A 72,089-nucleotide genomic window follows, 5' to 3' on the forward strand; every position below is an offset into this window, starting at 1 on the left:
ATTTCTATCAATGGTTAGAAAAACGAGTTAAAGAGAAAGGAATGTGATATGTAATTTTGAATATATATTAGCACAAAGAAGGCTATTGAGTGATTAACATATTGTTTATGATAATTAACTATCATCTATTATTGTTTGTTAAACACATGTACGCAGACATTATGCTGTTTGCTAAATATTGAGAATGTTATTTGGAAAACCAACCCCAACCCCAACCCTAACCCTAACCCAAATCCCAAATCCCAACCCCAATCCCGACCCCCATCTTATTCCTAATCCTATAAAAACTAATAAAATCTATACAAAAAAGAGAAAGAAAATAAAACAGACTCAAGGAGGATGTACTTATTAAAGCTATTCATCAAGCTAATCATGTAGGACTGTTTTGTTCACAATGAAACGAGTGGGATTGATATAAATTTTTATTTTAAGATTGGAATATTTATAACATTAAGAGAACTGAAAAACCTGTAATTTACTTAATTCCCAATGGTTTAAATAATGAATAACGTGGATACAGAAGTTTTCTCTCCTTTTCACATAAAATTAGAACTCAAGGTCACTTATTGAATCAAAGGTTGCATGTCTTATATGTTTTGCTGGGAAGGAACAATAGAATAAGTTTATAGCCCTCTACTCCAGTCTTGCTAGCTCTCCAAAAGTACAGTACTGTAAGTCATGAATTACAGTTTTTCCTAGTGAGGATTATTGACCAGAGTGAAACAGAGGAGAATTATTGCCATATTATAATGGCAACAAATAATTTATGAACTAAACTCATGCATTGGTTGATGGTTACAAAAATGTCAGCAAAATCATGTTCAAATGATCAGTTCTCAGTTACAGGACACAGCCTTTTGATGAAATGTACTCATTTGAGTACATTAATCTGAGATAGATGAATTCAGAATATCTGTATGTAAATATCTAATAGTATCAGAAATGATACATTATATGACACAAAAGGAGCTTTATTATATTCTTATATTCTAACATTGATTCAGACAGATTAACAAAACATGGAAACAATACATACTATTCCAATAACAATACTTAAATAAGTAATATGAAGTTATTTCATGGTGATACCATTTTTGAACCATACAGAGTATATTCTTCAGGAAATGCTTGATTGTTGCAACTAGTGTATTATAATATAGAAGAAACCATAATATGTTTTCTTTTAAATTATTGAGCTTCTTTTTAGCCTTTGAATTCTTCTATCTGAAAACTGAAAGGCATGATTCATAATGCCTGTAAAACAAATTGTTCTGCCAAAAGGTTTTATAGTATCTTTACATGCTTGATTGTTTAATACAGTTCTCTAAGATTGTTGTCTGCATTCATGCTCACATTTGCAGATATCAGATCATTTTGCTGCATACTTTGCTCATTTTTTTGTTCTTTGAACAAGTAGAGAAAAATCTCTAGTGTGATTTAAACAAATAATGCAATTGTTCCCAAGGCATAATTGGAAGAGCCTTGGTGGAGCAGTGGGCTAATGCCTCCTTAAGTAACAGACAGCTGCCTGCAATTAGTAAAGGCTCAAGGTTGACTCAGCCTTCCATCCTTCCGAGGTAGGTAAAATGAGGACCCAGATTGTTGGGGGCAATAAGCTGACTTTGTAATAATGCCGCTTGGGGGTGTGTGAAAGCCCTAATAAGCAGGCATATACATAGAATGAAGGCTACTGCTAAGCTTGTAAGCCGCCCTGAGTCTTCGGAGAAGGGCGGGATATAAATGGAATTAAAATAAATAAATAAATAAATAAATAAAATAATTGACAGCAAACAAAGACATTAAGAAAATAGATTGAACAAACCGATTTTCCACTCGGTAGCTTTACAACTTTCTAGTTTGAATATAAGCCGATGTCTTTGAACAGGATTATTTATTTATTTATTTATTTATTCATTTATTTATTTATTTATTTATTTATTTATTTATTTATTTGATTTCTATACTGCCCTTCTCCCGAAGGACTCAGGGCGGTGTACAGGGCAATAAAAATACAATAAAAATACAATATACAAAAGTTAAAAATAAGATTACGGTAAATAGAACTAGATTAGTATAAGGCTTCTTTAGATATCAAACACAAAGGCTTGAAAATAGGTAGGAGCAAGCAGAGTTCCGTGGGGAACTAAAAATAGTCACAATGGCAGTGTGACCACATGATAGAAGCTCCACCCCTTTATTGTGTGCTATGTCTATTGATATTTCTAAAGGAACCAAGACTGACCCACCTAGTCTTTCCATTCTATTCTGTATATTATTTTCCAGACCCTTACATTTTATCTTGGACATTTAAGGGTTTAACTTGATTGAAAATACAGTACATGTCTCCATACACACAGGTTCCACTGGATAAGAATAGTTTATTCTTCACTTACCAGGTTGAGGAAGGGATGAACAAAAGAGTTAGCAGGGAAATGTAATGTGAGCAATCAATATACAATGTCATTTTTTATGGCATGTTGAAATCCACCAGGAAAGTGTGAGAGAAATCTGGCACCAAAACATCGATGAGAAGCAAGCTAATTTGGCAAGATCCTTTGGATAGGGATATAATGAATATTTTAAAGAAATGCATAAATGATTCACATTTTTCTGAATAGGCTGATTCAGTGTGATTTAAGGTAAAACACTAACTCTTCTTTAAGCTTTGTTAAACCTTAATTACATCAAGAGCGAAAGTTGGTGAAAAAATATTGCTCTGCTGTTAGCTGGAAGCTGACTTTCTACTTAAGGATGACAATAAAACTCCATTCTGGGGTTGTGGTTTTCACTAACATATAGGAATATTTTAATAAAAATTACAAAATTAAAGCTGAAGAAGCAGGCAGGCAGTTCATTTCTGGCTGAGATGTCCAAAGATTATATTACTATTCAAAGTAACTTACAATTACTTGCATTGGTAAATTGGTGCAGCAATGATTCCATTTTCTTAAGCATCTTTACTGATCTCGGATTATCCTGGTCTTAACTGAGAATATCTACTAAATTTGTATTCTTATAAGTGTAATCTAGAGCACACAGATTTAATCCATAACACTGCATAAAAAAACTCAGTTTCAGCTGGAGAATGTTTTTCTGATGTAATGCTGTACTGCCATCTGATGGGTAAACACAAAACTGCACCAAAAAGAATTAATCCAAAATGTCCATATTTACCTTGCAGAATTGATTGTCGTGCTGTATACATCCAATGTGCTAAGCAAACAAGTATGCTTGAATGTTGTAAATACTGTAACATAAAGAATGGGAGGTTTCAATACTGTGTATTTGCTTACAGTAAAAATAATAAAGAGATTCTCACACATTTTGAAAAGGGGAGATTTTTAAAAATTTCTTTATTATAGCCCCATTCATTCATGTTTAAAATAAGGGAATAACTGTAGCTTGCAGATAGGCTCACCTCCAGTCCTTATAACTGTCTGGTTAACTGAATTATCTGATTCATAATATTATTGTGTTCTTTTCAGCCAACTTTTTTCCTTTCAGAAAAGTTATTAGGGGTACAACTGTAGGAGATGACCAGGCTGAGCTTGAGTGAAGGGTCAAACATGTCATCAATCATAGTCCCTTTGTGCCCACAAGAAATCTAAGTCCACCCTACCTTGAATTCCTTCTACCTTTATTTACTACCAATTTCCTTTGGCCATTAGTAGTTCAGATTCTTGTAGAGCGCTTAAGCTTGCAATAAATCTTTATACTCATTTGAACTGCCTGGATTTCCTGATTTCTCTGCTGCTTGACAACAGCTAAAGGGGATCAGTTGATTATTAGGCAATAGCATCAGAACTGAAGAACCAATGATTTCTTTCTCTGATTAGCAACCCTAAATTCATCTCAGGACGTTTTAGAACTCCTTTTTAGTTTTGAGGTTAGTTTAGTGTTGCTAATTGGCAGAAGCAGACAACTTTTTTTATATATATTTTCTTTCCCTTATTGCCATAGTGGAAAAAGCGTTCCGGCAGGCGCTCTCATAGAGTTTAATTGAAATGTGGGATCTCAGAGAACTGCAGATGGCAGGAGACATGACAGTATAATGAAAGAGATAGAAAATATGAACATCTCATAACAGGTCAGTCTAAGAATGTGGTGTTTCATGCACTAAAATTATTCCTATTTTTTCTCTCCTTTGAAGAAACCAATAAAAATGATTTTCTCCCCCATCAGACAGAAGACAGGCTAGAAGAAAATACAAAACTAATGTTCAGCCCAGCCTCATGAGCAGCATTTGGATGCATTTGATAGTCTGGATGCACAGCTGATTGGCATTTCAATGCTGTCCCCATATGGCAGGCAGTCTGGTGCTGGACAGCTTCTCTGGCAGAAGGGAAAGACCTTTGGGAGTCACACACACACACACACACACACACACACACATACACACACACACACAAGAAACTGATTGGCTGCTGCTGGAAGTTCTCTGAGGAACTTCTTGTCAATTCCTTCTCCACCTGGCTTTCCTTTAATTAAAGGCTGATGAGAAGGTCCATGTGGAGGAGTTGGGACAGAATAAGTAGTAAGGGAGAGAAAAAGAGAAAGAACACAACAAAAGCAGGTCATTAGAATGACATCCACTACAGTAAACTGTGCTTTCCCCGCTTTTTTTTTCTTTCTTTTTAAATAGAGTTGGTATATATTACTATAGAGTAGCGAGGATACATTATACTCACTAATTTACTATCATTTCCTATATTATGCTATTTTCTGTCAAATAATCTAGGTGGTAGTTCCTACATTTAGAAAATCTTCCCTCAAACAAAGAGGTGAAGGCACAGCATAGATATCTACTACTTGATAAGATAGAAAAATGTGGGTTAGATAGCATCACCACCAGATGGATTCGTAGCTGGCTGACAGGCCGTACTCAGTGTGTGGTCCTCAATGGAACTGAATCTACATGGAGGGAAGTGTGTAGTGGGGTGCCCCAAGGCTCTGTTCTGGGCCCAGTGCTCTTCAACATCTCCATCAACGATTTGGATGAGGGGATAGATGGGGAACTCATCAAATTTGCAGACGACACCAAGCTGGCAGGAATAGCCAATACTCCAGAAGACAGGCTTAAGATACAGGAGGATCTGGACAAACTCGAACACTGGGCACTATCTAACAAAATGAAATTCAATTGTGAAAAAAGTAAGGTTCTACATTTAGGCAGGAAAAATCAAATGCAGAGGTATAGTATAGGTGGTACCTTGCTCAATAGTAGTAACTGTGAGAGAGATCTTGGAGTCCTAGTGGACAATCACTTAAATATGAGCCAGCAGTGTGCTGCAGCTGCCAAAAAAGCCAACACAGTGCTAGGCTGCAGTAACAGAGGGATAGAATCAAGATCACGTGAAGTGTTAATACCACTTTACAATGCCTTGGTAAGGTCACATTTGGAATACTGCATCCAGTTTTGGTCACCACAATGTAAAAAAGATGTTGAGACTCTAGAAAGAGTACAGAGAAGAGCAACAAAGATGATTGGGGGAATGGAAGCTAAAACATATAGGGAACGGTTGCTGGAATTAGGTATGTGTAGTTTAATGAAGAGAAGGGTGAGGGGTGACATGATAGCAGTGTTCCAATATCTCAGGGGCTGCCACAAAGAAGAGGGAGTCAAGCTATTCTCCAAAGCACCTGAAAGCAGGACAAGAAGCAACGGATGGAAACTAGTCAAGGAGAGAAGCAACCTAGAACTACGGAGAAATATCCTGACAGTTAGAACAACTAACCAGTGGAACAACCTGCCTCCAGAAGTGGTGAATGCTCCAACACTGGAAGTTTTTAAGAAGAGACTGGCCAGCCATTTGTCTGAAATGGTATATGGTTTTCTGCCTCAGCAGGGGGTTGGACTAGATGACCTCCAAGGTCCCTTCCATCTTCTTCTTCTTCTTCTTCTTCTTCTTCTTCTTCTTCTTCTTCTTCTTCTTCTTCTTCTTCTTCTTCTTCTTCTTCTTCTTCTTCTTCCTCTTCCTCCTCCTCCTCCTCCTCCTCCTCCTCCTCTTCTTCTTCTTCTTCTTCTTCTTCTTCTTCTTCTTATTATTATTATTATTATTATTATTATTATTATTATTATTATTATTACTATTCTTATTATTCTTATTCTTATTCTTATTCTTATTCTTATTCTTATTCTTATTCTTATTCTTATTCTTCTTCTTCTTCTTATTCTTCTTCTTCTTCTTCTTCTTCTTCTTATTATTATTATTATTATTATTATTATTATTATTATTATTATTATTATTATTATTATTATTATTATTATCTCCTTCACTTCTGCAAAATCGTATAACTATCATATTAGTCCAGAAGTTCAAATTTAAGGACTTGAATCAATATGATAATCTTAGTCCAAAGTTCAAATTCTGCTGTGCCCATATAATTTAGTCTGAATTCCTGGAAAGAAGATACTTATAATTTGATATATTTTATAATGTTAAAAGGAAGCTGATCTCTTCAGCTCCTGAGCCTTCACTAACAGTGCCATATGAACAGAATCTGGGGCTTTACTATCCTCAATCAGCAAAAGCTCTTCTGATGTTAATATGAAAGCCATTTCCATGTGTTAGCACTTTTTTAACGGGGTGAATTTCTCCATTGAATTTCTCCAGTGGAGGCATGTAAGCAAACGACAATGGCCTCTAGGGTCAACTTAGCAGGATGTGATTTTCTAATTATAAATATCTAGTCTCCATCCTAAAGACTTCCTTTCTTAATAAATGCAAACTGGGATAAACTAGAGAACTACCTGTCACAATTCGCTTGGGCTTATCCAGAAGCTGTTCTTATATTAGCAGGCGACTTTAATGCCAGATCAGGCACTAAAGATGATGCCCCCTTTTCTTAGTTTAACAGTCGTATTTCTGCACTAAGAGGTCATTCCAAAGGCCAGCAATGCCATTCCATGTTCAAGGACATTAATCTAGCAGAATGGTGCCTACAATGCATTGTCAGAAGATTTTAGTAGCTTTGCATACTAGATGGGGACTGAATGGTGACCTTATTGACTGTTAGCTGGAAAAATGTGTTTTGATGTTTTTAATTATTTATGATGTTACTATAGCCATGGCTAAAGTGGAAAGTGCAAAAAAAAAATATCAGGAAGAAGGCAACAATTATCCTCTTCTGCAATACTGCCAAGAAAACTGTACGATTGCATGAAGTCAGACATCAGGTCTGACTTGCTAGCATGTTACTATGCATACCTATTCTGAAGTAAATCTCGCTGAGTTACTCCCAGCTCAGGTAATTGTGTATGAGGTAGAATAGGGAACAAGGGGTATGTGCAAGGGTCAAGAAAATAGCATATTTGATGAGATTGGGATGCCCCCAACTCTACTGGCCTTTTATAAGACCCTAAAGACTTGGCTCTGTGTGTCAGGCCTTCAGTCCCTGAATGTGTGAAAGAATCCATCTCCACGCTGTGTTAGTGATGTTGATTGTGATGCTTTCCTCACCTTCTATGTACTTTAATTTTTATATGAATGGTGTAACTGCATTTTACTTGATATTGTTTACTGCCTGGAATGACTTGTTGAGATGGGCAGCTACACAAACCGACTAATCAAATAATAAATAATGTGGCTGTAAAAGCTTATGTCCTAGAATATCACTGGACCATTTTTTTAGCAAAATATTATAGCCCAGTGGTATAGGCAGTATATGATCATGAAATTCCCATCATATCTAGTAGCAAAATAAAAAATATTTATCAAGCAGTGTAACAAATTCAGGAATAGATTATTTTCTTAAGCCAGATTCCTAACTTCCTCTTTGGATCTGTCTCTGATATCTGCTCAGCATTCTTTTAAATCACATGAACCAAAAATGAATCACTCCAGAGGCTTTCTGAAAAAAATAGTTCAATGATACAGAAAATATTTAATCAATATCTTCAAGTATCATAATTAGAACAATGGGCAACAGAATTAGATTTTGTATTCCTCAAATCAATGGGATTAATGAAATGGTGTGTTGATTCCAAAAGAGAATGTGGTGGGATAAATTATGACAAACTGCAAAATATTCATAGATTTATTTATTTATTTATTTATTTATTAGTTTTTATAAACCGCCCTTCTCCCGAGGGACTCGGGGCGGTGTACAGAGGAAGGAAGAAGTATACAGACCGAACAATAAAATAATAAGAAACACTAATGAACACAAACTGGGACCCCAATTAACGCTATCATGCCAGGCCAGCCTGCTGGAACAAAAAAGTTTTTAAGTCGCGACGGAAGGTACGGAGGTCAGGGGCCATCCGGATTTCGGTAGGTAAGGTGTTCCAGAGGGCTGGCGCACCCACTGAGAATGCCCTCCCCCTGGGGGCCACCAGCCGACATTCCTTGAGCGGTGGCACCCTGAGGAGGCCCTCTCTGTGGGAGCGCACAGGACGGTGGGGTGCTGACATCGGCAGAAGGTGCTCCCGTAGGTAGTCCGGACCCATGCCATGTAGGGCTTTGAATGTCATTGTTAGCACCTTGAACTTCACACGGAAGGCAACCGGAAGCCAGTGCAGCGCACGGAGGAGAGGTGTGATATGGGAGTATCGGGAGGCTCCCAAGAGTGTCCGTGCCGCCGCACTTTGCACCAGTTGAAGCTTCCGAGTGGATCTCAAGGGCAGCCCCATGTAGAGAGCGTTACAATAGTCTAGGCGAGATGTCACAAGGGCATGGGTGACTGTACGTAAGGAATCCAGGTCTAGATAAGGCCGTAGTTGGCGAACTAGTCGAACCCGGGAGAAGGCCCCCTTGGTCACAGCTCCAATGTGGTCTTCCAGGGAGAGCTGCGAGTCTAGGCGGACACCCAGGTTGCGGGCCCTATCAGCAGGGGGAAGTAACTTGTCCCCAATGTTAAGCAGTGGGACGTTCTGAATCTCCTGGCTTGCCGGTACGTACAGCCATTCAGTCTTGTCCGGGTTCAGTTGAAGCCTGTTTCTCCCCATCCATTCCCGGACCGCTTTCAGGCAGCGGGACATCACGTCTAGGGCATCACTGATATTGTTAGGAGTTGAGATAAAAAGCTGGGTGTCATCAGCATACTGATGGTACCCTACTCCAAAACTGCGAATGATCTCACCCAGCGGTTTCATGTAGATGTTGAACAGGAGAGGCGAGAGGACCGACCCCTGAGGGACTCCGCAAGCGAGAGGCCTCGGGGTCGACCTCTGTCCCCCTGTCAGCACCGACTGCGAGCGACCCTGGAGAAAGGAGGAGAACCAACGCAGAACCGTGCCTCCCACTCCCAGTCCCCTGAGGCGTCGCAGCAAGATACCATGGTCGATGGTATCGAAAGCCGCCGAGAGGTCTAATAAGACTAGGACAGGTAGACCAGCCTTAGCATGGGAGGGTGCGCACCTTTGCTCCCGGGTCCTCTGGGGGAGAACAGAGGGTCGGAGCGTCTCACCGCCTGTACAGAGCGGAGATGACACTCCCGGTGATGATACGGCCCTCTGTCTGTGCAATGTACAATGATGTATTTTCCTCTTTCTAACTTTTAAGATTATTTGATACTTCAATTCTCAAATTTCCCCCATACTAGTTCTGAATTGTGGGGCATCATCAGATCCGGTAAAAGTCTATATCATTTAAAATTGCCAACAAGGTTCACTTTAGGCACTGGGAATTACCAAGGATACATGTAAGGGGGGGGAGTTCAATAAGGTATTAATGAATTCAATACTTAGTGATATTTTGGGGGTTCGCCATAAAGCTATTGTCTGACTACAGCGGTAACCATAAAAAATATGTCTCCTTGTGGGATGACAAGACTGAATGTTACAAAGACTTAGGTCTATGTACAAAGAGATGGGGCAGACACACCATTTATTCTCACTTGATGAAAAGAACAGAAAAAGACAGCCCTATTGTGCATTGAAATATCACTGCAGACATTTCTACATTCCTTTTTTCTCCCACAACTTTAAACCTATCCATCACCATTGTCTGCTCTTTGTCTACATCTGCCATACTCCCTATATTTTGTCTTACTGCTTTCCATATCCCTCCCCACATGCTTTCCTCAGTGGTTGTTGAGCTCAGCCTTGTGTCATCCTTTGTCAAGTGAGCTACTTTGTCTAGCTCATGATAAGATATATTTATCAAAAAAACACTATTGGATCATCTGGCAAGCACAATGAATTTTGCCAATCTCCTAGACCCAGCAAATAAATCAGATGAACTGGAGCTGTAATTGCAGGCAGGGCCAAAGATAAATGCCTTTTCTGTCAACTGCATGGACCAAGCTGAATTGTGACCCTACTTTTAGCGCATAGTATCTTTACAGCTCAGATTGAACTAAAAATATCAGGAAAATCAATGTTTGAATATTCCTGATCCAAAGTGAATGTTGTTTGTCTTCCAAATCTTAAAAACTTTAATTAGCACACTGTGAAATTTCATCTTTTCCAATGAGAATAAGTTCAACTTTCTTAATCTTTCCACATGATTTCAATCTTTGAAGCTTTCCTTCCCTCAGATTGTGTTCTGCTGCATTAATAATAGAATAAAATATGAATAAACATTAAAATGCTTGGATCTTAGAACTTCAACTCCACCTCATTAATTTTGATATTCTTTAAACTATACATATTTGCTGCCCTGAATTCCTAATATTCTGAATGCAGATATTATTCTGCAAAAATAATAATTGGAAGTTGGCAGGACTGATTTTGTTCTCAGGCTTAGCATACTCTTTCAAAAAAAAAATCATTAAATTGGGCACAAATTTCTGACAAAAGTTCCCTATTAATACCTTTCTTTTGAATTTAACTAACAAATGGAAAGCCAGGAAGCTCCTCAGTTTTCTTATGACCAAATGAATTTCATCTATCAATATTAAAAAAAATGTGTTTTCGGTTATTCAACTGAATGAGGGCTGATCTATACAGAAAAAAATTCTCTACCTGGCATAATTTTATACCCTATCAGGCCATTACTTCACCCAGCTCAGTATTATCTGTATTTGTTTGTTCTCCAGGATTTTAAAGTGGTGATTTTCCCAATTCCAAGTGTCCAGGGCTGAATCTGGAATATGAATTTTACCAGTAAGAAACTATTTCAAAACTGTAAAAACAAATAGAAAAGGCTGGTGTAGACATATCTCTTTTCATATCATCCATCTTGCTATACAATGTCAACCCCATACAGCTGATAAGATAGATAAAGCAAGTACATGCTCTATAGGAAAGCATTTTAATGTTATTCCGGGGTCCTGCAAAATCTTGTCCATCATTTTCCCGCGGTTCCAAAATTTAAGAAAATAATTTCTTAAGACCATGTTTCCTGTTCAGTTAGTTGCACTACAAGAAAAGTACAATATATGTACAAGAAGAAGGACAACACAATAAACAAATTGAACTGAGACAAAGTCCATCTATCAACCCCCAAACACTTATGTTTATATAGCTTTTTTACCCTGTGCATAAAAGCATTTCCTCTTCCCATATTTCAGCAAGTTTAAGGATGTTTGTAACATGAATGCCAGTATATTTAAAAATGTAATTACATCTATAAATCAGAATCCCCTAAGCACATCTTTCCCAAGCATCCAATACTGTGAATGGAATCTTGAATAAGTACAGACAAACACTAATGTGCAGAAACTCTAGCCAAACAGTTTTGTCTATGTGACCAGAATGCAGCCAAGCTGACCCTTAGCAAGGTTGCATTGTGAAATGACAATTAGCATACAATTTAGCAAAAGTCAAAGTGTTTTTTAGCTCCAAAATAAAATGATGAAAACTTCATTTTTGTACTCTGACAAGGGCGTATAAGATAAATCAGCATTCAGCCATATGTTTAATGGTTAAAGATGTAGGTGAAAGCAAAATAATACTTCAAAAAGTGGTGTTAAAACATAAGCATGTCTAAAAAAGCAAACATCTGAAAAAATATGGAAACCAGATCCTCCAGCTGCACTTACTGAAGAATTGGAATCTTGTACTTATCAAGTAAGTACACAGTCATCTGTCTGAGGGTCATTGTGAGTTATTCCAAATTAGGTAAAGGTAAAGGTTCCCCCGCACATGCGTGCTAGTCATTTCCAACTCTAGGGGCCGGTGCTCATCTCCGTTTCAAAGCTGAAGAGCCAGCATTTGTCCGAGGACATCTCTGTGGTCATGTGGCCGGCATGACTAGACGCCAAAGGCGCATGGAATGCTGTTACCTTCCCACCTTAGTGGTCCCTATTTTTCTACTTGCATTTTTACGTGCTTTTGAACTGCTAGGTTGGCAGAAGCTGGGACGAGTAACAGGCGATCACTCTGTTACGCGGCACTCGGGATTTGACCCACCAAACTGCCGACCTTCTGATCGACAAGCTCAGCGTCCTAACCCACTGAGCCACCGCATCCCTATTCCAAATTACTCCAGTTCAAAACCTGGGAACCATGCTGACAAAGAGCCGGCTTTAGCAGCAAAGTCAGCTGTTAATCAACAGGAGAGAAAAAAACCACCCCATCACTGAGTGCACCATTTAATGAAGACTTTTTTTGGAGGCTTCACCAAGTTATTCAATATTATTGACAGGGGAACCAGTGCAATGGCAAACAGTAGTGGGTTATAGTAAGTCTCCCTGAAAGAGTGTTGAAAGAAAAGCGTTCATCAGGGTCCAGTCCAAGCCAGGAATAAATAAAATGGAGACTGCTTTAGAAAGGTTGTAGCTTATTGAAGAGCAGAAGCACAAGACATGTGGATATGGACCAGCTGACCACATGTTGCTGGGAATGGTGGATTTTTATACCTTCCTGGGCTTTTGTGTTTGGAGTTGTTCCTGTGGCATGAATTTTGACCTGAGGTTCAGTGTGCCCTTCGGGTATTCTAATGGTGGTGGGTTAATCCTATTATGTCCTAAAGGTCATGTCCTGCTTCCCTGGGGCTATGGCTGATGGCTATGCCCTGTGTTTGATTTTTTGGGTGAGGGGTTGTTTGTTCTACGGATCTTTGTTTTTCTAATCCCATCAGCTCTAAGCTTCCTGGCTCCAGTCTTTCTGAAAGGATTATCAAATCTGCATTTCTACAGAGCTGATTTCTGCTTGGGGCAGAGAGACTTGGGAGGCTGGGCAAGTGGATTTCTGTCTAAGATTTTCTATTATTCCTTTGGGGAAATACTGTATATTCTGCTTTTTTTTAAATATCCCCCAAAATATGTCTTTCCTTCTCTCTCTCTCTCTCTCTCTCCCTGTGTGTCTTCCTACAACAGTCATTTCTTGATATTAACCTGTCCCAATCTTGCACCATTGACCAGATTGTGCCAATCAATATTTGCACAAAGCTTCTGATGTTTTTAGTAGTTTCTGCTATTTCCAGGCACTTGATTATGCAATCATGAGGCAGGGAGTCAAATACTTACTTATAATCAGCCCATGCTACATTCAAATTGATCTTCCGTCTCTTGCAGTTTTTCCAAAACCATCTTGTCAAATAGGAGCTGATTTTTTGTTCCTCTGTTGTTTGGGCAGTTTCCATTGTGCTTAGGAGGAAAGAACTTGTTTTCAATTAAAAGTTGTTAGACTACATCAGCTACCACACCAATTAGCAATATGAAAGTTGTTGGTAAGTAGGTAGTTTGATCTGTATTGCCTGGGGCTGTCCTTTTTTATTGTTACTGTTATTAACTAAATGTATGCTGTCCAACTTACCATGACTTGGGTGGTTCATAACAATGGAGATTATGTGCAAATGTACACTGATTAAGGATGACAGCTAGCTGTAATTACTCCCAAATGTGAGGAGCAAACTTGTATCTTGTTCTGACGCCTGATGACAGGACTGGCAAAACAGATGTCATGTACACAAGGAACATAGAATGGGTGAAAACTTGTCACTAAAGTTTGAGCAGAATGATCATGGCTTGGAGGCATAAAACACCTTGTTAGATGATTCTGATTTTATGGCTGAGGATTGTGCTGCAGGTACTACCATAGTAAGGGAGGACAATTCCTTTGCTATTGCTGAATTGCCCACATGTGACAATTCATGTGAGAAATGTTGTCTTATCAGTGCAACTAAGGGACATATTCTTTGAATAATCAATGGTGGTATCACATCATCCACATCAATGGGCTAAGCACTGGTTACTTCTGGGCTCATTAAGGTCTACTTATAATTTTGGTTTTTAGAATTGTTTTATATACAGTGTGTATGTTTTCAATTAATCCTTATCAAAGGAATAAGCAGTGTATGGTCTATTTAACAAGACTTCATGCAAATGCTATGGATATTCATGTCTGTTGGGGAGGGTGGAAAAAACTTGAATAAAAGGCTCATATTCCCAAACAAAATGGTGTATATTTTCTCCTATGCCTGTGGCAAGTTAAGGAGCCCTGATGGTACAGTAGTTAAAGTGCAGTATTGCAGGCAAACTCTGCCCACAGCCTGTAGTTCATTGCTGACAGGGCTCAAGGTTGACTCAGCCTTCCATCCTTCTGAGATTGGTAAAATGAGGACTCAGATGTTGGGGGTAATGTGCAAAATAATATTTACATTGTAAACTGCCCAGGGAGTGCTGTAACACAGGGGTCCCCATCCTTGGCAACTTTAAGACTTGTGGACTTCAACTCCCAGAATTCCTCCGCCAGCAATAGCCTAAATGCTATTACTATTGCTGTCATCATGGCAAAAGTACAGAAAAAGTCCTACTGTAGATTGGACAATATTTAATGTGTTGCAATAGCTAAACCTGGCATAATTTATTTTCTTTTGTTCTTTTAAAAATAGCCATGAAAGTTAATGATCATGGCTTCTTCTAATTATCTCTAACCAAAGAGAGAGAGGACACTTAGCTACATAAAGTTATAAGCATTCTTTTGAAGGCTGTTAGATATCAATGTATCCTGTAAAAATCCTGAAGTGTGAGCCAAGGAATTTAGGATAGTTATGAGGTTGTGTTTTCCATAAAACAATGCTTCCTTTTTCATACAGATTCAAAAGTTAGTGGAAGTTGATGAGATACATTGTAGTGGCTCTGCAAAACTGCAGGTCCACAGTTGGTCAATCCAAAGTCACCATATGCTGCATCACATATATTCCTAAAGAAATGTTTTCTTCATTTTCTTCTTTCCTTCCTGGAAAATAAAGCCCTATCTGCAGGATGCAGGCAGAACATGAAACCAGCACATGAGGCACCTTAGAAAGAGAATGAAACAACAATGAAATTCTGCTACTTTCTCTCTCTCTCTCTCTCTCTCTCTCTCTCTCTCTCTCTCTCTCTCTCTCTCTCTCTCTCTCTCTTTCTTTGTGTGTGTCTGTGTGTAACTGGTCAAGATGTACGTATGTGGCCAGAGGACATTTTGCCCTCTCAATCCTGACAGCACTATTGCATTAATTCAATTTTGGTGCCACATACTCTCACTTTTGTTACATAATATGCCTCCTTTAACTCTCTTTCTAATTGTCTGCTGAGCCTAACTGCCCTTCCACCTTCTTTTCTTCTAACAGATGAAGAGAGGAATGGCAATATCTTCATTTTATTGTTGCAGTTTTATGCAATTCACCTTTTCAAAAAATAATAAACAATTGACAATAATTCTGCTTACCTTCCCTGGCCTAGAGACAGAATATTTGGCTGAGCCAGGGACTCTGCTGAAATGATCCATTTGACCTACCCTTCTGAGTCCCCTGGTGGCATTAAAAAAGAGGAAAAGCCACAAGAGCCAGCAAATAAGTGAGGGCACACTGTTTCTAATGTAATTGATGAGAGGATATGAATGTGACCCAGGGAAAAAAAAGAGTCACATTTCTGAAAATGGCCCAATTTAAAATCAAGCAGGCATAGCTCCCAAAGGCATTTTTGGATTCAGTTGTTACTCGCTTGCCAATCGAACACTTATATTGCATTTGGCATTTGCTAATGTATTCTCTGAATTGACTCAACTCTGGAAATACAATAGTAATAAGTCAGCTCTTGAAAAAGTTAAGATGAAATATTTTGGATTCAGCATAATTTTGAATTTTAAAAGAGCCTTCTTGCTTGTTGCTATTAACCCTCCAATGCATAGAAGTTCAGGGTTCAATTTCGTTGAACTTGGAAGTATCTCCTTGTGTGTCTTGAAATGTCCTCTGAAACTCATTATAGATAAAAGAAACTTTGCTAATTTTTTCCTTGTGACAAATAATACTTAAAAAAACAACCAAATGGTATTTTCAGAATTCTGAATTAATACTAAGTTTATGATCAACACTGATATCTTGACAATTTATTCTAATGCCTTTTCCATACAATTTGGGGAAGATAAGTTAGGAGGGGTAGAAAATCCTGTTGCACTGCTTTAAATCTAAATGTCAAATGATATAATAGGTTTCTTAGTGCTTTTTTTGTAAAAGAAAAATGTCACACATGTCATGCAACCCACCTTGCCTACCCTACAAGGTTCCATCCAAAAAAGGTGCCGGAACTCCGTTCTGAGCGTTCTATGAGAAAAAAAGCCCTGCCTGGTTTCTACACCAAATGTAAATTGGGGTAGTAAATTGATAATTATTTGAACCATAGTATTAATTTTGAATTCTAAAATTAAGTTTAATTTATACCACATATATATTTTCTCCCTTCTCTACTAGGTTACAGACTTTTCAGGTGTGCCAAATTGCACTGATACTTCAGAAATGTTTATTTTCTTTAATCTTTTTCAAGTTTTTAATGGAAATAGTAAGAATAGAAAAGTAAGGAAACCCCACACTGTACTGATGTGATTAATTCCTAAATAGCGTAGGAAGATATTATGCTGTCAGAGGCCCATTTTTTTCTGCCAAAAGAGACAAGGTCTTTTCTTGTAGGGTTTCAGGGCTATAGAATCCACTCCATGAGGTATTTTATTAGCCAGTATTGTACATTTTTAAAACAAATATCAGAATGCACCTTCACCAAGCTAGATATTAATTGATAAACAATTTCACTGAATAACAGAATAACGCTCTCCATTTAAATGTTTTAATTTCAAATGTATGTTTTTATTTTTAGCCACCTATCATAATAGAGAGATATGGTATAAACCAACTAACCAAACAACCCAACATATATACAATAGTTGTAACTTAACAACTACCCTTTTAACAACCATTTGAAATTACAATGGTTCTGGGGGAAAAATATCTTTATGACCAGTTCTTGATCTTTCAATCGCTGGAGTATGGTCACATGATCAAGGTTTGGATGCAATTTTAGCAGCATGCCACAGTCATGTGATTGATATTCTCACACTTCACAACCAACTTCTAACAAGCAAAATTAATGAGGAAGCTAGCAGTAAAACCACAAGTTGTAATCACTTGGTAACACATTTAATGGCCTGGGGTGATTTGCTTATAGACTATGGCAGAATTAAAGTCATAAGTCCATTGTGGTCACATAATGTTTCACTTAATGACTGTATTACTTAATGATTGCATTGGAATTGCCAATCCCAGTTGTGATAATTAAGCTAACCATGTGACCACAATGGACTTATGACTTCAATTCTGCCATAGTCAATAAGTGAATCATTATGTAAGGATTATCTGTATAGTTTAGCCTAGCCAAGTTTATCATAGTGTGACATACACAGTTCACATTACACTATTTCATTTCCTGTGCTAATATCTAGGCTGTGCTGAAATTCATGCTTTCTTTCCCCATTTGGACTGGTGGACATATTTTGGAAATTTTGTTGCAGCACTTTCATAAAATGGATGCTGTGAAGGACTGCTTATTCACAAAATCTATACCATGAGTCATAAACTACTATAGTTGTAGCCCCCAAAGGCCCAATTCAGTGTGATTGGGATCAATTTAGAGCTGAGAGTTATTTAGTTTAAGCAAGCTGAATAGTTTTCATCCTCCCAGCCTTTATTCAAATCTCTCAATGAAACTTTAAATTTGATTTGAAGTTCTTTTCTTCTATTCCTATTTCAAGCTCTGCTGTGCCACAGATGGTATAATGGAAATTACAAGTGCTTGTTTTGTATAAAATATCTTTAAGAGGAAGGAAGGAAGGATTGAATGGGATAATCAATAGATCTGCCTTCAACTCTAAGTAATTCTACTGATCATTATTAGCCATTCCAATTACAGCCTTCTGGAATAGTATCAGGGTATTAAAAGATGGCGGAAAAGAATTTCTCTCGCCAATCAGAAAACCAGGAGAAGCAGGGCAGAAATGGGACTCAGGCAAATGTAGGTGCAAACGTGCAAACATTGGAAAAGGTGTAATAATGGGTTAAGTAATTGCTATGGCTGAAAAACTTTGTTCACCTTCTTGCCTCCCCCCCCCAAAATAATCTTTTGATGGATTGTGCCTAGGTATGTTGTTCATTCAGCTTGCTATTACCAGAAGGGGTGCATGGGGGTCTTCCTTCCTTCCTTCCTTCCTTCCTTCCTTCCTTCCTTCCTTCCTTCCTTCCTTCTTTCCTTCCTTCCTTCCTTCCTTCCTTCCTTCCTTCCTCTCTCCCTCCTTCCCTCCCTCCCTCCCTCCCTCCAACAGACATTTTGCTCAATTGTACTGGTAATGAAGATCCCATCCAAAATGTCATAATTTGGACCAATTCAAAGTTCTTTCAGAGAATTTTGCAGAAGGAATAAAAAGAAAAGGGAGGAAATAGTGGCTATTGTGACCATCCCTGAAGGAGGAAGAGGATGAAGATTCTGTGGCCTGCCTCAGAGAGCAGCAGGGAGACACCTGGAATTGAACTGGCTTCAGAGAAAAGCAGAAGTTGATTCAAGACCTCCTTCTAGCCCTAAACCAAGCACAAATGAGAGCAGACCTGAAGGGTCTTCATGGCTCCTTACAAAGCAAGGGCATGTCCATCAATGTTTGCTTGTACTTGCTTGGGCTCTATTTTAGAGCCATTGCTAGCAAGCAATCCTTGCACACCAAACTCTTGCCTGTGAAAACCCTATGCCTAAAACCCAGAACGGCTGCTGACCCATAATGATTCTATGAACTCTGGACTTTGCCCTGACTATTCTTCTGCCTGTTCTTTTGGAGTTTGCTTACTGAGACTTTAGTTGTAAATTTCCCAAGTGATTTGGGACCATTTGAAGTATGTGTGTGTATGTGTGCTGTGCAAATGCATGCTTGTCCTGATTACTACTGCTATCTTTACCAAGAAAAGCCTTGGACTATTCTTCATGTATATGTATATGAGACCTGGTACAAGACACTAGGGGATTGTGTTTTCAGAATATATATGGGGCAGAAAGAATCAGTTGGAATGTATCGTATCTCAAATGGGGCAAGCTGTTTCTAAAGCCTAGGAAAACTGAATAAAAATAGTTAACAATACTAAAGAGTCAAACAGGGCAAGGAGCCTGAGAAGTAGGTGGTTCGTGAATAGATTGATGCTTGTTACTTTCTTATCTACTTCTCTGCTATAGTCCTGTGGGCCATAAAGAATTCTGTGCAAGATGTAAGAGCAATATCTTTCCCCTTCCTCTTTTTCCAATAAAAGCAGCATATCTGTAGCACAGATCCAGATAAATCTGGGTTACAGAAAGCTGTGTGCATAATACCACTGTTCTGCTGTAGAGTGATAAGATCAAGCAAATAACATGAAAGATGATGAAATGAAGATAGAAAAGGGAGAAAAATCAACTTCCTAAAACGAATACAGTATATATGAAAAAATATTAGTTTCTATATTTTGAATCATTTAGTATTTCAGAAGTACAAGGGATGATTACTGATTGGGGTGCCCCCATTTTCTTTCAACATGTTTATAAACTATGTGTTTTTTTTGTGGGTTGTAAACTGAATAGAGTTATCAGTCCATAAAGTATGTTATTTGTCCTGCATATCTATGAAAAATGGCCTTTCCACAACAAAAATGTTTACCTGATTGTATTGCCACTTAAAGTTCCAGGTCATAGGAGGAACATTTGTTAGAAGGGCAGAAAGGAAACTGCTTTTTTTTGCTTTCATAAACATCTTCTGAACATAAACATGAACACAAATGATTTATAGAGCAGGAAATAAGGATAATGAGATAACAGAATATTAAACAGGTAAAATGGAAGACGAAGCAGTTTATCATAAGTAAATATTTGAATAGTCATTGCAGTTGTCAAGGTTGAAATGAAAACATAACAGAAGAGAATGCCATCCATACATGTGAAGAACTTTCTGAAATGTGGCAAAGAACTGATTCGTCTCACTTAAAAGCACAATGGGCTGGATCTAAAGCTCCTGCAAAGCATTTACTAAATTAGTGATCTTAATTTATTAATTTCATTAATATCCCATTTTTTACAGGAGCTCAAAACATTTTATATAGGAATTTTCTTCATTTTTAATCATAAAAATGTGTAGTGAGCTAGCTTAAAAGAAACTAAGCTAGTTACTCAACGGGTTTCATGGCTGAGGATGGACTTAATCTGGTTCTCTTTAGTCCTAGACTCCATTTACAAGCTACAGTCCTAGCAGTTTATGACATCAAACAGCTTTTCAACTGATCTAGAGAAAATAATCTGCCACTTTGATTTAAGTCAATGAATCTCCTCCTCCTCCTCCTCCTCCTCCTCCTCCTCCTCCTCCTCCTCCTCCTCCTCCTCATTGTGTCTTTGGAGAACAAATGTTAAGAGACACCTCTCCTTTTTCCAGCAAAAAAACCTGAATGAAACCCAGCTATCTTGTCTAGACTTAGAGGGAGTCATTCTATTTCTTGAAAACCAATTTTAAACCCAGCTTTATGGCAACCATTCATGAATAAAAAATTCTTAGTATTTATATAACTACTGTGTTGGAAGGACTGTTAGTGGTTATTTTCTAGTCTCCTCATTATCCTTGATGGATGAACCTCCAGCCTCTAAAGATGTTTATCACAGAGAACTCTCCACTTTATGTGGCAACCTCCTCCGGTAGAGAAAGTGAAACAAAGGAACATTGGAATGTCAATATTAAAGAATTACTCCACATAATTACATGGAATAATTTTATGGGTTTCTTCAAAAAAAGAGTTTCATAAGGCAGATTTATGCATGTTTTTAAAATGGTTCTCAGGGAATTTAATAATTATTAAAGTTCAATGAAAATAAGGTAAAGGTAAAGGTTCCCCCGCACATGCATGCTAGTCGTTTCCAACTCTAGGGGGCGGTGCTCATCTCCGTTTCAAAGCCAAAGAGCCAGCGCTTGTCCGAGGACGTCTCCGTGGTCATGTGGCCGGCATGACTAGACGCCAAAGGCGCACGGAACGCTGTTACCTTCCCACTGTAGTGGTCCCTATTTTTCTACTTGCATTTTTATGTGCTTTCGAACTGCTAGGTTGGCAGAAGCTGGGACGAGTAACAGGCGTTCACTCTGCTACGTGGCACTCAGGATTCGACCCGCCAAACTGCCAACCTTCTGATCGACAAGCTCAGCGTTCTAACCCACTGTGAAATGCAAATTACTTATTGTTTCTTAATATAGCTAGTGAAATGAAACACACTTATATCCCAGATCTAAATAAATAAATAAATAAATAAATAAATAAATAAATAAATAGCAACAATCCTGCCAATTACTAACTTGAATTCTTCTCCTTTCTTAACCTATGCTGTCCTATTGGAAACTGGGACTCAAAACACCCTACAGCTTTATTTACTTTGGAACTGTATGATTTATCAGTTTGGACTAGTGTTTAAGGCACCATGCTAGAAACCAGGAGACTGTGAAATCTAGTGCCATTTTAGGCATGAAAGCTGCTTGGGTGATATTAAGCCAGTCACTCTCAACTCAACCCACCTCAGAGAGTTGTTTTTGTGGAGAAAATAGGAGAAGCAAGGACTACTAGGGACGTTTATTGCCTTGAGCTATTTTTTTAAAATAACAAAAGTAGGATATAAATAAATAAACAATGTAAATTTAAGAAGAGATATAGAACTTAGTGTACAATTAAAGTTTATTTCTGGCCTACATCTCATTGGTCACACAACGTATGTCAAAGAAATATCTGGCTCTCTGTATATAATAAATAGGTGGGGGGAAATGCATGCTCAGCACATTAATCTTCCTCATTATATGTAGCTGCATTACTGGATTATGATAGCCCATCTCTTTTGTTACTGTACATCTTTCATTTCATATAAATTTGAAAGAAGTCATCCTCTCCACATCTGGTTGAATAGCTAACAAGACCCTTTTATGTTACTTACCTGCTGTGGATAGTTTCCCGGTATGGTATATGCAGATAGCAGCACATTTAATTTCCAGGCCATTTTAGAATCATTGAAAGGATGGAGAATTTCTCTATCACTCTGCTCTGCTACACTAACTCCAAGTCTCATAAATGAAACATAAAGGCTTGTAAAAATAATACAGAAAGAATTCCTGACACTATTTTAAATAATACATACCACTAGGTGTCTCTATATAACAAAGTTTTGAGCGAACATGTACACTTTAATTCAAAAGAAGCTATCTTTTACATGAAGAAATGGAAGGTCTATAACACAGGATACTAATAATTGCCATAAAAATAGGCCAAGTGGAAATCTTCTAAGACAGACATATCAAACACAAGGCCCGGGGGCCGGATCCAGCCCGCGAAGTGGTTTCATGTGGCCCGCAAAGCCATCCTGGAAACAGTGAGGGAACGGCCCCCACTGCCTTGGCCCTGGCCCTGAGACCCTCCTTCTGCCAGAGACCCTCAGATCTGTCCCACTCCTGCCCAGGCCCCCATAGGCACCCTTGAGGTGAACGATGTAGAGCTGGCCATGCCCACCCAGTAGGCCTTACGCACTCTAGCCATGCCCACCCAGTAGGCCATGCCCACCCTGGCCACGGCCACCCGGCCCCCTGAAGGCAACCGCAATGCTGATGCGGCCCTCAATGAAATTGAGTTTGACACCCCTGTTCTAAGATGATCATTACCACAGCTATAGAAATTACACACTAGCCATGAGAAAAGAAAACCCACATTATTTATTCTTAGTATCAAACAAGATATTTTATTGACAGCTTTTCAGAATGGGCTCAACCATTAGTCTAATGTGAACATTTTGGGTAACAGAACCAAAGGGATAGCAATTTTGATTGGCAAAAACATAATAAACTTGATTGGCAACAACATAGCATTTTGCAATTTGCCCTTCATCTCTTAAATTATTCTTAGCTTTCATTTACAATGCTGTTTATCATTGTCCAGACAGGTTTCATTAATACTTTCAACTGGATTTCAAGTTGAACAAAGGAGAACCATTTTAACATGTAGTATAACAGCGAAACAGTTTGGATCAATTTTGCACAATCTGATTGCATCAATATTCCTTTATATGTACTATATGTACTATATATTTACCAAACCCAAGGGGTTATTAACCATGTGTTCAAATAAAATGAATAATTTGCTCTATGCTGCTTACAATTTATCTTACTGCAGCATAGCATTTCTTATGGTAGTTTTAAAACTACTGTGATGGGATACAAAAAGGGTATCTAAAGGAATTTTGATGGATATCAAAGCAGGAGCTGGTAACTGAAATACAGCATAATAGATCAGATTGTTGTTGTTGTTAGCTGCGAAGTCGTGTCCGACCCATCGCGACCCTATGGACAACATTCCTCCAGGCCTTCCTGTCCTCTACCATCTTCTGGAGTCCATTTAAGCTCACACCTACTGCTTCAGTGACTCCATCCAGCCACCTCATTCTCTGTCGTCCCCTTCTTCTATTGCCCTCGATCTTCCCCAGCATTAGGCTCTTCTCCAGGGAGTCCTTCCTTCTCATTAGGTGGCCAAAGTACTTGAGTTTTAGCTTCAGGATCTGGCCTTCTAAAGAGCAGTCAGGATTGATCTCCTCTAGGACTGACCGGTTTGATCGCCTTGCAGTCCAAGGGACTCGCAGGAGTCTTCTCCAGCACCAGAGTTCAAAGGCCTCAATTCTTTGGCGCTCAGCCTTTCTTATGGTCCAACTTTCACTACCATACATTGCAACTGGAAAGACCATAGCCTTGACTATACGCACTTTTGTTGACAGGGTGATGTCTCTGCTTTTTAGTGTGCTCTTTAGTTCTGTATCCTATTTAGCTAATTATCCAAATAATCAGAATCCTTTTGTAGAGGAATTACCATTACAAGATTGTTGTTCTGACAACAGGTTCCTGTTCAGCTCCTAATAGAGGAGGGGGAAAAACACCTTTGAAAATGGGATCACCTTCAAAGAAAGCATCTATTTCATAGGAGCATTACCTTCAGCCTTTCACCTTGACTAATATATAAAATAGGGTGCAAATATAAATGGTAAGATTTAAAGAACAAAATCAGATTTATCATTATCAATCTTAGGGTTTTATAAAGATGTGCATTAGTAAATCCAAGATTTATTATTTATAATTAATTTTCTTTTACTAAGGAAGATATAAAATTAAAACAGCATCTATTATTATGGATGAAAGCTGTTTTTTTTTTAATTAGGAGGATATAAATTTCAATGCTAGAAAAAAAAGAACACTATTCTGATGGTTGGCATGTTAATACATAATTAATACTAAATAGGCTGCCAAGTTTAAGCAGCAAGGCATAGGGAAGAAACACTCTGTTGTCAGACTGATAGATTTTCCATCCAACCACCTTAAGTAACTCATCATTCTATATCTTTGTGAGACTCCCCCCTTTCTGATTGGTGTTTAGTCTGCATTACTTCTGTTCCCATTCTCAGCATCAGTTGCATTGCTTAATTCAGACATGTCAAACTCACGACGTCATGTGACATCGCACAACATATCGGGTCGGTTTTGCCATTGCCGGGAATAGGCAATGGATGATTTGTCCAGCCTATGGGCTGGCAGTTTGACACCCCTGGGCCTTAATAGGTGTGTTTTGTGATAGTTGATAGATAGATGATAGATAGATAGATAGATAGATAGATAGATAGATAGATAGATAGATAGATAGAAAGATGATAGGTACCCCCATACAAATACCCTCCATAACTGTAAATATTTGACACCAAATATTTTTTTTTCCTGTTTCAAATTTAAGTTTTCCATATTTTGCATTACAATTTTTTATGGTTGATGCAGTGTTCATATTTTTCATCCTTTCCTCATGTTTCTCTTGTTGAGCCATAGGAAGGCAATATTACCTGTGTGTGTGTGTCTGTGTGTGTGTGTGTGTGTGTGTGAATATGTCTTGAGACTCTAGGACATCTCAGAACAGCCAGCTCACTGCCACCACCTCGCCACTGCCAAGTTACCTGTGCCAACTCATTGCCAGCAAGTAGCTGCAAGACAATTCAACATGGCCAATTCAATATAGATGTCTCGTGGGCTCAAATCAACACAAGCTGCTGGAGGTACAGGTGGGCAGGTGGGCAGGTAAGCAGGTCAGAGAGTGCAGAGCAGCAGTGGCAGTCAGGGGCTTCCCATTTTCACACCTCCTACCACTGCCACTGTTGTTGTGCTGAGCTCCAGGCCATTCAGAGTTCAGGCTGTTAGGTGGTGAACAGGCTGGGTGTCAGGACACAGTATGTCCCATTTTCACATCCCTCACCACTGCCACTGCACCAAGCTCCCGGAGCCTAGTGTGGTGACAGCAATGGTGGCAATGGTGTGTGTGAAAATGAAATGTGCCCAGCCACCACTTCTCCACTGCCCACTTCACCCACCACCACCTCTGCTGTCCCCAGCCACTTCAGCCTGAAGCACGATGATAATGGCAGCAGCAGGATGTGTGACATGGGAAGCCCTCGGCTATTGCTGCCACTCTGCACTCTGCCCATCCACTCACTTGCACACCTGCCTGCCTAGCTCTGCCTGTGGCTACCCATGCTGAGTTGTCCTTGCAGCAAATTGGCTGTGTTGAGTTGTTCTGTGGCGACTTGGTGGCAGTGAGTTGGCAGAGGTGATTTGGTTGGCTGGTGGTGTATAAGCTGGCTGCACCAAGCTGGCCATGCTGAGTTGTCCCATTTTGATATGTCTCTCTGTGTAAAAATAATAATTGTAAGCATGAAGGGTTTTTTAAGATAGTATACTCCTATACTTAGCGGAAGTGCAAAATGTCCCTGTGGAGTCTGTAAGCATAAAATATTATTTTCTTTTTATATATCAATAGTTTTCATGCAGATGTTATTTTGGACCAACCAACCCCACATAAGAATAATTAAGAGATTAAATCTATTCCCACTGGCCCAATAACATGCTATGCCACCTCACAAAATGAAACCAAATTACAAATTAGATTTTAAATATGAAATAATAATTAAAGTAAAAAAAATCAGTGAAATGAAATGAAAAACACCCCCCTTAACTAATAAAAATATATAGTATACAGTATACAATATGGTTCTCTTTATCCATTTTGAGATATTTTGGTACCTGTTGCATTTGATATCACTGCTTACTGCTGCTTCCTTTGTGGCAGGGAGGAATTGGAACAGGTTTCCTTTTTATTATAGTTTTAAGTGATTGACTAACTCATATTTATTCACCAATCTTTCAAATGTTTTAATATTTTCAAGTCAAGGATTACTCTTTTATGTTTCTTATTTTTAATGATGCATTTATCATTGTTTTACTTTATTTTTGTTACTGCCTAAACCATTAAAAGAATGCATAGCATATCAATTTTCATAAATAAATAAATGTGCATCACTGGTGCCTCTCTATCGGTGATTATATTGAAAGAAGCAGCAGGGGAAATTGGCATTACACAAAGCCAACATTATGAAATAATGTAAGCTTGGAGCACAGAAAATCTTTAAGATAAATGAGCCTTGCTTGAGGAATGAAAGTGTGTCAAATGATAGTAAAATAATTTAGATAGTTCTGTAGGCTATAGAGATATTCATGTTTTTGAACAGGAACTCAGAAATCAATATACAATTCTATTCTATTCTAATTGATCTAGCATCTTCTATCAGCACAGCATACTTTTTAACTTACTCATTTCTTGAATATTACTATAGTTCTCTTTTTCCTATCCACCACTGTTGTAGAAAAAAAAATACTTTACTCCAATTGTTGCAAAGCCAAATAGTAAGTCACTATGGATGCAAAGAGGAATAAAAGAGAAAGAGATTTATTTAATATTTGCTGTAGTTGTTTACAAATATTACAAATCAGCATGTTGCCACATTGCAGTGATTCTTGACAATAACTCCACAACACTGCTTTATTAACTTAATGATATAATTGTTTTATATTTATATTGAATAAACAGGATAAGATTTGTGTTAATTAGAAAATGAACAGACTTAATGATGTGTCTTGATATTGAGACTTAAGTATCAAATGGATGTTATGTCCTACAACACAGTACAATTACATTTGATGTAATAACACTGCTCACTCAGATCAGGGCCAAGCAGGGGGAGATGTAGCACATGGGTGTTCAACCTTGCTAACTTTAAGACCTATGAACTTCAACTTCCAGAATTTCCCAGTCAGCATGGGTTGCACAATCTTCAGTACAGAGGCTACCTAAGAGGTCTTCAAACTTGGCCCTTTTATGGCTTGTGGACTGAGGAATTCTAGGAGTTGAAGTCCACAAGTCATAAAAGGGCCACGTTTGAAGACCCCTGGACTACATCTTCCCCTGCATGGAGCTCTGGAAAGGTTTTTTGCTTGTCCTAATTTGAAATAATTTAGTGCTCAGTTTGAACAGCAATTGTCTCCTGGTCAAGTCCCTTCCAACTACTACCACTACTACTACTACTACTACTACTACTACTACTACTACAACATTATTATTATTATTATTATTATTATTATTATTATTATTATTATTATTATTATTATTATTATTATTTAACAACACACTGTTGTTACTGTTAAGCACAAACTGTTTCTGTAGGATAAACAGCCTTCTCATTTATCTTTTAAAAAAGGAAGTATATAGTGATTAACATAGACTTGAAAATAGAAGTAGGACTGCCATAACTGAACTTCAAAACTCTGGACAACATTGAAGATGGGAAAATGGAAATTTATAAAAGTAAAAACAAAACAAAATGTAACTGCAGTAACTAAATATTTAAAAGAGACAGAAACATTTAAAATAAATAGTTAATATTTAATATTTCTAACCCAAAAGCCATTTGTTTAGGCAAAGACAATCTAGTAAGAATTATTTTCTTGATGGAACTAAAAAAGAACATCAGATGAGTATAATAATAAAATATTTTTTTTAATGAAATAACTTTTCAGTATGTTTTGCTGCTGTCTTAATTATCCCAATAATATTATTTCTCACATTTTAAAATATCGTTGATTAAAAAGAAAAAAAGTACTTCAGTTCCAATGTTTTGCTGTAGAAAATGTAGCAGATAACAAAAACACATTAATTTCTTAAACTGCAGAATTTTATATACTTTGGGGGAGGGATGAATAAAGCATTAACAATTGAAATCTACATTTTATATTTTTTTCATATTTCCTCAACAATTTTCAACTAATATGAGAAGCTTACCAAAGATTGCCATCAAACATGGTGATACTAATTAGATTACAGTTCCTTGAAAATAATCAAAAATATTTTAATGAATGTAATTCAATTTTAAAATGGCATATTATCACATGAATTAGTTTTATACTCAGTTCTTGATAATTAGCCAAATTAGATTTAAAGAGAATGCTTGGCCATTAAAGACCTCCAAGCTGACTCATTAAACTCAAATCCCAAGTTGTCTTCTACTGTTTTTTTTAACTATGAAAATAATCTATTGTATTTAATAAAAAAGTTTTGTATAATACTCAAAAGACAAATCTGATTTTAAAATACATGCAGAACAGTACTCCCAGTGGGTCATGATGCCTATCTCCCAAAGAAAGATGGAAAGTTAAGACTTGGGAACATATATCTAGAGTTTTGCTGATGGTATGTAAGGAAAAAATGTAGTAGGACAATGTTTTCTTAATGTTGCTGATTATGTACCCTTATGCATAATATTTTCATATAGTCCAATACAAGTGTTATTTTTTATATGTTATATATATTATAAAACATACTCTCAATATAGAATTCTTTCTATTAAGCTGTAATATAGCTAAATGTACTTTATGTAAGATTTTAAAAAGTAAAGATTCTAATATTGTTTTCTTGCACTACTATGGGTTATCCGGTACCCCCACAAGGTTCATGTCTCTCATTTTGAAGATCACTGTATTAAAGAAGTAATTTTTGTTTTGGTCAGTCATCAAATATACTGATGGTTTCCAAAAGAGATAAACTATTATCACAATAGTGAAGATCCCTGATAGTACTCAGAACTTGTAGGTAAGAATACCACATGAACCATTTAGGATCCCTTTATCAGAGGATATGTATACTGCACAAAGCTTCTTCCATGCAAACATGATCAGCATAAATCCAAATCAATATATTTAGTGAGATGGAGGTTATCAAGTGCTTTGTGGGGAAAATACGATGGAGAGAAACCAGAGGAAAATCTGCTGCTTTAACACCTCTCTGTGAAGACAAATTCTGCATGTACTCATCACGTACTCCCTTTAGAACAGTGTTTCTCAACCATGGCTACTTTAAAATATATGGAGTTCAACTCCCAGAATTTCCCAGTTGGCATGCTGAGGAAGTCCACTTATCTTAAAGTTACCAATGTTGAGAAACACGGCTTTAGCTACCAGTTAATATGGTCAAAGAGATAACAGCTACCTCTGAGTTGGAGTTAGAAGTTAGAAGGAAGTATGTAAGTACTTAAGGCTCATGAGTTACAGACTTTTGTATGGAGGACTGCCAGTGGACTAGACCAAGCAGCACAATATAAACAGGGAGATGGGGCCTGGCTTCTATATTTATAATTTACAAACTTAAATGTACATAAAGCAATTCCTAATTCAGGAGTGTCATACAAATATGTGAAAAGTCACACCTAGAAACATTTTTAAAAATAAATTGAACCAAGTGTGCATACCTGATAGCATTATGGGAAACACTTCTATGTGGGGATCATGGTTTATTAAATGAAAAAGTTGCTTTATCACCATCAGTATGGTGAATATGAGAGCATCTGAAAAGGCCATCATGCCATTTCAGTAATTTTCCAAATTGGTCTTTTGTCTTGATCTAGTTTGGCTCACTCACAAAATTCTCTCTACAGTTTTTAACCATTATTTAAGCAAATGATATTTCCAAGAGGTCCTATATGGAAATAGACTAATCAGCTTAATTTGCAGATAGAAAGCAGTGAATAGTTAGTCTGTAATTACCAGATTGTCTTTGTCTTTAACTGTTGCAAGAAGATCATGTTTCTGCTAACAGGAGAAAAAATGAGTATCAAGTTGTGTCTACAAGTCCTATAAAGTAGCATAAACAAATAGATGAAAGAACAGTCCTGGGAAAATTATTATTATAATATATCTCTAGTAACCTTAGTAGAAAACCTAACTGTGACCATTACAGAATTAAGCTTCTGACTTATATAGTCAAAGCCAGTCAGGTTTTCTGCCATGTAAGAGAAAAAAACCCATAATAATGTTTTTGTGTCTTGGCAGTAAAACAAATCAAAGAAATAAATATACAAAATAATCAAAATACATACAGTAAGTAAGTAACAATTTGCTCCCCATTAAGGAGATCTGAAATCTGCTTTTTGAGACATTATTCTTTCTATCTATCTAATGGAAGGGCCAAACTTGTTTCTAGTCCACGGGTGTCAAACTCGCTGTGTCACGTGACATGTCACGACATATCGTGACTTTTTTTTGCATTGCCGCAGGTGGGGCCCCGAGCAGGGCCTCTGCATGATGCAACTGGCCTGTAGGACAGCAGTTTGACACCCCTTCTCTAGTCCCCTTCTTTTCTCTAGCTTGCAGTATGACCAGGGCTTTTTTTGTCATAGAACGCTCAGAACGGAGTTCCAGCACCTTTTTTGGATGGAACCTTGTAGGGTAGGCAAGGCGGGTTGTATGACATGTGTGAGTTCCGGCACCTTTTTCTTTTACAAAAAAAGCACTGAGTATGACTGCTTTAGTTCAGAGTTCTGGATTAAACTCTACTTTCATTATTATTTTATTGGTTGCTATAGCATGCAACTTAACAAGGAAAAAGGGAGAAAGTTACAGTAAATAAATTGCTTCCTGTAACCTAATATATCAGAACATTTTATTAAAACTCACCAGGAGTTTCCCACATGAGTTTTCCTATGCTCTGAACCAAGAAAATATTTTTCTTTTAAAACTGATTTTACTGTAAAATGAGGACTCATAGAACAACATGGAATTATATTCTAGAGAAGGATTATAAAGCTGTACTTGGACAAGAACACTTTCTCTTTTTCCTATTTTTAATTTAGTTCAGAAGGCAAAATTAATTCAACAAATCAAAAGTTTCCTCCAGATAAATTATAATCTTTTAAAATGTTCTCTGTCAGGGTCTTTGCAAATGTTTGTGTCTGTGTGGTGGGGTGTATCTTTACTGACAACCCAAGAAATTTATTTCTGGGGAAAAAATGAAATATTGACTCATTAGGAATAGTTCTATTCATATTGTTACCCATCAAGTTTGTCATTTCATCCTTTTGCACCAGCCCAGTTGAGATTCATTTTCACTCCTGAAATTGCTTTAATTACCAGATGGTCCAAAGTAATGAACTTTGTATGTGTATTTTTTTTAAAAAAAAAATGACTTCAACATATTTATGATTGACAGTGAATATACTGATGTTTGTTTTACTAGCACATTAAAAAAAGCTTCAAGCAGGAATTGTGGTTTAGTTAGGCTGAACCATGAAAGTTACTTTTTTTAATTGTGAGAGGAAATGTATCCAATTTATTATGAAACTTAAGACACAAAATTCAGAAATTGATTTTTAAAATCACATATAACACAATACATTCCTGTTGGACTTTAATGGGCCCTAAGTTAGAGTGTGAAGTCCAAGCTATTGGAAATTCATATAATTTAAATAATTTAAGTCGTCAGGAACAAATCAGTATCACAAATCAATTGCAAATTTATCTGGACTAGGGTTCTTTGGGAAAGTTATTCTCATTTTGATCAACTTGGATCTGGATTACCACAATGTGCTGAATGTGGGCCTGCTCTTGGAAACTACTCAGAAACTATAGCTGATCAGAATAAGTCAGCAAAGGCAATTATAGTTGTATGTCATCAGAACCATTTAATATTTCAGTTTTGTGAGGTGTGTTAATTGTAAGTTTCCAGGTGTGGTTCAAGGTGCTAATTATATATATATATATATATATATATATATATATATATATATATATATATATATATATATATATATATATATATATATATACAAATTATTCAAATTGCTAATAAAGAATTTGGGAGGCTAAGATGATCATTTCAAACTCATTTATGTTCTCATCAGTTAGTCATACCCTTTATCTGAGATTCGAACCCGGGCTGATTGTATATTAGGCAGTGTTTTAACCTCCTGAGCCACGGGGTTCTTTCTCTCTTATATTAGCTGGAAGGCAAGGCAAATGTATGTTTAAGTATTTGTCAAGGCTTTTTGAATGGACCTTGCTAATTAACTCTTTCATTCCTGTTTTGGCCCGGCTCAGGGCTTATCCACAGGAACTAGTCAACTTATGACAGCTCATTATTTGTGCAAATTATTCAAATTGCTAATAAAGAATTTGGGAGGCTAAGATGATCATTTCAAACTCATTTATGTTCTCATCAGTTAGTCATACCCTTTATCTGAGATTCGAACCAGGGCTGATTGTATATCAGGCAGTGTTTTAACCTCCTGAGCCACGGGGTTCTTTCTCTATTATATTAGCTGGAAGGCAAGGCAAATGTATGTTTAAGTATTTGTCAAGGCTTTTTGAATGGACCTTGCTAATTAACTCTTTCATTCCTGTTTCCAGCTTCCAGCTAATATAAGAGAGAAAGAACCCCGTGGCTCAGGAGGTTAAAACACTGCCTGATATACAATCAGCCCGGGTTCGAATCTCAGATAAAGGGTATGACTAACTGATGAGAACATAAATGAGTTTGAAATGATCATCTTAGCCTCCCAAATTCTTTATTAGCAATTTGAATAATTTGCACAAATAATGAGCTGTCATAAGTTGACTAGTTCCTGTGGATAAGCCCTGAGCCGGGCCAAAACAGGAATGAAAGAGTTAATTAGCAAGGTCCATTCAAAAAGCCTTGACAAATACTATCTATCTATCTATCTATCTATCTATCTATCTATCTATCTATCTATCTATCTATCTATCTATCTATATATATATATATATATATATATATATATATATATATATATATATATATATATATATATTTCAAATGTTAACTATTTAGATAACACTGCCTTGTATGCAATCAGCCCAGGTTCGAATCTCAGAAGGGTATAGCTGACTGAGGACGACTAAGGAGTCAGAAATGCATCTCAGTTTCCCTTTAATTCTTTGTTAGTAATTTACACAAATATATATATATATATATATATATATATATATATATATATATATATATATATATATATATATATATATATATATATATATATATATATAATTTTTTTACAATAACAATCTTTAATGCTTTCTGAACAGCGGGTTTTCTGGGTTCATTATCCTCTCTTCTTCCAGTAATAATCTCCTTTTGTCTACATTAAATAAATATAATTCTTAATATTCTCAGTACATACCAAGTTGAATATAAACATTTTTCTTGTATTTATGCATATGATAACATCAACATCTAACATATTTTCTAATCAGCTTATGTTTCCATAAAATTTAGAAAAGTCATCTTATTAAGTCATTATATGTCTTGTTGTCAAACTTTTTATTAAAGTTTAGTATCCCCCACCCCTTCATGGATTACTGCCTTGTTGTGGCGAAGGGGCTTGCATAATTCAATGAAGCTATGAACTATGCTGTGCAGGGCCACCCAAGACGGAAAGGTCATAGCAGAGAGTTCTGACAAAACGTGATCCACTGGAGAAGGAAATGGCAAACCACTCCAGTATCTTTGCCATGAAAACCCTATGGACAGTACCAAAAGGCAAAACAATATGACGCTGGAAAATGAGCCCCTCAGGTTGGTAGGCGTCCAATATGATACTGGGGAAGAGCAGAGGGCTAGTAATAGTAGCGCCAGAAAGAATGAAGTGACTGGGCCAAAGCTGAAAGGATGCTCAGCTGTGGATGTATCTAGTGGTGAAAGGAAAGTATGATGCTGTAAAGATTTTTTCTCCATAGGAACCTGGAATGTAGGATCCATGAATCAAGGAAAGCTGGACATGGTCAAACAAGAGATGACAAGACTGAACATCGACATCTTAGGAATCAGCAAACTAAAATGGACAGGAATGGGTGAATTCAATTCAGATGACCATCAGGTATACCACTACAGGCAAGAATCCCTCAGAAGAAATAGAGTAGCCTTCATAGTCAATAAAAGAGTAGGAAAAGCAATACTGGGATACAATCCACAAAATGACAGAATGATCTCAGTTCGAATCCAAGGCAAACCATTCGATATCACAGTAGTCCAAGTCTATGCCCCAACCACCGGTGCTGAAGAGGATGAAATTGACCGGTTCTATGAAGCCCTACAGCACCTTATAGAACTAACACCAAAAAATGATGTTCTTATCATCATGGGGGATTGGAATGCTAAAGTAGGAAGCCAAAAGATAAGCGGAATAACAGGCAAGTTTGGCCTTGGAGTACAAAATGAAGCAGGGCACAGGCTGATAGAATTTTGTCAAGAGAATACGATGGTCATAGCAAACACTATTTTCCAACAACCCAAGAGACAGCTCTACACATGGACATCACCAGACGGTCAACACAGAAATCAGATTGACTATATGCTCTGCAGCCAAAGATGGAGAAGCTCTATACAGTCAGTAAAAACAAGACCAGGAGCTGACTGTGGTTCAGACCATGATCTTCTCATTGCAAAGTTTAGGCTTAAACTGAAGAAAGTAGGGAAGAGCACTAGGCCACTCAGGTATGAACTAAATCATATCCCTGTTGAATATACAGTAGAGGTAACAAATAGATTTAAGGAATTAGATCTGATAGACAGAGTGGCTGAAGAACTATGGACAGAGGTTCACAACATTGTATAACAGGTAGCAACCAAAACCATCCCAAAGAAAAAGAAATGCAAGAAATCAAAATGGCTATCTAAAGAAGCTTAGCAAATAGCTGAGGAACGGAGGGAAGCGAAAGGCAAGGGAGAAAAAGAAAGATACCCCAATTGAATCCAAAATTCCAGAGAATAGCTAGAAGAGATAAGAATGCCTTCTTAAATGAACAGTGCAAAGAAATAGAAGAAAACAATAGAATAGGGAGGACCAGAGATCTTTTCAAGAAAATTGGAGAGATGAAGGGAACATTTAATGCAAAAATGGGCATGATAAAGGACCAAAATGGCGGAAACCTAACAGAGGCAGAAGAGATTAAGAAGAGTTGGCAAAATTACACAGAAGAACTATACAAGAATGGGCTTAATGTTCCTGATAATCACAACAAGGAGGTCACAGACCTTGAGCCAGTCATCCTAGAATGTGAAGTGAAGTGGGCCTTAGAAAAGCTGAGCAACAACAAAGCTAGTGGTGGTGACAGTATTCCAGCTGAGCTATTCAAAATCTTAGAAGACGATGCAGTAAAAGTGCTACACTCAATTTGCCAGCAAATTTGGAAAACTCAACAGTGGCCACAGGATTGGAAAAGATCAGTTTACATTCCAATTCCAAAGAAAGGCAGTGCCAAAGAATGTTCAAACTATCGCACCATTGCACTCATTTCTCATGCTAGTAAAGTTATGCTTAAAATCCTACAAGCTAGACTCCAGCAGTATGTGGATCGAGAACTATCAGAAGTACAGGCAGGATTTCAAAGAGGCAGAGGAACTAGAGATAAAATTGCCAACATATGCTGAATCGTGGAGAAAGCTAGGGACTTCCAGAAAAACATCTACTTCTGCTTCATTGACTATGCTAAAGCATTTGATTGTGTGGATCAGAACAAACTGTGGCAAGTTCGTAAAGAGATGGGAGTACCAGACCATCTTATTTGTCTCTTGAGAAACCTATATGCGGGTCAACAAGCAACAGTGAGAACTGGACACAGAACCACTGATTGGTTCAAAATTGGGAAAGGAGTCTGGCAAGGCTGTATACTGTCGCCCTGCCTATTTAACTTATATGCAGAGCACATCATGAGAAAGACAGGGCTAGATGAATCAAAAGTTGTAATTATGATTGCCGGGAGAAATATCAACAACCTAAGATATGCAGATGATACCACACTAATGGCAGAAAGTGAAGGAGAACTAAAGAGCCTCTTGTTGCGGGTGAAGAAGGAGAGTGCAAAAGTTGGGTTGAAACTTAACATTAAGAAAACCAAGATCCTGGCATCTGGCCCTCTCAATTCCTGGCAAATAGATGGGGAAGAAATGGAGGTAGTGACAGATTTTATTTTCCTGGGCTCCAAGATCACTGCAGATGGGGACTGTAGCCAAGAAATTAAAAGACGCTTGCTCCTGGGGAGGAAAACCATGGCAAATCTAGACAGCACACTAAAAAGCAGAGACATCACCCTGCCAACAAAAGTGCGTATAGTCAAGGCTATGGTCTTCCCATTTGCAATGTATGGCAGTGAAAGTTGGACCATAAAAAAGGCTGAGTGCCAAAGAATTGAGGCCTTTGAACTATGTTGCTGGAGAAGATTCCTGCGAGACCCTTGGACTGCAAGGCAATCAAACTGGTCAGTCCTAGAGGAGATCAACCCTGACTGCTCTTTAGAAGGCCAGATCCTGGAGCTAAAAGTCAAATACTTTGGCCACCTAATGAGAAGGAAGGACTCACTGGAGAAGAACCTAATGCTGGGAAAGATTGAGGGCAATAGAAGAAGGGGACGACAGAGAATGAGGTGGCTGGATGGAGTCACTGAAGCAGTAGGCATGACCTTAAATGGATTCCAGAAGATGGTAGAGGACAGGAAGGCCTGGAGGAACATTGTTCATGGGGTCACGATGGGTCGGACACAACTTCTCAGGTAACAACAAATTTTAACGTGGATTAAAGAATAGATAATACTTAGAGACAAAATATTACTATACCTGGAGGGGCATGACCTGCAGATTGGCTGGCATGCCTTTCTGTGGTATGGAATATGGTCACTTTTTTCATTGTCATTGTAACTTTGAATGGTAACTAAGGGAACTGTTTTAAGTTGAGGACCACCTATATACTGTCCAGAGTCATTGCAGAATTAGTTCACCTTATAAATTTTTAAAGTAAGTAAGTAAGTAATTTTAGGTTGTGAACCCCTACTTGCAGAGATGCTAGTTACAGCAATAGCAGGAACACTTAGACTTATATACCGCTTCAGTGTTTTACAACACTCTCTAAGCAGTTTACAGAGTCAGCATATTGCCCCCAACAATCTGGGTCCTCATTTTACAAACCTCAGAAGGATGGAAGGCTGAATCAAGCTTGAGCTAGTCAGAATTGAACTCCTGGAATGAACTGCAGTCTAACCATTGAGCCACCATCTTTTCTCCCCAGCACACTGTATGTGTTACATCTTTTAAATGCAATATAGAGAAAATAACTGCTTGTGGCTCTTCAGAGGACAGCCATGGCACTGATTTTCCTTGTGTGCTTCAAAATTACACTTATGCATTGTTACAGTGACATCCACAAAATGATATATTACAGTGCCATGTAATCGGTAGTATATTTCTCCTGCAATATATTAATTCAAGCCATCAAACTGGAAACATTACAACAAGATTGCTTCAACAATAATTTAAGCTAGCATATCTTCACAGCTGCTAATCATCCCTCCAATGATTCAATATGTTAATACATCAACAGACTGATGATGCTGTAATATAAAAAGATACATATAAATAAGGTAAAGGTAAAGGTTCCCCCGCACATGCGTGCTAGTCGTTTCCGACTCTAGGGGCCGGTGCTCATCTCTGTTTCAAAGCTGAAGAGCCAGCGCTTGTCCAAGGATCTCTCTGTGGTCATGTGGCCGGCATGACTAGACGCCAAAGGTGCATGGAACGCTGTTACCTTCCCACCGCTGTTACCTTCCCACTAGTGGTCCCTATTTTTCTACTTGCATTTTTACGTGCTTTTGAACTGCTAGGTTGGCAGAAGCTGGGACGAGTAACAGACGCTCACTCTGTTACGTGGCACTGGGGATTCGACCCACCAAACTGCCGACTTTCTGATCGACAAGATCAGTGTCCTAACCCACTGAGCCACCGCGTCCCTTTACATATAAATTGGATGACGTAATTTCAAAATAGGTTTTCTTCTATGCTAATATGCTACAATAATAGAGCCATGGCAGTCAGTCTTTCTTAAATATTTTTCTAGATCTTTTAAGTTCACATGTACCCAAATTTCAGGTTACTGTGCTAGTTTAAGGAATCTATCCAAGTTATGTTTCAGTGTGCAAAGAAATATGCTCAGCTTCTTTTGAAAGGCAGATAACTCTGGCTAATGGATTCTGCACTAATTTAAGTTTCTGAATCCTTTTCAAAGACAACTGTACAAAAATGTATTATAATGATCTATTTTCATGTTAGTTCAGGATGTTTCATAGGAACTAAATCCTTAGGATCAAGGATTTGCTAGTTTGTCACTTTGTAGTTATCCCAGACTCCCAAAAGACCTTTTTGATTCCTATATCCCAAAAGACCTTTTTTGATTCCTATATTAAAAGTTACAAAGTTCTCCCTTCCTGTCTCTAGTGATAACATTTCTGCAATTGTAAGGTCACATTCCTGCATCACATTCCTGCCTCTGGTGATTCTTCATTTATAACAAGACTTGTTTCATGTAATTGCCCATGCCTCAAGATATGGCTTCCTGTCTCCTGTAACTGTCTCTGCTTCAAGATTATGTCTTTCAAGTCATGCATTCCTGTGATAACTCTTGTCTTCTCTGTTAGCGTTTGTATATGCTTTATTGTTTCCTGTGATGACCTTTGCTCTCTTCATTAGCAGATGTATGCAATGAGTTATGTTTTCCTTTGACCTCACATATGTTAATTCCTCATGTGTACTTTCCCCCTCCCAAATGAAACAGCCTAATAAAAGGAGGGTGTCCGGAGCTGTTCGGGGGCAAAAAACATCTACCCCGGGCACTCTGTGCTCTCTCACCTTGAACAAACTTGTATTGGTGCCTCAGTTTGTCCTAGGACTCTGCCTCTGAACCATCGCAGTTCCCAAGTGTGACCGTTGGAACGTCCGGCACACTGGGTCGGTGGCAAAGGGCAAGATCCTTCCATATTCAAGGTGTTCACCCTTGCGAGGGTCCCTCTAAATTCTCACCCCTGTTATGGGGCTCTAAGAGTTGAGGCCGGAACCCTGATCAACCGCTCAGCGCAACAACTGGGGGCTCGTCCGTTGGATCGCGGCTTCAACTCCACAGTACGACTCCTGTCCAGGGGTGTACTGCCTGCATTCCTGTTCTCACGCACCTCGGAGAAGGCTTTTACTCGTGAGTAACGGGCTCCTCACTTTTCAAAGTTTCGTCAGGTCATAGGGACGAACTTTTTAATATAGTGCAGAAGGCTAATTTTGTTCAAAAACACAATGGCACCATGTTCCATCTTGTAGGAAAGAGACTTTTTACAAAACTTTTACAATATATTAACAAAAATTGTCTGGCTTATCCGGAATCAGGCACTTTGTCTGTTATAACCTGGGAAAAGCTAGGTAAATATCTTCACAATCATCCCAGGGCGCCTGCTGACATTCTGTCTGCATGGCAAGCAATGATGGCAGCATTAAAACTCTTGCCATCTCCTTTAGATCTGACATCTTCTACCTCTAAACCTCTTGATCACTCTTCTGATCTTCCGCCTTCATCCGTGCCACCCCCACCCTATGAAAAATCAGAGAAACTTCCTCCTATTGCTGTGCATGTCCCCCCCTCTGCTCTGCCTCTGGAGAATCTTCCTTCTACTCTTTGCCCTGCTGTGCCTGTCTCTCCCTCTGACAAAGAGGAAAAAGCCTCTGAGCTTGTTGCCATTTCTAAACCCCCCCTCCCCCCTCCCCTCCTCCTCCTTCTCCAAATCTCTCTCCTCACTCAAGAGGCACCTTTTGTTCACTCTATGCTTGCAGCTCATGCCTCCGGGACATTTCTTTCCCTCTTAATGCTTCTAACCCCTCTGACCTTTTCACTGAATCTCTTTTTCATTAAGACTTTTCAGTTTCTCCGGCTCCCCCTCCTTATGAGGATTCAGCCGGGAGAATCTCAGCACAATTGAACATGGAAGATTTGTCATCTTGTTATCCTGTTAATTTTTTGCCACCACCAGCAGCCGGAGGTTAACCAATCCACCCTTGCATCATGAATTGATCACCTATGTGCAAGGATTTTTTATAAGTATAGGTAAGCTAACATGGTTTTGACTCTATCGCAATATCTTGTTTGGGAATCTGAATATAAATAAAAAAAATTAGAGAAAAATTCTTGCTGGATTACCTCAAGGAGTAAATAGGGATCAATTATTTGGCACGGGACAATTCATTACTAATGACCAACAGGCTCAAAGCCCAAGGGAGGCTTTTAATTTGAAGGGGCTTTAGCAGCTTTCCACAAGATATCCTCACGGAAAAGCTAAAATGTCTTTTGCAAAAGTTTATCAAGATCCCAATCAGGCTTATTCAGACTTTGTGGATAGATTGCAGGAAGAAAATACAAGGCAAATAGACAATGAATATGCCCGAAATGAACTCCTGTTAAAATTGGCTTATGTGGGGCTTGAAAGAGCCTCTTGGGGCGAGCTGTTCTCAGTAAAGTCCAGGGGTGCACCTGTTGATTTCAACTGCCTGGACCTGTCTGAGATCTAGCTTCCCATAGCAGGCTCCGAGCCAAGCTAAATTGAATAGGAAAGTAGTTGTTGTTGTAACCTAAAGAAAAGAAAAATCAAAGAAATAAAATCAAGTTTTTCTTCTATCTTTTTCTTTTAATCTAGCTCTTTGGATTATTGTTTTGGCCTAAAACCCCAAATTGATATGTGTGTTTTGTTCTGTTTTAAATAAATGTTGTTTTATATGTGTGTTTTGTTCTGTTTTAAATAAATGTTGTTTTAATAGTATCTGTGTATATATGTCTGTCTGTGTTGTTCTGTGTTATTTCCAAGACTTGGAAGAGGGTCAAAATCCTCTCTGATAACACCAAACAAAAAGGCCTTATTTAATAATGTATGGTTTGTCTGGAGAAAGTATGAAATGGAATTTTTGTAATGTATGGTTTGTCTGGAGAAAGTATGAAATGGAATTTTTGTATGTGAAATTGTTTATGCAAGCAGTCAGAATGGAAGTGAATGAGTTAATTTGCTGATATGTAAATGTGAGTGTGTGTGAAAGGAACAGTAAACTGCAGATTTTATTGTTGTAAAAGCCATGGATGATGTGTGAGAGTAAATGCATGTAAGGAGAGCAAACTATTTTTATTTTTTATTTTTTTGGTGGTGAGATTTTTGTAAAGTTTCTTTTACTCCCCCCCAACCCCGCTCTGTTACTTTAAGAGTGAGAAAGGGAGAGACAGCCAGAAGGAGGGGGGGTGGCTGGTCCTTTTAACCATTTTTTTTTCTCTGCTTAGAATTCCAGTCTGAGAAAGGGGGGTGGATGTGAAACTTGATGCCCACTCTTGCAGTTTCAGCTTGCAATTTTTTTTTACTCGAAAGAGGAGAGATTCTTTGTTGGAGAAGTTTTTTGAATTCTTTGAGTTTTAGTTAAACATCACCCAAAAGAAATTACTCTGATCTTTTTGTGGAGTTGTTTTTTGTTTTTGTTTTTTTTTTGTTTTTGTTTTGGATGTTTTTGTGTCTGTGTGCAGGACACATTGATGGAAGGTGATATCTGGGAGAATTTCCCTCCCTTAATCAGCACTAGCCTGTGGATTTTATACCTTACAACAGGCTCTGAGATTGTTAATTATTTTAAACACGCCTGGACTATTTACTGCTGCTATTGTTCAATATGCTAACCAATTGAAAATTTTGGAGTGGATTCATTTATCCCACACGCCCAAAGTTTCTGTTTTAACTAGAGAAGCACAATTGGCTCAATTGATTTTTAAAATCTGTCACCGAACGAAAGCCTTGATTGGGCTGGAGATAGACACTCTTTTTGTGCCTATGTTTTTGCAAATTTGGGAATCATTTTTTCAAACCTCAAGTGAATTGCAATTTTCCTTAGCTGATTGGCATGGCAAGGTTTCTTGCCACCCACCACCCGATTATCGTTTGCAATGCAAATTGTTTGCACTAACCAAGCAAACAACACCCCAGCAGTCAGCTCAAAAAGCTGAACTGGCTGCTTCAATTTTTGCTTGTCAAATTTTTTCCTTTCAACCTTTGAATCTTATTGTGGATAGCTTTTATGTTTATCACACAATTCAAGTGATTTATGGATCTTATTTATCCCCCTCCATTCAACCAGATTTGTTACAATTTTTTTTTAACCTTGCAAAATTTGCTTTTTGAACGCCAACATCCTGTTTTTGTTGCTCACATTCATAGTCATCAGCCTTTTCCAGGTTTTTTGCAAGAGGGAAACAATGTTGCAGATCAGGCTGCCTCCGGACCTTCAGCCTGTTCTTTGCAACCCCTCACCCCCTGGGAAAGTCATCCCTATGTTTCAATTGATACCTTTTCAGGATTCATCATGGCTACCCCCCAAAGGGGTGAAGCCACTAAACATGTCATTACACTCTAAACTTTTCCAACTTGACTGGCTATCCATTAACCACAGCTGCAGAGCAGCATTTTTTATCTCCAGTTGCAGATCAGCCTAAACCCAAAGCGTGGTATCGCCAACTTCCAGACCTAACTTGGAAAGGCCCTGCAGACCTTCTCACTTGGGGAAGAGGCTACGCAGTTGCTCAACTGCCAGACAAAGTGCTGTGGATCCCAGGTCGCCACGTTCGCCCGTATCATGCCTCCACAAACACAACTGCAGAACCCATTAAAGATGACAGCATGGTTTGTGACTTTTTTCAGCTTTAACACCACTGACTGATGCCACTAAAACACAATTCCATCTGAAAGCTAACCCCAGACGTCAAAGTCTTGCCGCCTCTCACACCTTTGACATTGGTTCCAGTCAAAAATGACTCTTTTCACACTGTTTTTGCCCATCACATGGACCCAGAAGGAACAACCTGTTGTTAACGAGTCTACCATCATCATCTATGTGAACTCTGTAGCTCATGTTCCTGTCCAAACTTGAAATGGTTTCAACTTTCAGGAATTATTTGGCTCCTGGTTTCCCAAAGTACCTGGTTTACAAGCTATTGTAGCTTTTATTAGTATGATTGTATTAGGATGTATTATTTTACCTTGTGTTTTGCCTATTTTTATCAGAAGTATTACTAACAGTATTTCTTTGACTATGCTTGACTCCATGGCAGAATTAAACAAACGATTGAAAGACAGAGAAGGGGAACGCTCCCAGCATTATACTTGGTATCAAGGAATGTTTAACTTTTCTCCCTGGCTGACCACCCTTTTCTCAGCTATAGCTGGTCCTTTAATTTTATTATTACTTGCATGTGCAATTGGCCCATGTGTTATGGGTAAACTTTTAGATTTTCTACAACGAAGGCTGAGCAGCATTAGCGATGACATTCTGTTGATGAAACACACTGTTGACAGTGAATACAAACATCCTCTTTTAGAATTCACTTCTGACCCAGAGACTGATGCACCCTCACACCAACACTCTTTGAAAGGAACACTGGCGCAGGCACAGGAGGTATCGGAGGATTTCTCTTTTTCCAGCGTAAGTATCCTAGAAGAGAAAGTTCTGGACATTGAGGGGCCTTCTCAGTAATTGGCTTTAAAAAACATAAAAGGAGGAGTTGTAGTTATCCCAGACTCCCAAAAGACCTTTTTGATTCCTATATCCCAAAAGACCTTTTTTGATTCCTATATTAAAAGTTACAAAGTTCTCCCTTCCTGTCTCTAGTGATAACATTTCTGCAATTGTAAGGTCACATTCCTGCATCACATTCCTGCCTCTGGTGATTCTTCATTTATAACAAGACTTGTTTCATGTAATTGCCCATGCCTCAAGATATGGCTTTCTGTCTCCTGTAACTGTCTCTGCTTCAAGATTATGTCTTTCAAGTCATGCATTCCTGTGATAACTCTTGTCTTCTCTGTTAGCGTTTGTATATGCTTTATTGTTTCCTGTGATGACCTTTGCTCTCTTCATTAGCAGATGTATGCAATGAGTTATGTTTTCCTTTGACCTCACATATGTTAATTCCTCATGTGTACTTTCCCCCTCCCAAATGAAACAGCCTAATAAAAGGAGGGTGTCCGGAGCTGTTCGGGGGCAAAAAACATCTACCCCGGGCACTCTGTGCTCTCTCACCTTGAACAAACTTGTATTGGTGCCTCAGTTTGTCCTAGGACTCTGCCTCTGAACCATCGCAGTTCCCAAGTGTGACCGTTGGAACGTCTGGCACACTGGGTCGGTGGCAAAGGGCAAGATCCTTCCATATTCAAGGTGTTCACCCTTGCGAGGGTCCCTCTAAATTCTCACCCCTGTTATGGGGCTCTAAGAGTTGAGGCCGGAACCCTGATCAATCACTCAGCCCAACATCACTTTACAAATCAAAACTGGAAAATGGATCTCCTCCTCTCTTCGTCTTCAACCACTCATGACTAAGCTTTTCCCTTTATTCTCATACGCGTTGTAACATGATCATACACCACTCATAACACATTCAGTAGCCAGCTTTCAGTTCCCTATTTGCACAAAACATCCCATAATTCAATCATATTTATGCATTTATTTAATCTATATGCCACCTAATTCTCAGCAAGTCTGGGCAGCATGCAAACATCACATCAATTAAAAACCAGGACCCATGAACTGGCAGTCAAACACCACGATCCCAAATCCTTAATCTTTACCCACACTGGCACCAATCAACACCAGTTCGGTTGAAGCAACACTAAAATCATCAGCCACGCTTGTGAGTTCATCGAAGTCTGGCACTCCACAAGCAATTCCATCAACAGACACATCAACCTACATCCAGCCTACGAATCCCTCAGAATCCAAATCAACCACGCAGCCAATCAGAGACAGCACTGACCCTTAACTAACCAGCAGTTCACCTCCCAATAACCCTCACCTGAATGTAACCTCCCCATCACAAGACCCATTACAAGGTTCTTACTGATTACTCACACCCAACCCATCACAAGACCCTCACTTGACACACCCACACCTGAAGCCCTTATAAACAGAACACCGACACTGACATCTCCTAAACTCTGCTGAAGATGTTACCTAGCCTGGTAATGAAACATTTAGAAACCAACCCACAAGCTCGGAGTATGAACTTTCACCCTCATCCTGCACCTGAGCTACAAATATTTGCCACTAATGCAAATTTGCAAAACATTAAAAAAAAACCTTTAAAACAAGAAAACAGCATTTTTTTAAAAGGACAAGGGTTGTGAAAATGACTAATCCAACTGGGAACCAAGAAAAAGAAGAAAAGGGGGCTTCAAACATGTCTGTCTTTCTTACATGCTTACTTTTACTCAAGTATTAAACTTTCTCATATTCCTAAATTTCTCAATGACCTGCTGAAGAACAAACATATGGCTCACATATTTGCAATTTTGTTTTCTGTCACCTCTTTTTCCGTGTTGATCAGAATTCTGCCAAATGTATTCCCAGCAACCCTTAACCAACTAATCATCTTGCTTTCTTTCCATTTGCCTAGAGGTAACAAAAACAGCATTCTTCTAGTCATCAGGAACAGATGCAGCTTTCCAGCACATCTTAAGCACATCACAGCATATGCAAACAACATCCTTACTGTAACATTTTTTCAGTTATGCCAGATGCAGTCTTATAATTTTTAACCCTAATTGCACCTTTTATCATTTTAATACCAACATTTGTGGGATCCTAGGATAGGATTAACACTAAAATCTTTCTCTTTACATACAAATTATAGAATAGTGGGGTTTTTTTGCATCTTCATTTTTTGCAGCAGTCATTCTTTTATGATTGCTACATTTTTCCTGACTCACAACTTCTAGGAGCTGTGGTGGCACAATGATTAGAACGTGGTATTGCAGGCTAACTCTGCACACAGCCAGGAGTTCGATCCTGGACTTTCTCAAGGTTGACTCAGCCTTCCATCCATCCAAGGTTAGTAAAATGAGGATCCAGATTTTTGGGGGCAATATGCTGACTCTGTAAACCACTTAGAGAGGTCTGTAAAGCACTATGGAGTGGTATATAAGTCTCAGTGCTATTGCTATTCTTTCACTTCATCATTCTTCCATATATCTTTTGTTCATAATCTCATTATCATGATTCTATTCACTTCTGTAACATAATCCTTATTCTATTCCAAACAATTTCCACATCCTCTTTCCTTAAATCCACTGTTCATAATGGGAAATTAATCTGTCTTCAAATACATTTAAGATTCATACCTATAAATTAATGATTTCTGTTCCTGAAGTCATTCTATTTCCACCTTAATTTCATTTTTTTTCTATTATACATTTTGCCCAAATTCAGTCTTGACCTTACTAAAAGAATCGCCCAATCTACATTCAGAACTTTCAGCACCCTTGTATCCTGCATTCTTAACAATCAAATCAATTATGCTTTCAGAGACATATTCATTATTTTGCTAGTGGTACTTTTAAATAGGCTTAAACTATATATCTGAAATAAATTGACCTTTTAATTAGGCATTCATTGAACAATGGTCGTTTTTATATTTCTTGAGCCTTCAAATGGTTTGATCTTTTTTTCTGTACTTGTTCTAATTTTCCCATTCATACACGCTCCCTAAAAGATTTTTTTCTCTGCTGGGTTATTTTAAGTATGAATGCTGCACAGTTTCCCCAAAAATTCATCTCTGATTATTGTATTACTCTCATTCACTTCAGAATAATTTGTAACTACTCTTAATCAATGGATTTTTACTTTCATATTCATTTCTAGCAACCTAGATTCATACTTTCTGACTACAATTTAGATTTTCATGGTTGAACTGCATCTTCACTTCCTTGGATGTATTCCATATATTTATCAATTTCAATATCGATTCATAATATAATGCCACTTTCATTGAAATATGTTACATGGTACCACTCTCTCATATATGTAGCATATCTGTTTATTTTTCCCTTTCATGTTACTTGTTAAATTGCATTTGCTATTTAGTTCTCATATATTCCAAGTCACAATCTTCCTCTACAAGAGTCATTACCAATTCAGTCCCAGATACTGATCTCCAATAAACCTTAAGGATTTGACTGATTTAAGCTTTCCCATAATGGTTTTTAGAAAATGTGTAGATTAGTATCTAAGTTATAATCTTGCCATATTTAGCATTCTCTGCTAACATTATGTGAAGTTTTGATCCCTTTTGGTCAATATATCCCAAGCCCAAATTTATTTAGTACTTTTACAAGAAAGAAAAGTAGCATGATTATATTAATTAACTATATGCAAAGCTCATTTTCTGGTGTATGCAAAGTTCATTTTCTTTCCATTTCACCCTCAGAGCATATCAGTCTGTCTGTTCTGAAGGTGATCTAGTAGCTTTCTAGAAGTAAATCTTCTATATTTGAAAATAGTCCAAGGAGTTACAGATGTTGCAATCATTTTTTTCCCAGTGAGAATATCTCAAGTTGCTTTACCAAGCCTTATATGTTACAACAACTGAAATGGTCCTAACTTGGATATTTGAATGTAAGTAAACTGCATATGTTCTTGGTCTGTGAATGTCAGCATCCAGAGTGGAGGTGGCTGAAATGGCCTTACTTTTTTAAAAAATATGCTCTGATAAAACAGAATTATCAATCCTGTAGAAACTTCTGTTCAAGCAATCATAACTATAATATAGCTCTCCTTCAGCGCTCCCACTAGGTACTTGGAGGTAGAGTTGCACATATTAAGACATTGGAGGAAGCTCATTTGGTTTTGTATCCTTTAACCTTTCCTGTACTTTGTTCAGACATAAATCCTTGATTAAGTCATACAGTGATTATACACTAAATATAATAGTTAGCAGCACAGTATACTTGCAAGTTAGAAATGCATTTTGTAACCCAACAACTGGAGAGGGGAAACAAGTGCAATTTTTTCTTTTTTTAATCCCATTTATATCCCGCCCTTCTCCGAAGACTCAGGGCGGCTTACAATTTAAGCACAAACCAATGTGCTTAGCAATAGCCTTCATTCTATGTATATGCCTGCTTATTAGGGCTTTCGCCCCCCCCAGCGGCATTATTACAAAGTCAGCTTATTGCCCCCAACAATCTGGGTCCTCATTTTACCTACCTCGGAAGGATGGAAGGCTGAGTCAACCTTGAGCCTGGTGGGATGCGAACCTGCACTAATTGCAGGCAGCTGGTGTTACTTAAGGAGGCATTAGCCCACTGCTCCACCAAGGCTCCTTTGATATGAACTAAGCCAATTCTCATTTTTCAAATCTAAATGCACATTGAAAAGCAGTTGTATGCCTAAATTCACTTTTTTCAAATTGCATTGAAGCAATTCCCAATTTAAAAACTGCATACTGCAGAAAAATACATAAAGGAACAATTATAATAGAAAACTGTGTATGAAAACAAATTCCAGTAGGAATTTGCAAAGAGTATAATTGTAAAGGGAGGTACATATAGCAATAGCACTTAGACATATATACCACTTCACAGTATTTTACGATCTTCTCTAAGTGATTTACAGAGTCAGCATATTGACCCCAACAATCTGGGTCCTCATTTTACCTACCTTGGAAAGATGGAGTCAACTTTGACTCAGTGAGATTTGAACTGCTGAACTGCTGGTAGTTGGCAGTCAGCAGAATTAGATGCAGTACTGCATTCTAACCACTGTGCCACCACAGCATCTGAATAAAAGTGCACATTTGTTTTACATGGATTTTTTTTTAATCCACAAATGGCTGAAATGAGTATAATGATGAAAAATGAGCCTGATGTTTATAGATTTGCTTGCCTTCAGTGTTCACTGCTCAGGAAATTATAATTATTATATGACCAGCAATGCTAAGATGATGTTTTTGATTTTCTCTATGTAAAACACATGCTTTAGAGATACATATAGGAATTTGTTTAAAGTTGGTTATGAATTAGGACTTTTATTTTAGATCACCTCAGGGAAGGACACATACCTAATGCTCCCACTTCCTGTGAGGTGGATTGGGCTGAGAGAGAGTGACTGCCTCAGAGTCATCCTGCTGGCTTTGATGCCTAAGGAAGGCCTAAAACTCAGACTCCAGGTTTCAAGACCAGCATCTTAAGCACTAAAACAAATTGCCCTTCATCAAATGCAGGCTTGCTTTGGGATTCTGTTTATCCTTTTTACTTAAATAATGACATCGGCTTGCACAAAGTAAGTCATTTGGCCATTTATTTATATTGAATTGATAAACCATTTCCATCAAAGCAATTCTAAATGGCACACAAAAGCAACCCCCACAGCCAATATAATAACAGGTCACACCATTTGGAGATGAAATACTGTAGATGATAGATAGATAGATAGATAGATAGATAGATAGATAGATAGATAGATAGATAGATAGATAGATAGACAGACAGACAGACAGACAGACAGGTAGATCAGACAGACAGATGCTAAGATGTAGATGATAAATAGATAATACACTCAATTTTTTCTGGTGTGTGTGTGTGTATACACACAACTTTTCATTTTTTAAAAAAATGTTCAAAGGTTTTTTTGTCTTTATCTAACCTCATCCAATAAATAGAGTCAAGATGGGAATAAAAAAATCAGGGGAAAAGATCGTGCTCTATACTAGCAATGAAATTGGTCCTTCAGTGCTGAAATGCAAGTTCTTTGTTCCTACTTCAAATTAAATGTACAGAGCTGGTGCTCCCTTTTAAATTATCATAGCAGCTCCCACACTGAAAGTAGATTTGTTTCTCTTCATTTTATTAAGGATGTTTCTCTCTGCCTCAGTTGACTAATAACAATTGCTTTGACAAGTGACACTACAATGACAAAATTGCTTGGAAGGTAATTTTAAAGGCACACCTTTTATATGCTTAATTTCTTCATTTTATTTGTCTTATCGGCTGCTTCTTTCAGCCAATCTGTGACAGCTAACTCAGTGAAATAACATGGATCGATTTACTATAAACCATTAAAATAAACTCTAAAACTAGAAAATGTACATATACTAGGTACACTAATTGAAATATATACAGTAATGTAAAGGGATCAGTTTTTCAATCATATGTATGAATGCATGTACACTCCCTATGCTGGTTTGCACACGGCAGTATGCAGCAATGTTAAACATTTTTTGTTCATATGCATTATTCACATTTTCTTATGGCCTTGTCATACTTTTAGCAAGAAAGGTTTTAAAAGTCAGCTAACTTCAATGAAAACTGGAACTGAACTTCGTCTCTTTGTTACCTCATGATAATAATCAGTGTCAGAAAGTTTAATATTATATATAGATTCATACTGTCTACTTAACTGTTTAGTCAGTTGAAATTGTTAAAAGTCATGGTGGATCTTCATAGACTTCAGTCTTCTTCCTTATCTTCTGTATTATTTATACTTAATATTTCATTGATATGCACTTCTATTCTGCTTTCATAAATATGCCTATGTGTTGTTCTAAATTATAAGGTAAGAAACATGCACTTGAAAAGAGGCACTGATAAGATGAGGAGGAGGAGGAGGAGGAGGAGGATATGAAAGCTGTAACTAGAGTGTACTCAGTGAAACAGGCATTGCTTGTTGGGCATAGAAAAAGGTACTGGAGTATGTCACTGGAGAAAATAGAGAAGCTTGAAAACTCTCAGAATTGAAGTAGGAAGTGGGTCTCAAGGGGAACAGAAAGTACCAATTTATTAGGATTGGCTAAAACATATTAATGATCTTTGCATATATGTTGTTGAGTTACTTAGGACTTTTTTGTTCTCAATTGGACCAGAAACAACTTGGTAAACTTCTTTTATCAAATTGTATTTTCATATAACGCTGGTCAGTGATGGCTCTAAGGATGGGTGAATCTAGTGTCTTAGCCTATGCAAATTCAGAGGGACAAGTGATGACACATGCATTGCAACCTCATGACACAAACCCTATTTATCATATGCTCAAATGCAATACACCATCAATGTGGTGAGGAAAGGATGAATATGCTTTATGTCTCAGAGTGTGTTGAATATTCTGTTGCAGGAAAAATCTATGTGGAATAATAATAATAATAATAATAATAATAATAATAATAATAATAATAATAACAACAACAACAACAACAACAATTTAATTAATTTAATTTAATTTATTGAGATTTTTATACCGCCCTTCTCCCAAAGGGACTCAGGGCGGTTCACAGGGCATAAATATAAACACCAATACAAACATTAAAAAATAATTAAATTAATGCCCAAGTTAAAACCAGAATACTAAAACAACCAATAAAAAACCCAAGTACCCCCATCAGGCCAGACCCGCTAGTTCAAATAAATGGGTCTTCAACCCGCGACGGAAGGATCGGAGGTCTGATGCCATCCGGAGCTCGACCGGCAGTTGATTCCATAACGCCGGAGCACCCACAGAGAAGGCCCAACAATAATAATAATAATAATAATAATAACAATAATAATAACAATAATAATAACAATAATAATAATAATAATAATAATAATAATAATAATAATAATAATAATAATAATAATAAGTCATAGAACACAGAATCATAGGGCTAGAAGGGACCTCAGAGGTCTGCTATCTCAGAGTTCCCCACAGTTTTGGGGATAATAATAATAATAATAATAATAATAATAATAATAATAATAATAATAATAATAATAATAATAATTTTTTTAAAAAAATCCATACCGGATCGGTCGTCACCCGGGTCAACAAGGACCACATCAGATACTATGGCTCCTGAAAATCTGTCAAAAAATGGGCCACAGGGCTCAATTGCTACTGCTGGGGAACCAGAGCGTACCTGGAAAACCGAAGAAAATTGAGAAATCATCCAATGCTACTACCAGGCAGAACCAACAGCCAGGGGATTTCAAAGAAGAATGATGCAACTGTGGAAGGAAGAGCATCAGAAAGTGATGTAACTGAACAACTATTAATGGATGAAAGATGTTTCATCAAAGATGTTTCATAGTGATGCAATCAAAAAAAAATAAATAAAAAACAAAGATGTTTCATCATCCATAAAAAAGTTTTTACAGATGTGGAAATTCAACATCTAGGAACATTGGCTAAAAACAAAACAAAAAGCAATGATGATGAACAGGCTGAAAAAAATGTTCCAATACCTGAACAAACTGACCAACAAACTGACCAACCAGAGGAAGAAGCCACCACACAGGATGAAGATTCCCCTGTGCAACAACTCAAAAGTGTAGAGCTAAGTAATCTAGCAAAAATGCTGAAAGAAAAAATTGAAAACCACATCAAAGAAAACACAGAAAGAAAAAGACTGCCTGCCATCCGTGAAGGGCATAGCAAATGAGTGAAAGATCTACTAAATGCTGTGAACAACATTTTAACTTCCATCCCATCCAGCACACTGTATGAAACAAACCAACTAATGTACAGTACAGCCGCCGTTATAACTGCAGAATTGGGTTATAAAATGCCAAAAAACAAACCTACTGGAACACCAACGTGGAAAATTCAACTTGAAAATAAAACAAAAAAAACTACGAGGAGATGTCAGCAAATTGAAATACTTGAAAGAAGGAAAACTAAAGAACGAAAAGCTGAAAAATATTTTATACAAAAAAGATAACCTGGAGGAAAAAAACAATAACAGAAATCATGGAAAACCTAAAACAGCATGTAATAGCAACAGCAAAGAAAATTGAAAGATATGAAGGACGAATAAAACAATATCGTGAAAATATCCAGTTCAGATGAAAATAGCACCTCTTCTATCGGTCACTTGATGAAAATAAAGTCCAAACTACTGTACTACCATGTAAAGAAAAAACCTTAAACCTTTGGAAAGAACTGTGGGGAAACCCAGTGGAACATGATAAAACTGCCTCCTGGATCAAAGATATCCAAAAACAAGCAACACAAAACAAAATGGAGAATATTGTAATAACCACCGATATGGTTCCAAAACAAATAAAGAAGGTCAAGAACTGGAGTGCACCTTGCCTGGACGATCTACATGGATACTGGGTGAAACACCTCACCAGCCTCCATTATCGCATGGCCACTCAGATTGATGAAATGCTTCAAAATGCTACAAATGAAGAATGGTTAACAGCTGGTCAAACATACTTGATAATGAAAGACCCTGAAAAGAGCACAGAACCAAGCAACTACCGCCCAATTACTTGTCTGCCAACAACGTTCAAAACTTTTACAAGAATACTGGCAAATTCAGTATTCAATCATATGATGGAAAACAATTTATATCCAGCAGAACAAAAAGGAAATTATAAAAAATCAAGAGGAACAAAAGATCAGCTGCTCATTGACAAAATGGTACTTAAAAATGCAAAAAAACGAAAAACAAATTTAAATATGGTGTGGATTGATTACAAGAAAGCATATGACTCATTACCCCACAGTTGGATTAATGCATGTTTGGAAAACTTTGGAATCAGCAAAAACATCTGTACATTTTTGGAAGCAAATATGCAAAAATGGAAAACAGTTCTAACAGCAAATGGGGAGAACATTGGTGAAATCAACATCAGACAAGGAATCTTCCAAGGGGACTCACTTTCACCACTACTGTTCAACATCGCATTAATTCCATTGACAATAATATTACAAAACACAAAACTGGGATACCACATCTCAAGCCAGCATGGCAAGATAAACCATCTACTATACATGGATGACTTAAAACTGTATGCAAGAAGCCACACTAAACTTGAATCAATACTCAACGCAGTTCAACTGTTCAGCAGCGACATCAGAATGGACTTTGGACTTGGAAAATGTGCTATATTATCCATGCAACAAGGAAAAATGGGAAAAATAGAAGGAATAGAACTGGGAAATGGAAGTATTATGAAAGCACTAGCAAAGAATGATGGTTACAAATACCTAGGCATATTGGAAGCAGATAACATCTTGAATGGAAAAGTCAAAGAGTCAACACAAAGGAATGCATCAGAAGAGTCTGCAAAATACTAAAATCAAAGCTGAATGCTGGAAATATAATTAAAGACATTAATACATGGGCAGTCCCAATGATACACTACACATCTGGAATTGTCAACTGGACATTGGCTCAATTGGAACACCTAGACCGGAAAACGTGTAAACTTTTGAACATGCACCATGCTCTACATCCACAAAGTGACATCAACAGATTGTACCTACCAAGAAGAATAGGGGACAGAGAGCTACTGCAAATCCACCAAACTATAGAAGAAGAAAGACAAAGTTTGAATGACTATGTGAATCAAAGTACAGAAAAATTGCTGCAGGCTGTGAAAACAGAGAGCATTATCAAACAGAAGCAAAGCAGAATATAAGAAAAAATGGCTGGATGATAGATTAAATAGATGGAAAATCAAAGCTTTGCATGCACAACATTTGAAATAACATTGAAGAAAAATATGATAACAACCTGACATGGGCATGGCTTAAGATGGGAACCATCAAGAAAGAAATGGAAGGTTTAATACTGGCTGCTCAAGAACAAGCACTACAAACTAATGCCATGAAAGCGAAGATACAAAAGTCTACTGACAATCCAAATTGCCGACTTTGCAACAACAAAGCTGAAACTGTTTCACATTTAATATGTGAGTGCAGCAAAATTGCGCAAACTGATTACAAAGCTAGAAATGACCGAGTTGCTAAACTAATCCACTGGGCATTGTGTAAAAAATACGACTTGCCTGTGTCCGAAAAGTCGTGGGAACATAGGGTGGAAAAAGTTGTAGAGAATGAGAGGGTGAAGATCTTGTGGGACTCCGAATACAGACAGATCACCATTTGGAACACAACATGCCAGATATCACAGTTGTAGAGAACCGAAGCGTACAGCTGATTGATATCACTGTACCAGGAGATGCCAGAGTCAAAGAAAAAGAACTGGAAAAAATTACGAAATGCCGCGACCTGGCCATCAAAACTGCGCGATTATGGATGAAATGCATAACAGTGATACCCTTTGTCATTGGGGCACTGGGAACTATGTCCAAAAACTTTACAAAATACATCAAGAAATTGCAGCTTCCTGCGATAACTCGCAAAGCTACAAAAAACTGTGCTACTCGGAACATCTTACATTTTAAGGAGATACCTGGTTGATACCTAGGATGCTGGCAGCAACCCGTATCAACCATTAATGCCAGTCAAATTGAGTGTTCAGTTGACGGAGTTTCATGTTTAATGAATAAAATAATAATAATAATAATAATAATAATAATAATAATAATAATAATAATAATAATAATAATAATAATAATAATAAATTGGAAGGGACCCTATACCATTTCAGACAAATGGCTGTCCAGTCTCTTCTTAAAAACTTTCAGTGTTGGAGCATTCACAACTTCTGGAGGCAGGTTGTTCCACTGATTAACTAAGAAAGTTTTCCTTAGTTCTAGACTGCTTCTCTCTTTTATTTCCATCCACTGCTTCTTGTCCTGCCTTCAGGTGCTGTGGAGAATAGCTTGACTCCCTCTTCTTGAGATATTGGAACACTGCTATCATGTCCCCCCTCGTCCTGCTCTTCATCAAATTATACATACCCAATTCCAGCTACTGTTCCTGATATGTTTTAGCTCCAGTCCCTCAATCATCTTTCTTGCTCTTTTCTGTACTCTACTAGAGTTTCAACATCTTTTTTTACATCATGATGACCAAAACTGGATGTGGTATTCCAAGTGTGGCCTTACCAAGGCATTGTAAAGTGGTATTGACAGTTCATGTGATCTTGATTCTATCCCTCTGTTAATGCAGCCTAGCACTGTGTTGGCTTTTTTGGCAGCTGCAGCACACTGTTGGCTCATGTTTAAGTGATTGTCCACTAGGACTGTTGCAGAGTCCTGGTTAAATCTAGTGCTTTGCTGGGCTCCAGATAGCAGTGGAACTAATTGAGAGAAAGCGGACACCCTTTGTGTTATCTTTTGATGGTTGAGAGACCTTGTCTCCAGTTCTAGACATAATCTTCTACATCAAGGGCTAAGTAGGAAACAATTGGCATCTCTTTTTCCCTCACTGTATGATACTAAATTTGATTCTTCAGTTTCTGAATCGATAACTTGCTCAGTGAGGAAATTGGTGTGTTCAACATGATCCTCTGTGTTCAACTCCAATAGAGTTATGAGCAATCTCAAAAGCAAAGGATATGGAATACTAATAGCTAAAGAGACATGAGCTTGGTGATGTATGTAGATTAGATAAGTTTGTACATCATCAAGATAGCTACTAATTTGTTATCCAAGAATATTAGAAGACGATTAAGATGCCTTGATGACAACTTGCCTTTAGCTTTTTTGGAAGACATGTTCAAATAAAATAAAATAGTAAAATAAAATATAAATATGAAATAAATTTATTCCAGGTATACTATTTACCCAGAGTGATTGAAACAGTAGGCCACCTGCTCTTTCAATATTCACTGTACATAAAAAAACCCCAAAGGATTGCCATTCTTTTATTCGAAGCAGCAGGTCAAGAAACATGGAGGAGCAAAATGTAACCTTTTTTCTCTTGGATCAGGATGATAGCATTACTGACAGGTTTGATAAATGTTTTGTTTGTTTGTCTGGTTACTGCAATTACCATTCCTTGTTGAGTTGCCCAAAGGTAGAAAATGTATCTTCCATTATTTAAAATGTTTTTATCTTGACTATAGCACAGTTCTTTTCCTTGTGTTTTTTGTAACCTAACATTTTAATTTGCCCATAACTACAAATATTTTTTGTTGTTGTTCTGCTGGGGAATTTGTTTGTTAAAAGATAAATCTCCACATCCATTTTCTTTTGCTACTTTTTCTGACATATGGAACTTTTGTAAGAAACATCTCCTAAGACATGCAAATTTTAGTATAAATTCCCATTGTTATTTTTTTTTTTAGGAAAGAGGAGATTGCTCTAAATCAGGGGTGTCAAATTGCTGGCCCGTTGGTCGGACACGTCATCTGGAAGCCACGCCCACCCCATTGCCGGCAATAGCAAAACCATCCTGATACGTGGCACAAAGTCACATGACGTCATGAGTTTGACATGTTTGCTCTAAATTCTTTACTTTTAATGCAAATTTCTCCAAATCCAACTTTTAAAATGTACATGTCATAATATGTACAATTTATACATGTACATTTCAGAAATGTGTAAAATGGGCAGATGCTGAGATACAGGTAGACTATAAGTTTAATACATTATGATCTTTATTATTAGTATGTCTTTTTCAAATTCATCTTTAATTAACAAGTTGAGTAATTTGTATAAACCTTTGCCCATGAATGATACTATATGTTTTGGCAGAACATATAATTCCAAAGCATTCCATTGCAGAATATCTTTTTATATTACTCCTTGAATGCTGAAATGTCCCTTGCAGAGGTAAAAGGAGGAAGTAGTATTGTGTGTATGTAATACTGCAAATATCAAGTATTATGTACTTCTGTATTAGTACTGTGCAATTTATTTATTTAGTATATGGCAAGTATTATTTAATGACTCCATGTTACTTCATTTTGATCTCATAATGGCTTCTATTAGATACTTATGCTTGCAGGAAAGACAAGCTTTTTATCTGGAAGTCATTCTTACTGAACTCAATGAGGCTTATGCCTGAGTAGACGTAAGTAAAATGACACTATGGCAACCAAGCTCAGAGAGCACAAAAGACCCCTCATTTCGACCCTGAGCTATAATATTCTCCTTTATTATTGAAAGGTTTTATAAAAGTTACAATATTATCCCATCCCCAACCCCCCCAAACCCCGCTCCCCCTCCCCCACTTCCCAAAACTGGTTACAGGGTTACAAATATATAGTAATCATAATCTAACTAACATTAATCAACTATATAAATAACCAAATACATAATACACTTTAACCCGCCTATAACATAATTAAAGGTAAAGGTAAAGGTTCCCGCGCACATGTGTGCTAGTCATTTCCAACTCTAGGGTCCGGTGCTCATCTCCGTTTCAAAGCCGAAGAGCCAGCGCTTGTCCGAGGATGTCTCCGTGGTTATGTGGCCGGCATGACTAGACGCCAAAGGCGCACGAAACGCTGTTACCTTCCCACCGTAGTGGTCCCTATTTTTCTACTTGCATTTTTACGTGCTTTCGAACTGCTAGGTTGGCAGAAGCTGGGACGAGTAACAGGCGCTCACTCTGTTACGCGGCACTCGGGATTCGACCCGCCAAACTGCCGACCTTCTGATCGACAAGCTCAGCATCCTAACCCACTGAGCCACCGCGTCCCTTATAACATAATTACAAACTCTCTAAAAATATAAAAAATATAAAAAAATATTCTCCTTTATTGATACACTATTTTTTTAAAAAAAAGATGTTAAGACAATGTAGAATATCCAAAGCTCACACAGAGAAACAGAGGAAGAGAATGATTAAACAACACTCTCAAGCAAAAAAAGCATGAAATTAAGATTGCCTTGCGTTTTACTAGACAAAGAATACATCTGTATTTGAAAATATTTCACCTTTCAGCCCTCCCCAACCTGAAAATCTCCAGATACGTTTAGACTATATAGGTTATATAGAGTAAGAATGCTGGGAATTGTAGCTTAAATCAATGGGAAAGTCTATTTCATGTGTGTATTGGCAAGTCCACAAAATGAATATTAATAAAAAAGGAGAGCAAACATTTTAATCCATCTAACAAAGATTAGATCTTGAATGACAGATTGAACAAGAGATATCACAAGGTCACAATCTTCCCATGTAATAAGGTATATTTTATTTTTCAATTAAAATACTAGCAATGATTTTTAAATGTCTATCAATACACTTCTCAGTCCCTTTCTCATTTTTGACTCTCATGATAACAAGTATCATGAGTCATGAGACTGATACTCATTATCATACAGAAATGTATCTCATCAAAGAAATAATTGGTTAGTCTAATTACTATTGAAAGAAAGGTGAGCTTGGTGCATTCTTCATATGAAGAGTGGCTCAGTATTTCCCAATATTTGCAGTTCTTCCTTTCAGATGTTGTCAAAAATAGAAACCAAAGCAACTTTTGTTTACTTTTTACAGAAATCTCCTCCGCACCAGCACAAATTGCATTTATGCATTAGTTTGAAACATACATAGATATAAAAAGATATATAGAAAGAAATGATGCAAACCTAATTGTTTACTAAAAGAAATGAAAATGCATACTGTTCTGGGAACTCTAGAGTAATTATGGGAGAAGAATCCCAAATGGTAATGTAAAAATGAACATTTCATTAAACATTAATTAATATCATATTGGCCATGCTGAAAAATCAACAACAATTAAAGAGACTAACCAGGTGAAAATAATTAATGTGAATTTGGCCAGAGTATTGATGCTTTGATGCTTAAGAAAATGCTTCACCAGCAAGTCAATGGTAAATGAAAGAGTAATGTTGATTTCCTTTTAATTAAAAGACAAATCTGCAAGATGAAATTGGCTTCAGAGCTAAGCTACAGTGCCAGATTCATCCACTGTTCTGTTCTACTCTGCATTCAACTAGGAATTTTTTAAGGGAGCACAAAGGTTTGTTGCTATGTTTTGTTCCCCAAAATGGGCAAGTTTTGGGTGGCCAAAATCACAAGAAACATTTTTACTGGATTTAAGGATGGGGTGTTATGCAAGGAAATGGATGGGACTATTAATATGGAGAGTTGTATACTTTTCTTTTGCTTTTAAAATGTGTTAAGTCTACTTTATAACTTAAAATTATAGATTCATTTGTTTGAGAAGCCACTGAGTTTCTCTCCCCCACCAAGACCAACATAAATAATCTGCAACAAAATGGTGATTTGATTCTATTTGCATTCTTCTAAAAAAAAGTAAGCCTAACACTCTTTGAAATTGATCACATCACCAAATTGTTCTGTTAGGAAACTCTTTCCAACATTGAGTTAAATTCTGTCTCCCTAAACATCTGAGTTTTGTTTTCTAGGTGAACTATGTTGCAGTCTATGAAATTTCATTCTACTGTTTTCAATCTAATGTCCTAACCAGTCAAAATAATTTTAAATTTTATTTTGGGGTCTTCTAGAGCAGGGGTGTCAAACTGCTGGCCCATGGGCCGGTTTCATCATACCGAAGCCGTGTCCACCCCATTGCCAGCAATGCAAAAAAGAGTCGCAATATGTCATGACATGTCATGTGACATGGCAAATTTGACACCTGTGCTCTAGAGTATTAACTATCAAAGCTAATGTTATATCTGCAGATTTTTAAAAAAGGCATCCCTCCACCTCTTCATTCAAGTCTTTACTACACAATATTATGAAATATTAAGGAATAAAAATAGTTGGACTGAACCTTTGGCACCTTTGAATGTTTAAAGCTTTGACACCCCACTTGATACCTTATTTCAATTTGATAAGAAATCATTGGTGATGACCTATTGTATTTTTTATATGTTCTCTACCCAAATGAGATCATATAACTCTGCTCCCTAATATTTGGCAATTCTGAAAAAATATGGTTCTGGTAGGTTAAAAATAAGTGCCTTAGAAAGACATTATATCCCCAGGTCATAGGTTGTCCTTGTCTACACATATGCTATTTATTCATGCATGTCACACTTTCCTACACAAATAGGATGTATTGGGATGATTTTCTTGAAGCATGCTAAGATACAAAATTAAACAATTAAATAATATAGATAACAATGTTAAGATGTAGTTCCATTCCATCTGCTGTGGAAACTTTAATAGATAGCCTATTGCAGGGGAAACTAGCCATCAGAGTGATTCAGATTACTATTCAGAGTTGATTGCTATCAAACAGAGATTCAAGGACACACCTCTTTGAGAAGCTGGATATATTACTGGTACATAATAGAACAGAAATCCAGCAACTGTCAGCTATAAGCTGATCGATGGATGCAGTGAGGCCTCTATATCCCAAGGGTCCCCATGTCCTCTAGCAGACTAGGACTGGGTTATTTTGTGTGTGTGTGAGAGAGAGAGGGATGATTGACATCTGCATACTATTTTTATAATGGTTTCACAGTTTTTGCATCTGTCCTTTATCCTTGTGGCCCTCCCAATTCCATTTGCTTCTTATGTATTTGTCTGCTGATGTCATTAGCACATTGGGAACTGAGCAAATATTTTTGCTATTCACATTTTAGAGAATGCTTTGAGATAGCAGAAAACATCTCCCTTTTAAATTAAAAATTGCTTCAAAGTTTTCCATGTCCTGACATAGGCAGGTTTGTATACATATTTGATATGCAAAATTGATCAGCAGGGCCAGGCTTAAGCTGAAGACTTCCTTTTACTGTTGTCTTTATTTATCCTTGCTTTAAGGACATTTCAAATGGCTTGATGTAACTCTTGAAGTCTTTGAACAACATTATGTTCTTACAAGACTCTTCTGAGACAATGTTATAAATACATGGATAAATATTTAAGTCACTTTGACAAACTCTGAGCATTTCTACCCATGCTACCTGTTTCCAACCTTTTTTGTAAGCCAAGATCAGAAGCCATCTGGGTTGCTGTGGGTTGGCAAAACAATTAGGCTGGTGTTCAGTCCAGACTAGGGCCAACACAGGATCCGATAGTTGTTACCCAATTTATTGACCTTCCCATCTGTGCAGGGAAATCAAACATTATTGGGTGGCTATGGTGTGGCCAGTTCTCCTTGTACTTGACTTTTACTTTCAGAATCGTTCCTGTCTCAATAATTTCCCCCATGTTTGTTTTCTGTCATGGATGGTCTCCTGCTTTCTGCCACTTTATCTCTTTTTAAAATTTCTTTTAGATATATATTTAAATATTGTATCAGTGTTGCTCAGAATGTATTACTTTATAGACATCATACTTGCTGGAGTATCCCCTCTTTTCACCTTATCAATATGAATTCTTTCATTAGGAGCTTGAAATAATGTTGCTAAAATTCATAGAAATGTGGAGGGCTATTGCATGCAGTGGGAAGAGGCATGAGATGAAGGGAACAAGCTTTACATAGTCTGTGAAGAAACTCTTCAGAGTGTAGCAGAAACTTTGAGAGGCTGGAAAATTGAAAATCTGAACATTCAACAGTCAGGAAGAAATGCTGTATAGCTCCAGCTGAGGGAAAAGAGTGTGGCAAGCCATGCAGTTAATCACAGTTATAGCTATTAACTAAATTGGAACAGAGCATTGGAACAATAGATTATCAAGTGTTAAAGTGATTTGTGAAGAAAAATACCACTTTATATCAACTCTGGAAACAAACTATAGGGATGGCTTTTGCAATAGGCCAGAAGTGGGAGGAATTATATATTCCTACGCTTCAGAAGATATGGTTGATGGGCTCAGCAGAACATGTGGCTATGCTCTAACTCAGGGGTAGGCAACCTCTGCTCTTTTATGACTCATGGACTTCAACTCCCAGAATTCCTGAGTCAGAATTCTGGCAGTTGAAGTCCATGAGTCATAAAAGAGCTGAGGTTGCCCACCCCTGCTCTAACTCTTCCCACATTGATTAGAACTCTTCCTATATCCTAGATGCTTGGATATGAAACCCTGTAGATCAAGTTGGCAACTTTAAGACTTGAGAACTTCAGCTATCAGAATTTTCCAACCAGCATGGTTGGCTGGGGAATTTTGGGAGTTGAGGTCCATAGGTCTGAAAGTTGCCAAGGTTCGACACCCTTCTGTAGATGAAAACATAGGTAGATAAATTATGTCCAGAGGATGTGGTTGAATAATAACTGGTAGAGGAAGAGTTAAACATTCACTTTATATTATTCCACAAATCCCCTCCCAAAAGAGAAAGAAGGAAATTACCCAAATCAGTTGGAAAAGTTGCTTTTGCAGCCTTCCTTAAGGCTTGACCAATTTACCTAAGAGTAAGCTTGATTGAATTTAATGGGATTTACTTTTGAGTAAACATGCATAAGACTGCACTTCTAATTCAGTTTCAGGCCACTTTCTTTCATAGCCATTGTTCCAACTGTTTCAGCTCAACAATTTGTCAACATTTCAAGGTTGTGTGATTTTGAGTTTGCTTTTAATTTAACAAGAAGCAGCCTGTTGATGTCTATATTATGCTCTTAATAATGTTTTCAGGATCACTTAACTAAAGAAATAAAGGTTTTAAAGCATACGTGTATTGATTTTGTGAAGAGATAGTTCAGTAAGCAAGCAACATTTATGTCAACAATCAAATTGTGATGATCAAATGATCAAAGTCACATATTAAAATAAAGGTAGCTCTTTAATTTAGGTTCATTTCTTTTCTATTTGACTTTGTAATATTTACAAAAACTACTCATTAAAACACACAAATTCCAAAAGGAGGAAAAATTATCCAAAACTGTACAGTGCTACAGTTGTTGGGGAAATAAAACTGCCTTCTATTTAGCTACCATATTGAGGATGCAAAAATATTAAAGACCAGGAGGTGGCAACAAAGAGATGTAATAAAGGCTATAATAAATATCCTGACATTTCATGGTCATTTTGATTTTTGCTGTCCAGATGTGACAGTCCTAGGCTTTCAGGGATGTATGGGAGGATGAAGATAATTCCCATTCCTCCAGAAATATCCTATACCTTCTCCAAACTCATAAGACTGGTAGATATTGGTAGGGGCTACAGAAAAAAGGTGGACTTCCTATCTCTTCTGCTTATGAAAACTAAGTCTAACGTAAGCTAAAACAAGCAAAAAGAACATGTTTATGATCTGTTAGATGCAGTAATAAAAGAATGACAATTGTCACAAAGTTGTAATATATGTAATATATATGTATAAATGTTATTAACCAGTTAAATCCGTTAAACTCTATGAGGTAACTCCTCTGACAGGAGAACACGTGGGAACTTTGACAGCTGTCAAAGTTCCCCACCAGAGCGCAGGCGCAGCCATCTGACAGCTCGCGGCTGTCATAACACAGAAGCCGTTTAACCATGCGGAGCGAAGAGCTGTCAAAGACACGACGGCGATGATTGGACAACGAGACGCGGCGCCAAAAGACAAGAACCTGATTGGGCTAACCTGACAGCAGCCGGCTATAAAAGCCGAACAAGTTGTACCGTTCTCTGCCTTGTTCCTAATAAATCCCAGTTAGCTAACCTGTCGTCCCTGTGTGGTCCCTCAGCCACTTCAAAAGTGTTATCCTTATTATTCAGCAGTTTCTTGGGATTTCTTTTCCAAACAGAATTTTAAAAGGAATTTTAGGATCCTGAAAGCAGTGCCTGAATAGTATAACAGATTTCTTCCTCACTTCCATATATATGCAAGAAAAATCAAGTGGGCATACTCATCTGTAGAGCTACCTGAATGTTATTTCTTACAAACCAAGTGTATAAGTCAGGCATGCCAAACTTGCAATGTCATGTGACATCATGTAATGTATCAGGACTTTTTCCCCATTGCCAGCAATGGGGTGGGCATGCTTTTAGCATGATGCATCCGGCTCACAGGCTAGCAGTTTGACATGCCTGGTATAAGTAATTGGGACTTTTGCTCCATTGTGCAATTCACTGTTTATAGAAGTGTGGGGTTTTTCAGTAATAATAAATGTCAACTTCAGTTATTTTCCACCAGATATTGCTCCTTTTAAAAATCAACATTGGTCTATATAACATGCTATCCCACCCAACACACTCCCTCCACTGTGAAATTGATGAGCCTGTAAATCATAATAATTGAAGTAATGCCCAAGGCTCTTAAAATCAATCCAGCAAAAATCTACCAAAAGTAAATAAAACAATGAAATACACTTGCAGCACTTGGAACAGCTGGGGAAACTCAGTGGGAAGCTGTGGGCGACCATATAACTTCTATCATAACAGACAAGTCAGTACATGACGGGACTGTCAAAGGCATCAGGACAATTGCTATAGGCAGCAAGAGTTGACAGCAGTTGTCAGAGATTTGGAAAGAATACAGAGGTTGTTGCATGGGCTAGTAGCTCTTTTAACTATACACAGAAAAGATCTTTCTTACTTAGGGATCCTAAGGTAGAGGGAGGAAGACCCAAGGAAATAAGTTCTTTCTTACTTTGAGCTTGCTGGCTTATGGACCTTGTGCCTGCCTATTTTTTAGATCTTTGTTTAGATATTCTATGACTTGGTTTACAAAAATATAAATCCTGATGGTAATGGGCATGTTCTGCAGGGCTTCAAAGAAGGTTATTATAATTCAGCCTTGTGTTTTTTGTATTGCTAAGCTTATATTGACTGATTCATCGATGACTGATTATATCCCATCAAGTCATTTTTTACTTCTAGTGACCACATAGATCAGGGGTGTCAAACTCGCAACATCACGTGATGTGTCGCAACGTATCACAACGGTTTCGCTATGAGGCATCTGGCCCATGGGCTGGCAGTTTGACACCCCTGACATAGATAGATCTAACCTTAACCCTAACCTTGCTCTTTCAAGTCTCCCAATGGCACAGTCATCACCACTGTAAATGAGTCCATTCTACTTACTTCTGGCCATCCTCTTCTTCTCTTTCTTTCACCTTACTTAGCATTCGAGCCTTTTCCGGTTACTTGGGTCTTCACATAACATGACCACAGTTGGATCGTTGCCTTGGAAGAGTGAGGAAGATTCTCAGGGATGACTCACACCCTGGACGGTATCTCTTTACTCTCCTACCATCCGGTAGGATATATAGGAATATAGCCAGCCGTACCAACAGGCTGAAAAATAGCTTTTATCCGTCGGCTGTTAGGCTTTTAAATGGGACATAATCTTATGCAGAATTGACTTGGGAGGCCGGTGTGTGGTGTAGTTGGTTAACATAGTGTGGTGGGATGGAGGGTTTGTTGTCACTGTGTGTTGGGGGGAGAGAGCACGGGGGGAGGCTCAGCTAATCTCAATGTACACATGTTGTACTTTGACAATAAAGGTTTATTATTATTATTTCAAATAAAATAAAATCAATTAATTATAGCCATAGGGCCAGATAGAGTGAAATGTCTAATAGTAGAATTGTTACATACCTCTTTCTATGTAAAACAGAAAAAGATCTAAAAATAAATAGTCATATACAATAAAATAAAAATAGCATAGTAAAAAGTGCTGGATATTCAAACTTAATTAATGGTGCAGCATATTGTATAGACCAAGGGTCTCCAACCCCCAGTGCGGGGACCGGCACCGGTCCACGGCATGCTAGAAACCAGTCTGTGCAAACAAGCAAAGTCCCATCCTCAGGATACAGGTAGCACACAAAACCATGCCCCTTCAGTCCACAAAAAAAACCCTCTTTCCATGGAACCGGTCCCTGGTGCCCAAAAGGTTGGGGACCTCTAGTATAGAGCAGTGGTTTTCTTTAAATACTTTTTGTGGCCATGGACCATAGCCACAGACCAACAAGACTTAATTCAAAATTTAAATCATAACATTTCCTCAAGCTTCCGCAGACCTCCTGGGATGAAATTGTACCTCCCCAGGGATCCGCGGACCATAGGTTGAGAACGCTGGTATAGATGGTAGCATTCCCTTTAATGTTTGGACAGATTTATGTTCAGTTCTAAAAGGTCTGGCTCTTTGTTTTCTTACCCCAATCCAACTTTACAAATTCTTCTAAGATCTGTTTTACCTTCTTGCTGGCTGGCCAGGGATTGATACAACAGAGATAACTTTTACTAAATAAATGCATTGTTTGGTACTAAGTAGTGATTTACCAGAAATCTAATATTCCATTAGTCAATACAATAGGCCTTGTTTAACCGTGTTTACTCAGATTATTATTATTTTCTAGTCCAGGGATATTTCTTCTGTTTAAAGCTTACTCCATATTTATAATGTAATCTATTTGCCAATATTGCTTTCACCTTTTAGTAATACAATTATTCCTTACTTTTGTATAGAGGAAGGTTGTGGCTACATTTAGCAAGATTACAAAATGACAGCTGCAAAATGGGATGCTTCTGTATCACAGTTTTTAACTGCTTTTATATCTATAGCAGATTATTTTTTTCTACACAATGATCACCCATTGAAAAACCTATTATTATTACCCATTGAGAACAACAGTTTGATTGCATACTTTCAGAGCCAAGGACTTCAAATCTAAACTAAAAATGTTTTAGGGGGGCTTTTTTAGGGTGTGTACATGGATACAGGCTTCCATAAGAAGTCATACTTTGTGGGATAAGCCACAACTGTTCAACAAAAGCCAACCACATTATGGCATAGAATTGTTAATACATCTAGCTTTTGTCTGATCTGTTTGGTTTTTTATTGTGTTGGGAATTGGTGAAATAGGATTATAGCTTTGGAAAAAATGGGGATACGTAATATGCAAATAATTTCAAAGCACAGGAAGTTCTAGTTACCTTCCTTAAATTCTCTAACCTGCTTACTCGTCTTACGCTATTTAGAAAAAAATAATAATAACGAATAGTGAATTTTCTCTGACTATACTTTTTTACTTTTCTCCTTTTTTAAAGGTAACTAACAGTACCACATCAATAGCAATAATTTTTGTATTTCCCCCTCTCCATGTTGTCCACAGGTTCAAAGGAAAATAAATGATTTCTTTTCCATGAACATGAAATGTGTTGAAATTTTTTTAAATACCAATCAATGAATACCTTTATTCACTGACTTCATCTGGTTAACAGAATCATTACTGAGAGCATCCTCTGGAAATGATATACGGCAATTAATTCAATTGATCTGACTTGCAAATCTAAAGTTAGACAACATTTTCTGCTTTAGTGGAAAGAAAATTGCTTTTTAATGCTAGTTCTTCTTAAGGATGGAAGGATGGCATATTTATGCAAAGACATGCTTAGATGCACTTTCATGTTTCTAAAAAGCTATTTTCCATTCTGAAATCTTGCAGAAAAATTGCCTGTTTTTTTTTTAATGTACATGTTGCCCAGTCTTGGAGTAGAAAGAAGAAAAGCAAAAACTAATAAAATGAGAGAGAGAGAACAGAACTTATCAGCAGAAAACATTAGAAATAAAGAGCATAAGTTGTTGGAAAATATGAAAGAAGTTTGATTAAAAACTAAAATCTACAAGAATGCAGAGTTAAGGGGAAAAGAATTCTTAAATAGGGATAAGGCAGAGCTCAGAAATGATCAGGGGATGAGTTTGATTAGAAGTTTATTTTCATTTATTTATTATTTTCCCTTATTACTACAAGGTTACACTGAGCGGCTTACAAATTAAAATTTTATGTACATATACTATTTTGCTACTAGTACAATATGAGAAATTGTACTAGTAGCAGGATAGAGATTGGTTGTTTCAATTTCTATCCTGCCACTTAGTGTAATTTCTCATATTTGAGGACTATGCTTTGCTGGTCAGTTCTAGTTTCATCGCTTCTGACTTGGCTATTCATAGTTTCTGTAGTTCAGAGCATTGCAGCCAGAAGAGGATGGCTTGATTTCAATGTTGGCAACCAAAAATTCTGATTAAAAAAAAAAGAATCATCCTAACATTCAATATCCTTGCTATGGAATTCTTCCAAACACCCATTCCAAGATCTATTGTGCCTAATGGAATCAGGACAACCATCTGGCATTCACTGCTCTTATAGGTTCTTCTAATCTTTTACTAAGGATATAGTAAATTCTGGACATGTAGCATCTCTGTTTTCATATCTAATCCTTTTGATACTTCATGGCACAACAGATAACTTGCAAATTTATTTTTTCCAGACAGCATGACTAGTTTTGATTAAGTGATTTTTAACAGTAATATTCTTAAAGAGGCATTTTTATTTATACTAGCCTTTGGAATCTCCAGCCTATTGTTGATGATGACACTTCTTCTTTTGTCTTAATTCATGTAGTAAAAATGCAACATAACTTAAGAGCCCTCTTGTTTTTATCCCCCATGGAAAGTCAATCTGCTCCCATTCCCTCCACATACTGTATCTCAATAGACATACCAGCAGTCATGTTCTAAGCCCTATTTCCTATCTTCTTTGTGCTCTTGTTTCCATCCTCCTTTTCTAGACCAGCCCACATGACCTTTATCGCATTGCAGCTTCATTCTTCTATTTTCCCCTTGGGATAGACTTGAGTAGCTCAGTTGCAGTTTGCTTTGTGAAAAGCTATCCATGCTGAGTTAATTTGGCAAATCAAATTACTTTCTAGACCACTTCTACCAGACAAAGAACAAACTGCCATCCAACAGAAATAAAGACAGTATGCACAAAGGGAAGAGATTTTTTGTAATCACTGGAGGTTTTTAAGAAAAGACTGGATAGTCCCTTGTCTGAGATGGTATAGGTTCTCCTGCTTGAACAGAAGGCTGGATTCTATTCTATTCTGTTCTGTTCTGTAGTCTCAGTTCTCCCAGTTGGCCACCCATTTCCTCCAACGTCAGTATGGATTGGTATAGCAATGTATGTTGAAATGCATAGGCAACATCTGCTTGTGACACAGCTATAAAGTCAGTGGTGTAATCAAGTTATACAGATGTTTCATCTTAATTACTTTCATATCTATCTATCTATCTATCTATCTATCTATCTATCTATCTATCTATCTATCTATCTATCATAAGTTGGAAGGGACCTTGGAGGTCATCTAGTCCAACCCCCTGCTCAGACAGGAAACCCTATACCATTTCAGGCAAATGGCTGTCCAGTCTCTTCTTAAAAACTTCCAGTGTTGGAGCATTCACCACTTCTGGAGGCAGGTTGTTCCACTGGTTAATTGTTCTAGGTGTCAGGAAGTTTCTCCTTAGTTCTAGGTTGCTTCTCTCCTTGACTAGTTTCCATCCATTGCTTCTTGTCCTGCTTTCAGGTGCTTTGGAGAATAGCTTGACTCCCTCTACTTTGTGGCAGCCCCTGAGATATTGGAACACTGCTATCATGTCACCCCTCACCCTTCTCTTCATTAAACTACACATATCCAATTCCAGCAACTGTTTCCTTTATGTTTTAGACTCCAGTCCCCCAATCATCTTTGTTGCTCTTCTCTGTACTCTTTCTAGAGTCTTAACATCTTTTTTATATCGTGGTGACCAAAACTGGATGCAGTATTCCAGGTGTGGCCTTACCAAAGCATTGTAAAGTGGTATTAGTACTTCACTTGAACTTGATTCTATCCCTCTGTTAATGCAGCCTAGCACTGTGTTGACTTTTTTGGCAACTGCAGCACACTGCTGGCTCACATTGAAGTGCTTGTCTACTAGGACTCCAAGATCCCTCTCACAGTTACTACTATTGAGCAAGGTACCACCTATACTATACCTGTGCATTTGATTTTTCCTGCCAAATGTATAAATGAATTTCATTTTGTTAGATAGCTCCCAGTGTTCGAGTCTGTCCAGATCCTCCTGTATCTTAAGCCTGTCTTCTGGAGTATTGGCTATTCCTGCCAGCTTGGTGTCGTCTGCAAATTTGATGAGTTCCCCATCTATCCCTTCATCCAAATCGTTAATGAAGATGTTGAAGAGCACTGGGCCCAGAACAGAGCCCTGGGGCACCCCACTACACACTTCCTTCCATGTAGATGCAGTTCCATTGAGGACAACACACTGAGTACGGCCTGTCAGCCGGCTACGAATCCATCTGGTGGTGATGCTATCTAACCCACATTTTTCTATCTTATCAAGTAGTAGATTGTGATCTACTTTATCAAATGCCTTACTAAAGTCCAAGTAAATTATATCTACAGCATTCCTCTGGTCCACTAATTTTGTCACTTGGTCAAAGAATGCAATAAGATTTGTCTGGCATGATCTCTTTTTGACAAACCCATGTTGACTTTTAGTGATGACTTTGTTTGCATCAAGGTGTTCGCTTATTTGTTGTTTGATTATCTTTTCCAGAATCTTCCTAGGTATTGAGGTCAGGCTGATAGGTCTGTAGTTTCCTGGATCTATTTTTTTTTCCTTTTTTGAATATGGGAACTACATCAGCTCTCTTCCAGTCCTCTGGTAGTTCCCCAGTGCTCCAGGATCTTTGAAAAAATATAGTTCAGTGATTCTGAGATCACATTGCCAGTTTCTTGAGAACTTTGGGATGTAATCCATCTGGTCCTGGTGATTTGAACTGGTCTAGGCTAGACAGGTGTTCACTTACCATTTTCTTGCCTATCTTAATTTGCGTTTCTATTCTGTTTTTATGGCACTGGTTTTGGTAGATTGGACTGTTTTTTTTCCCTTTGTGTAAAGACAGATGCAAAAAATGAGTTAAATAGTTCTACTTTCTCCCTGTTGCTTGTCACCTTCTTGCCACTTCCCCCCACTAATGGACCAATAATTTCCTTAACCTTTTTCTTGTTTTTTATATGTTGAAAGAAGCTTTTTTTGTTATTTTTGACTTTGGTCGTAAGCCTTAGTTCATTTTGAGCCTTAGCTTTCCTCACTTCATCTTTGTAGGCATGGGCTATTTGCTGATATTCTGACTTACTGTAGTTATGTGCCCCTCTTTCCAATTCTTATACTTGTCCTTTTTATCTTTGAATTTATCAGAAATATATATATATATATATATATATATTTCTCTGGAATAAAACAAGTGGATGAAAACAGATGCCTCAATTCAGTAACATCAAGGTGTGTTGAAACAGGATTTCATGCACAGGTATCAATTGTTTAGGGGAAAAAAACGTATAATGATGACTTTGCCATTGCTCTGTGTGTTCTTTATCTATATGTAATAAAAAACAAGGGCCAAGGCCAAGCTTATTCTACAAAATAAGAAGGGATCTAAGATGACAAATTATAGGAGGTAGAATTGGAAACATTAGGGGACAGAACTGTAATCTGCTGCTGCTTCTGGAAATGATACCTGACAATTAATTCCTTGAAATGGGTTACTTGCAAATCTAAAATTAATCATTTTCTGCCATATTGGATAAAAAAATTGATTTTTAATGTTAGTCCTTTAGGATGTCAGGACTGTGTATTCTTGAAATGGCAGTAGAAGATGTTATTCGTGAGTGGTGAGGAAACAGAACTACCAATTTAGTTGGCTTCTGTATGTGGAATGAATGAAGGATACTTTCTTACTCCATCACCACAGCATACCATTAAAATTCTGTATTTTCAGACCCAGATTAAAGATGAATGACATTTCATATCCT

This window comes from Vipera ursinii (assembly GCF_947247035.1).
Source record: "Vipera ursinii genome assembly, chromosome: 3".
Taxonomy (NCBI): Eukaryota; Metazoa; Chordata; class Lepidosauria; order Squamata; family Viperidae; genus Vipera; species Vipera ursinii.